Below are 60,675 nucleotides of genomic sequence, written 5' to 3'. Positions count from 1 at the left end.
GCATGAAATAATCACATAATTGATCCAATCAATTAAATCATCTGTAAAACCCTAAATTAATTAGGTTAAATTAGTATCAGCCCATTAAAGCCTATAACATTATCATATAACATTATCTAGGTATATGGGTTGAACTGCAAAAATCGGTTCAGCCCATATAGCATTTATGCTAAATTATGGCCGATGCAGTTTTAACTTAATAAAATTGGGTTTTTACAAGGTGAGCCGAATTGCATTTTGCAATGGGCCATCAAACCCCTGGCCCATAATAAAAAATTTAGGGCTGAGAACAGTCCTTATTGAACCACAGATTCGATCCAACCAGTTTGGTCCAATCTGGGTCAAATCAACCTAGGGTTTGGTGTCTATTGCAAGATTCAATTCAAGTTTATGATCTGAAAATTAATTATAGCCAAAAAAGACATTCAAGATCAACAAAACAATAATCAGAGGGTTATTCGTGGTGTTACAATCCTACTAGAAAAAAAAGTTAGTTAATAGATTGCAAGTTCCATATCTGCAAATCGCAGATAGCTGAATTCGATTCTGCAAAATCTTCTCCTTGTGCGCTTCCAACAGTTCTTCCAATGTAAAAAATAGAAAAAACTATTTTCTTTATTAATTTACATCATATCAAATCCTATACCATTTGTCTAAAATAAAAAAAAAATATTTATAGACCAAATCGAATAGAAAAAAATAAATAGGGTGCGCAACACTTGGCACCAAAAAGATTTCTATCTCCACCACACGTGTAGCCTAAAATTCAAGAAACATTCACAGAACAATTCCACAGATATAACAAAATAATAAAGAATTTATCTTTCAGACCATACGCCCAAAACTGGGAACCAATTCCCAATAAAACTACAAATTGTGCAAATCGAGTAGAACACCTTTTGCCCATTTGCGCAAATCCAAATCTGGCCTAAATTTGGTTCAAGACTTGAACCTGGCTCTAATACCATTGAAGGGAAGGGAGATCCATCATATGGATGGCCGAACCTTGCAGGGAGGTAGGGCAAAATTTCAAAAATTTTCTTTTTCCCTTCCGGGAATCATATTCCCTAATTTAGAAAATTGCATTTTCAAAGTTCATTCTTGAAACAAACCAAACCAAATCTGAAACCAAAAGCAAGCAAGTAGGGATGTACCTGATATAGAATAACAGTAAGTCCCAACGTAGGTGTTCATGCCCAAAGAAGTGACCAGAACCCGCATCCATTGAAGATGACATGGCTTATGGTGAGGCAGGGTCAACAAAGTGGTTCTTCAGCAAGAATCAAGCAAGGGGCTGGTGAGCACGACTTTAGATTGTTTCTTTTAGCAACAAACAATATTAAGAACTATTCTTGATTAGATCCAAAGGTGGAAATCGAATTAGAGGAGAATTCTGTAGATTGCTAAGTACATGAAACTGGTGAATTCGCCCCCTATTTATAGCCTTCTTTAGATCAGCTTTCTAATTCAATTAGGAAAGAGTTTCTTGATTCAAATCTGATATTTGGATCTAAACTCTTAAATGGATAAGACTTATCTTATCATTTAGCTAATCCTAATCAGATTATAAACCAGAATTCGCCCATTTTTAATTAACTCACTTAAGCCTAGTTCGAAATGGGCTTCAGGCCTATTTAGTCGCATAGCTCACTTTCCCTTTAAATGCTAGCTAGCTTGGCTCTCTTTGTATGACATGGGACTATAGCATTTATCTACACAGTATCCACATGGGTTCAGCCCAGCCTTTGTTACAGGGCCTGGCCAAATTCACTGTAAAATACAATAAACCCTTAAGTCCATCAGTATGGACTCTTAATAAGCCTAACATTTACACTAAATAGTCCTTGGATCCAGCTACCTTATGAAGGCCCAAGGACCGTGGGCAGATGCAAAAATAGCCCATCAAGTATAATCCTCAATGGTCTTTCACTTAACCTCTTAGCTCATAATGATCAAACACTACCCGACAAGATAGAACATCTCCCTCGGCTGTAAGGTACAGTGTTACACTCTCTACTCAAATGGATCCTGAGAATTAAAACATTTTACAAACATTTTGTGAAACCATAATATATATGTATATGTCTATATAAATATATTTTGCAAAACAAAACTCAACACTTTGAAATCAATTGTTGGTAGTTTAGGTTTCCATTAGAGAGAGTGCATTCCCCGATCATTCACTTTGTCCGACAAAGGGGCTGATCATGTCACTATGATCACCCACCCAGGTGAATTCTCGGATTGCCCCAACACACCCAAGTTTTGACCCGGTTAAGAATCTCACTGATTGGCATATCAAAGACAGTCCAATCTGACACCTAGTGTAGTACTATAATCGAGTCTAGGGGTCAGGTGTAACATTCCAATTTTGCCCATCTGTCTCCAAGGTCTAGTGCAATACTGGAATTTGGTCCGTTTCAAGGTTTCAAGAAAACCCACACTGCATGTGCTTTGAGTCTTACCCTGGCAGCTGAAGCAAGCCACCCCAACCTTCTTAGCAGCACATCAGTGTTAGCCTTGGTAGGATAAATCTCCCCAAATCTACCCAATGGCTATAAAGATTCTAAACTAACACGAGTCTGATAAATGTTCAATTTAAGGGTATTACACAGAAACATACCAAAATAACATTAATCAATTATACACTTTATTCGTTTATAATAAATATCAATAAGTACATCAATCTAATTGAAGCTAAAGGCATAACTATTTAACAGAAATCTCGATTGCAATAGACTATAGCATTCACCATTCAGGCTTCAAAAGAGCTTAGAGTAAATATAAAATTAGTCCATGTATTATTAGGACTCTCAGAAAAGTTTCATAGGGCTTGTCCTATAGTGTTCTGATTCAATTGGAAATTCCCAATATACTAATGTGATCTTATGCTAACAATTGCCTTAAGAAAGTCTCAATACAAGAAATGGAGTTTTTAGTAGTTCCTTAATTGCAATATAATCATGCTCAAATCCTATTTGATAGTAATTAGTCTAGATAGTGACTATATGTGGTGTTCCGTCTTGACAATATAGTGTTGAAGGACCAATTAAAACATGTCAAACAGGCTTAAAGAAAACACCGAGAAAAATCAAAGACACCTCTACTTACACCAATGAACAAACAAAATAGCTCTTATGCCCAATTCAAAATTAATTTTTTCTACCACTAAAAACCTTGACTTCGAGTCAGACATTGTTGGGAATGCCTTATTATCCATCGGGCGTCCAAAACCCCACGAAATCAAAGCCAAAATTGATTTCATGTAATGCAACTCGTGAGTCCCCATGTTATCATCATGAAACCCTAGCTGAGCGAAGGACAAGTTACAAGATTAATGTCTCTCTCCTATTAAAGGGACCCAAATCAGCCAAATAAATAACGAGACATGCTAGAATCAAGGTTCAAAGTATCAATATGTATCAATCGATACGTATCGTGCCAATGGCTTCCCGATACGCCCCTATAGAGGGTGTATCGGGGTTCTGACCGGTTCAAGGGGTGGTGGAGCCCTAAACCGGCCCCCCTGAACCAGTTTTGAAAAAAACATAAAGCACACTATCGATATCATCCGACATGCCCCTATCGGCATATCGGGCGTATCGATATGAACCTCGGCTAGAATGTCCATCCAAGAGACTTCCCATTTATTTTTTATTTCATTATACAACCCAAAAACAGGCAATACAGGATTTAAATCAACCCCAAATACTTGATCCTCATCCATTAACACTTCCAAGTTCCAAGCTTTGACTCATTTCTAAATAGCACAAAGCCCTCTCATTTCCAAGCCTACTTCAGCTTCTGAAAGCAAAACAAGTACTGACCAACCAAGGTTGCAAAACGTTCTTGTTCTCCCATTTTACCACCAACAACATACCACATCAAAAAAGTTCTATCAAAATTTTATGATTACCGTCCAGTTCATACTTGTGTGCCATGATGTATGTAAATGTTTTCAAGGACAACTATACCGAGATTCCATTATCTCTTCGTGAAAATGGAGGGAAACGTTTCAGAAAAGATTAATCTGAGCATTGGCTCATAACATGATTTTGCCTCAAGTTCATTTCCCTTTTCCAAGGTTTCTTTGTTCTATGTGAAATCTAATAATCCAAATTATCCAAATTGCATTCTAATGTATTGAAGAATTTTGCAGCAACCATGAAGCAAATCTTGGGTTTCTTCGTCTCTTGGTGGGTGTTTGCCAATTTCAAGTACAACAACCGCAACTCCCACGGTCTCGCATGTTCAACGATCAGAAATATAAATGTTTTAATCAAATAGTACAGCAGGTTCCCACCTAGGCACCTGTGTCAACGACCACCTTTCTGCATCTTGAACCTAGAAACCGGTTTTGTAGGTCGTGAACAAGTTGACTGTGGAAAGGCAGACACCATTAGGGGATGTAGGTAGTGAGTAAACTATACATCACCATAAGATGAACGGAACTACCTGAGATGAAGTCACTGTCTGCTCAGCAGGCTTTGTTTGTGAATTATAAGCGTGCTCTATAATGGAGCCCGTAAAAGCCTACATATGACAGAAACACATGTAAAAGTCTATGTGATCAAGTGGATATTTTCAATCATATGACGAAAGGTAAATAGTAAGGTACAGAAGAATCATGCCTTGGAACTATCAAAGCTTGTTTTAGAACCAGAGAGTGAAGAAGTATCTCCAGACACCTGCCAGACAAAAAGCAGTAAGTAGCAGATGTCCTGATATTAGTGTCATATGAATTACACCAAGGAGAAGACCAAGACTGGAAAGGAAGATAAGGCATGCCTTTTTATAATTAGCAGTCACTTCAGGATGACCAATAACTGTATCCTTAAAACCCTGCAAAACAGATAAATTTCATTGCCACACAGTTCTAAATAATAACTCAGCTACCAATGTTAGGTTTTATAAAGGCTCCTAACAAATATCATCCTTGAGCAAGTTTGCCTGTTTTTACGACTGTACTAAAACATCAATATCAATGGGAAGCTAACTACTTATTTTCAAGACAACAAAATTTACATATCGGAAAAAGAAAAAAAGGCCAAGAATGACATGGACTGCATGGCAATAGATGAATACCTCAATTGTAGAGACAGATGCTGCATGAATCTTCTCCTTTGATACAGATAATGGCTTCCCAAAAGCCTCATACTTCTCCATATTATATGCTGAACTTCTCAAATTCAAAGATTCATTTAGATACAGACATACAAATAAGTTCAGTGATAAAAAGTTGATGACATGGTCACTCTAGGAGCTTATTAAAAAAACATGATCACTCTGGGAGAGCAAGTAGTCAATACTTGTCCTCCATTTTATTAACAGTTTACTTAAAATAGCCTTGTGATGCAAACAATGGAATGAATAAAAGAATTACTGAGTCATTTGAGATTGTCTACATTTCCTAACTTTTTCTCCTATACTAACCAATCACAATGTGGCAGATTTTCCATTATATGCATGGAAAGACCCCGCACATGCGAGATCAACCAAGCTTGAACAGAGTAATTGGTTAATACAGGAAAATTTGTAGGAAATCCAGACTCAATTGAGATACATTAAGAGATTTAGTACCTAGTATATTGCCACTCATGCTGCTTGCACAATGACAAGTAATGAGTTCAATAACATAACACAACTTTTTTGGGTTATAACACGACTACAAAAGGCTCTAAATGGGAAAAAAAAAGTGTACAGATAATATATCATTACTTACAAAATACACAGTATCATTAAAGGTGCATACAGGTCTTTGTCAAAAAGAGATGTGTCCATGTCTCTCTCTCTCTATATATATATCATAGCCATCTCTCCATTTCATAGAGAGAACAAACAGAATAAATCGCAACAGAGAAGAGTAACATTACCAAAAATAAGTCCAGAATTATCATAACAATAAATATCCCAAAATAAAGAAAATTCTTCCCTGACACATCATCACTGCAAATATGCAAAATGGTATATGTGGCTGATGTTATACCACTGCATCCAATGAACGTAAAACTAATACTGTAAGGGATTGTTATATGCCTTCCTTGCCATGGTTGAAAGAATACTATGTTACTTGAAGGAAACTCTTGGTAAGGGATTGTTATATGCCTCTCATGGTCATCTAAGGATTGAAGACCATATTAGTGCTGATTGGGCTGGATCTCTTGATGACAAAATCTAATTCTGAGTATTACACTTTGTTGGTAGGAAAAATCGATCCATAGAGGAGAAAGAAACAATCGATTGTAGCAAGATCAAGTCTAGAAATTGAGTATAGAACAATGGCTCATGGTGTCCCTAAATTACTGTGACTGAACTCTTCTAACAAAGTTGGGAGTTGCCTTTGATTGTCCCATGAAGTTGTTTTATGACAACCAAGCCACTATTAATACTACAAACAACCCTATTCAACATGATTGCACAAAGCATATAGAAGCCAACAAGCATTTTTCTGTGAAACAGTGATTAGTAGAGATATGTTTGTCTACCTTTTGTGAAATCAAGTGACCAGCTAGCTAATCGTTTGCCAAAGGGATTGCCTCAATTGAAGTTGGAAGAGAATCTTTCCAAGCTAGGCATGAATAATATTTTTGTAGCTTAAGGGGCGGGTATCATTGTCTAATAACTTCTGATACTAAAGGTGGCCCACTTTTTATATGTTTTGTTTGATCATGTTAAACTAAATTGCGAGCTACGTTGATAGTCACTTGGCTGTTACAGTACAGATTCATGGGCCTCTCAAATTGCATGCCACTCTGTCAACAAGTTCTTCAACCATAGCAGTTCAAAAACACCATGGTCCATAGCCCTATCTTCAAGCTGCTTCTTAATGAGACAATATTTCCTTTAACAAATGTACAATAACCAAAATAGAGCGTCTGTCATCTCTAGATCCAACTTAGTTGACATTAGTAGAGCGTCTGTCATCTCAAGTAAACCATTAAAAATAGTTATGTCAACCAGAAAACTAAGAGAGAATACAGAGGAAGTAAGAGAAGGAAGAAATAGAAGAGGAAAATAGGGTAAAGCAAAACAGGAGAGTTCAGTCAACTCTATCAGCTGCCTAGATTTAGATGCCGTTTGGCAAGTCTTTTGAAAGATCTTCCGGAAGATCTGACAGCCAGAGGACAGTGTGAGCTTTTACATAAAGATCTTGGCAGCCCACAGACCATTTGGTTAGAGGTGGGTCTTTTCACACGTCTTTCCGTGCGAAGACAAGACTTGAGAAGGCCAAAAAGGCGAGAAGCTCCATTTCTAGCTTCCCGAAATAAGCTCAAATCAAGCTTCTCACGTCTTTTCGGGGCATGGTCTTTCAGCGGAAAGCTCTTCCTCCAACCAAACGGAGGAAGACAAAAATGCAAGCTACCGGACTTCCAAAAATCCAATAGCCCGTGCAGAAAGATGCACCAAACAAGGTCTTATTTTATTATATACCCATTTTATAAAAGTAAAAGCACTGAACTACTAACACCCATATTAACACTCTCCCTCAAACTAGAGCATAAATGTCATAAATCTCCAGCTTGATACAAATGTAACCCACCCTCGTGAAGACATCAACCAATTGATCTTCTGACTTGACATATGGAGCAACCATATCACCATTTGCTACTTTCTCCCTTACAAATGGCAGTCCACATCTATGTGTTTAGTCCCTTCATGAAATTTCATGAAAGACTGGATTTTAAGATGTGTAGCAGCTTGGTTGTCACAAAATAATTGAATACACTTAAAAACAGGCACTCCAATCTCTTGAAGAAGATGCTTTAACCAAAACAACTTGCAAGTGGCCCTATACTCAGCCTCAGCACTATTTCTAGCAACCACTACTTACTTTTCCATGGAAGAAGATATCCACCAAAAAGGTATAATACCTGTAGTTAACTTCCTATCCATTGAGGACCCTGCTCAATCTGCATTTAAGTATCCTTCCAGTGATATGTCTTCCCCTTTACAAGCTGGACTTAGAGAAAGCCTATGATTTAGTTGATTGGACTTTTCTGATTGAGATCATGAGACATTATGGGTTTGGAGAGAGCTGAAGAAAATGGATTTGGGGGTGTTTGAGAACTTGCCAATATTCAGTATTAGTAAAAGGCACAGTTGTAGACTGCTTTCTAGCTGAACAAGGACTAAGACAAGGAGATCCTCTTTCCCCTTTTCTCATCACACTAATAGTGGATGTTCTGAGTAGAATCCTGTTGAGGGCAGATTTGAGAGGGCTAGTCAGAGACTAGAGAGTGGAAAGAGAAGGGGTACCAATTACCCATCTGTAATTTGCGGATGACACTATTCTCTTTTGTGAAGGAGAGAACTTGGATTGGGTAAGGAATTTGAAACTCACGGAGCAGTTGTTTGAAAGATTGTCAAACTTAAGGATAAACTTTGAAAAAAGCTACCTAGCTGGGATAAACATGCAGGATGGGGAGATGGCAGAGTGTGTGCAAGCATTCTAGGCTGTAGTGTTGTGTCCTGGCCCCTAACATATTTGGGGTTACCTCTTGGAGCAAATCCAAAAGAAGAAGATTTTTGGAATCCAGTGCTAGAAAAATTCTCTAGGAAGTTGGCTAGTTGGAAGAAGGATATTTGTCTCTAGGTGGCAGAACAACTTTGATTAAAGCAACACTAGATAACTTACCTGTCTACTATAGTTCAGTCTTCAAAATTCCAGTGAGTGTGAGCAAGAAATTGGAGGTGACAATGAGGGATTTCTTGTGGAAGCCAAGGGAGGAAAAGAGAGATCATAGAAGAAGCTGGGCTTGCAGGGGATAAGAATGCAAGGGGCTTGGGATTAGGGAAAGTATAAAAAAGGAATGTGGCATTGTTAGGAAAGTGGCTTTGGAGACTGCTTCAAGATGGGGATAAATTGTGGACAAAGGTGGTAGTAAGTATTCATGGGCTCTTGGATAATGGACGTGATGCTGCTGTGCTGCCTAGGGCAAACCGACCCCCACCTTGGAAAGCCATTAATGCAATCTTACCTCTCTTCCTTCCTTCCATCTAATACAACCCTTGTAATGGTAATAATATTAAATTCTGGTAACACATCTGGCTGGGAAACTCTCCTTTAAAGGACCAATTTCCCTCTCCTGTTGCCCTCTCAAGCTTTAAAAATGAGCCAGTTTCTAAGTTCCTTGTCCAATCTCCACCTTCACTCAATTGGGTTAAATGGGACTTGGGTTTCCGGAGGGGTATCCAAGACTCAGACCTTCAATGTCTTCTTAGCCTCTTACAGTTATTGAAAGGAGTTTTCATTGAACCTCCAAGGCCTGATAGCCGAGTTTGGACTTGTACCCCATCAAGGTCCTTCTCATGTGCCTCCTTTAAAACTCTTCTACAACCATCCTATAGTGGTATGCCTCCTTTTCTGGCGTAAGAGGTGTGCAAAGCTGTTCCACCTAGGGTTGCTTCCTTTTGTTGGGAAGTGGCTCATGGAAAGATCAATACTCTTGACCTACTCCAAAGAAAGAGGCCAAATTGGTGTTTATCCCCTCATTGATGTGTATTTTGTAAGGCCAATGGTGAGAGTTGCCTCCACCGTTTCATCTCTTGTTCTTCGTTACTTCTATTTGGGATTGATGCTTTTCTCTTTTTGGGTGCAGGTGGAATCCTCCGGTGGATGTTCAAAGCCTATTTGACAAAACTACCTTTGGATGGACAACAAAGAGAGGGGAGGTTAATGTGGAACTGCATTAGAGCTGCCATTCTTTGGACTGTTTGGGAAGAAAGAAATGCAAGGATCTTCTCAGAGAAAGAAAGGAACACAAGTGATATCTTTGAAACAATCAAGGTTAAAGTGGTGCATTGGCTGAAATCTTTGACAGCCTTCTCTCATGTGTCAACAAATGATCTAATAAGAAGTTGTAAGTAAGTAGCAAATTCTACAGCCCATAAGACAATTATCAATCACACTTGGTCACCTGGACCTTCGGGTATTGGAGGTATTTTTAGAGATGAGGAGGGTAAATTCATCGCTATGTTCTCCGGACCAGTTAGAGAATGAAACTCCCCGAAAGCAAGTGTTAGTAGTAATGGAAGGCATTCAAAAGGCAAAGCAAATGAACATTCAAAAACTATTTGTGGAAGGAGACTCCAAATTGATTGGTGATTAGCTGGTTACAAGATGTGGGAGGGGGGGGGGGGGGGCGGGTCAGTGGCTTTTCAACAATGAAAGGAAGAAGATCAGGTTATCTCTCACAGTCTGACTGTATTTAATGTATTATACCATCCTTTATCTTGATTAATAAAATGTTGAGTTATTGATCAAAAAATAACAGTTCATGGCCTAGAGCATCCTTTAAATACCTTATCACACTAACAACACCATCCCAGTTAGTAGTCGTAAGATTCTGCATGAACTGATTCAAACAGTCCTACACAAAGGAAATATTAGGTGTGGTAATGGACACAATGATGAAGTAAATTATTTTTCCAACCAGTGATTAGTTGGCTTTCTATCCTTGAGGAACTTGTCCAATTTGCTTTTGAGGATCCTTCCAATGACAAACCCTGGACAACCACCCCAAAAACAAAACAAACCAGCCCCTTCATCATCTTAGAGTTACAATTTAAAACTAAAAAGCAAACCATTAATCAACCCTGCTCATTTTAGCTTTACGATTGAGCCTAAAACAGTAGTCTTCCATGTACACCTTGCTTGACCAAAAGCATCCGCCAAAGAAATTGTTGATCTTTGTACACAACATATTATTAGCTGTGTTCCTCATCAGCCACCTGAATTGCTTGATATCATTTCTGTAGAACCACATCTCATGACCCACTTGTTCAACCATTTTATCATTATTTTTAAATCCCCTTCAATTACAAGTTTCTCCACCCCCATTTTTATTGGAGTCTCCAATAAAAATGGTGGACTTCTTACAATCAATTTTTTTTATCCATGGAATAAGAGAGAGAAGGTAGTGATGTACCAGGGTAGCAGTTTTGTAGTCTGTGATGGGAAGAAAGAAATGGGAGACTATTCAAAGATAAGATCCAAGACAGATGCAATCATTGGAAGCATCACTATGAAAACCATTAATTGGATCAATGAAGTGGGGTTTTTTAAAGACTAGACCACTAATGAGATCATCTGTTGTTGGCATTAGTAGGCTAACTCCACAGTTTTCGAGTATGCAGCCATCTCCCAATGGAAACCACCATCAGCCCAATGGCTCAAACTTTGATTGATGTAGCAGAACCCAGTCATCAAGAATCATGACGGAAAAATTATTGCTCTATTCTTTGGACGAACAGGTTTTGGGAACTCAACAAAGACAAGGCACTAATGGTGTTACAAGGGCTAAGGTTGGCGAAGGATCTGAACTATACAAACTTGCAAATCTAAGGGGACTCCAAAGTGGTAGTGGATTGGCTACAGAATGAGGGTAAGGTTCCTTAGCAGTAATAGAAACTTAATGACACGATAAAGGAACTTACAAGAAAGGGAAGAATTGTTATGGCCTGGACCCAGATTGACTAATAAGTGAGGAAATGCATTGGCAAAACAAGGGGTAAATAGAGAGAACTGATTTTTGTAGGCAGAAGGAAATTCCTGATGTACACTGATTCTGTTTTAGCCATCCCAACCTCTGGAATGTAGCCAATTGTACTTTTTTTATAACTAGCCAATTGTACTATTATTTTCTAATTCTGATTTAACAAAATTTGTTGTTCAATATAAAAAAATAAAAAAAATAAAAAACATGAAGGGAAAATCTATGATGTGGAAAAGATATGGTATGGGAAGAGTTTTGACCAATCAAAACCCACCCACGAATTTTGATAAATAACACCTAATTGGCTACCATGTTTATGATTCCAGTTGACTGGTCAGAAGTTTTTCAGATATCATATCTTTTCTATATCATAGTCGAACCCAAACATGAAACCATTTAGGGGTGCTCACAGTTCGGTTAACCAAACTGTAGGCTCTTTTTTGAAACCAAACTGGTCCCACCAGTTTTTGCAGTTCCCATAATCGATACCACCAGTTCGGTTCTTTTCAGTTTTCTATAATTATAATATATATTATAAATAAATATATATGTATAATATATTTATAATATGTTATATATTATAAATAGATAATTATAAATATATACATAATGCATATATACTTATATATAATATATAGATAATACATATTATATTTAAAAAATATATACAATATACATAAAACAAATATACCATTTGATTTTATTAACTGCCAATTTTTTTCTAAATTAACCAAAAATCTAACCAACCGATTTTTCAAAAATACCAAACTGATCAGTTATGTTAACTGCACTTATGGTTTGGTTTTCTCAGTTCGGTTTGGTCCTTCAATTTTTCAGTTTTTTATGATCACCCCTAAAAACTTATGGTCTCTCTCTAAATGTCATACAGACCAAACCATACTAGACAAGCCCATCAAAAATTGACAAATAACATCAATCAATTCAGGAAATCAAAACAACAATTTTCTTGATTTTGCACTAATATCAAAATTTTCATCCAATCTCTTTGAAACATGTATTAAAAATCATCTTAAATCAAGCCCTTACCAAAACAAATCTCATCCTTCTCTAGGTACTGTCTAACCATATGGCATGGTGACAATACCCATCAACAATGATAACATCAACAGCTAAATAGTGTCACTTAGTTGAGTATGCTCTACTCTAAGAACACAATAAAATCAATATTAAATTTAAGATAAGTTTAAAATGATGAGAAGACAATAGAATAGAGAGAAGATATGGGAAGGAAAAGAAGAGGGGAATGATAGAAGGCATAGTGAACCAGTCTTGGATTACAAGGCTAATCTATTAGCTTATATAATAATAATGTGTAAAACCAACATAAAATCCCCAACACTTCTATGTTATTACATAAGGTTTGAAATAAGCTCAAATAACTAAAAATATGTCTTACAGAAGTTGTGCAGTGCATGTACAAAGAACGATTGTTCATACAAGAAATAGGCCCTAGAAACTAAGGAGTTGAACCAGAAAGAACTTCAAGCACTACATACAAATACTCTAGATAACTTCAGCAATAATATATGATTGGCATTTAGTAAATGGCACCTATGCAATAAACCTATAACTTCCTGATTAAAGAAGGAAACAGAAATTTTTAGAAACTAAAAGTACAAAAACCAACACCAAAATATGCCTTTTAAAATTCCTTTTCAACATTTCTAATACTTGATTACTTCCATGACATAAGAAACACAGAGTCAGAAACTAAAACGAATGTTGAAATCTACAAGATCAGTATTTAAGAGATCTGAAAACAAAGTGATTTTTACAAGCTAAGAAAATAAGATGGTGAGATTATGGCAGATAGCACAGACTAAATTTCAATCCATGCCTTATCCCAACTATACAGGGTCGGTGTTGAGGGCCCGGGAATAGGATCTCGTCACGGGTCGGCCCACGGGGAAAACCTCCTGTTTTCCCTTGTTCCTTCCTGCTCGTGATGAACCTATCTTGGCACCTTCGGTGATTTGTCCAAGAGATCACCAACTCTCCTAACTCACTCTTGACTGAATAATTTTGATATCTCATTCAATAATGGGGTCTCCGTAAATAGGAGATTACAAGAGTCCTAATCAAAGGGAGTCTCCTTGCTGAATAGGGAGACTTCCAGTTTTATCTTGCTAAGGATAAGATAAGCTAATCCTAATCTGATAAGCTACTAACAAGATAAGATAAGCTAAGCTAATCCTAATCTGATAAGCTATTAACAAGATAAGATAAGAGATAAGAACAATAAGATAAGAACAAGCAAAATGAGCTAATCTAATCTAGATAAGGCTGCTGTTGCCGAACTGGGTAGGATGAGCATCACTGAATCCTTGCTGCTGCTGGCGGTGGGCGCGGGGCCTATTGCTGCCGGCGGCGATGGTACGTCTTCCCGAGGAAGGCGTCCATAACATTACTCCCCTCCTGGACTACGAGCTTGTCCTCAAGCTCGAAAGCTGGATATGTGGCTTGGAACTCTGCCAATGGGATCCATGTGGCTTCTGTTGGTGGTAGATCACACCATTCCACCAAGACTTCAAGGATTCCACGATTAAAATGAGAGCGGGTGACAGTTTTAGGCTGGGGGACCAGTTTGCCATCTTTCAAGGGTGGCAGGGAGGGAACTTGGTTCGGGGGAACACCCGTAAATGGTTTCAGCAAGGAGATGTGGAAGACATCATGAATTCGGCTAGTCTCTAGCAATTCCAGCTGGTAGACCACACTGCCAATCCGTCGCAGAACCTTGTAGGGCCCATAGTACTTAGGGGCCAGCTTCGGGGCAGCCTTGTGGCACAAGGAGCGCTGCCGATAGGGCTGGAGCATCAACCAAACAAATTGTCCTGGATCAAACGACAGTTCCCGGTGGTGCTTATCATAGTGGAGCTTCATGCGGAGCTGGGCCTGCTGTAAGCGAATGCGGACGTCGGCGAGGAGGGCGTCACGGTCCTGTAAGGAGTGATCGATTGCGTCCAAGCGAGTAGATCCAGGCTCGTAGGACAGCAAGCGGGGAGGATCCCTGCCGTAAACGACGCAAAAGGGAGTCATGCCGAGGGAGGAATGGTAGGCTGTGTTGTAGCAGTACTCGGCCCAAGGAAGCCATTCCAACCACCGTCGAGGTTGATCGCCTACGAAACAGCGGAGATACATCTCGATAGTGCGGTTAACCACTTCTGTCTGACCGTCGGTTTGTGGCCGGTAAGCTGATGAGTAGGCCAGGGTGGTGTCGTGTGGTCGAAATAACTCTTTCCAGAAGGCACTAGTGAAGACCGGGTCTCTATCGCTGACGATGGATTCCGGCAACCCATGTAAGCGAAAGATATGTGTAAAGAAGGCGAGGGAAACCGAAGTGGCACTGTACGGGTGTGATAGAGGAATGAAGTGCGCGTATTTAGAGAAGCGGTCGACTACCACAAAGAGAACTGATTTGCCCCCTACCTTGGGAAGTCCCTCAATGAAGTCCATGGAGATGTCGGCCCAGATCTGCGATGGGATGGAAAGGGGCTGAAGGAGGCCTGCCGGGTGTAGGTTTTCCCATTTGTGCTGTTGGCATGTGGAGCAATTCTGGACAAAATCTCGAATAGAAGTCTTCATACCTCGCCAATGGAAATCAGTCCGGACGCGGTATAGTGTTTTTTGAATGCCCTCGTGGGTGGAGCTATGGATGCTGGTGATGATGGTGGGAATCAACGGGCAGTCTGCTGGAAGATGGACTCGTCCCTTATACAGTACCAACCTGTCGTGAAGTGACCAATCGGGGTCGGCCGTGCCGGTCTGGATCTTCTGCAGTAAGAGCGACCATTCTGGGGACTGTGGTGCTGCCTTCTTAATGTTGTCAAACAGAGAGATCCGAGGTTGGGAAATGCTACATAGAACCATCACGTCTTCTTCTCGCCTAGACAAGGCATCAGCTGCGCGATTAGAGGATCCTGCTTTATATTCCACCCGGAAGTCAAACCCGAGCAATTTGCTAACCCAATGCTGCTGAGGGGAAGTGGTGAGACGCTGCTCTAACAGGTATTTGAGGCTGTAATGATCAGTTTTGACGATGAACGACCGCCCCCACAAATACGGCCTCCAGTGCTGGATGGCTCGGGCAAGGCCGATTAGTTCGCACTCATAGGCTGGAAGGTTCAGATGCCGGACAGCCAATCTGCGGCTGAAGAAGGCGGTCGGGTGCCCTTGCTGCTGTAGTACGGCCCCGATACCCACTCCGGAAGCATCGCACTCGACTGTAAATTCGAGGGCGAAATTAGGTAATTGCAGGACAGGGGTTGAAGACAGTGCATTTCGCAGTGACAGAAAAGCTTCATCAGCTGCGTCGTCCCACCGGAAGGAGTTTCTCTTCAACAGGTTGGTTAACGGGGCTGCCAACACTCCATAGTTCTGTACAAATTTGCGGTAGTAACCCGTTAAACCGAGGAACCCACGTAACCCGTTAACCGAGGAACTATCAACTGTTACACCCTGCCCATGGATGATGTGGCCGAGGTAAAGAACCTGTCACTCCCCGAAGGAGCACTTGGACCGTTTCAGGAATAAGCTGTGTTGGCATAGGAGTACGAAAATGGTCCTCAGATGGTGGACATGCTCTACCCATGATTTGCTGTAAACGAGGATATCATCAAAGAAAACTAAAACAAATTTGCGCAGATGGGGCTGGAATACCTCGTTCATTAGTGACTGAAATGTAGATGGTGCATTGGAGAGTCCGAATGGCATGACTAAAAATCCGAAGTGGCCATGGTGGGTGCGAAAAGCAGTTTTCTTCACGTCACCGGGAGCCATGCGAACTTGGAAATATCCGGACCTGAGGTCCAACTTAGAGAAATACTGGGCACCATGCAACTCGTCCAACAGTTCGTCAACAACGGGAATAGGGAACTTATCTTTGATCGTCCGGTCATTGAGTTCTCTATAGTCAACACAGAACCTCCACGTTCCATACTGCTTCGCCACCAACAGAACCGGCAAAGAGAAGGGGGAGTGACTTTTGCGTATGATCCCTTGGTTCAGCATCGCTGTACATTTTTTTCTATCTCATCATTCTGTAAGTGAGGGTAGCGATAAGGCCTGACAACGACTGGTGCTGAACCCGCCACCAAAGGAATACAATGGTCGCAAGCTCGGGAAGGGGGAAGGCCCTTCGGTTCCTGGAACAGATCTGAAAACTCGGCGAGAAGTTTTTCCATGGTTGCTGGTTCTGTCTGGAGTGCATGAACCTGTGGTGTCTTTTCTTTAACCCTGCAACCGTGACATGAAACTTGCTTGCCATTCAGATGGAAGGGCATGGTGAGTGCGCTGAAGTCCCACAAAATCGGGCCTAGGGTAATTAACCATTTGACCCCAAGAACAATATCGAACCCATCCAATGAGAGTACAAATAAATCAACAAGAATTAGTTCAGAATTGACCTGTACTAGGACGTCCTTACAAATCCCTGGACTGTGAACTTTTTCACCATTTGCGACGGCTACCTGTAGTCGCGGCCGGAGTTCCATTGGTAGTTTTAACTGCAGGGCTGCATGTTCACTTATGAAGTTGTGTGTGCTCCCTGAATTGACGAGAATGCGCACCGGCTGACCTGCAATCTGTGCCTGTAACTACATGGTCTGAGAGGTTTTAATACCGGTGATCGCATGGAGAGAGATCTCTTATTCGAATGTGACGGGTTCCCCTTCCTCCTCCTCTTGCTCATCTATGAGAAGGCAAAAAAGCCTCTTGCATCTATGTCCTGCCAAGTAGAGGTCATCACAGTTGAAACATTAACCTCTCGCTCGGCGCTCTGCCATTTCTGCCCTGGTCAAGCGCTTGATGGGAGGAGTGACCATGTTACTACCTGTACTTGTCACTGCTCTAGAGGTGGTGGTCGTGGGAGACTTCATTTCCCGGCTGGTAGCAGAAGAGGGGGTCGTTGCTGCTGGTCTTGGGGGTACCCACGAGTTCGGTGGACGACCCACATTAAAGATTCCGCGGCTGAGCTGCAGCTTGCGCTCAAATGTGCGGGCTAAGTTCATGGCTGTGACCAAATTTGGGGGATTCTGCATCTCGACATCCACTCGCAGGGGTTCTGCTAACCCTGCTGTGAACATATCGACTTGCTGGTCTGGTCGCACGGAGGATGCCCTCGCGAGGAGTTGGGGATGTGGTTGCTCCGTTGCCGTTGTACGATGGGAACTCCAGCCTGCTGTACTTGGGGATGATGGTTGCTCCATGGCCGACGGACTGTTGTTCGCCGGAAGACTGGCAGATCTGGCCGGCGGTCGTTAGCTGCTGTCCCTCCGTCAGAGTTCCTTTCCCTGCTGGAAAGAAACATCTCCATTAGTCGCCGCAGTTCTCGCACTTCACCTTTGATCTCACGAACTTCGGAGCTGGTCTCCACGAGTTGGTGCTCGAGGTCGTGGACCCTGAAAGGTAGCTATTCCAGATCTCCCATGACGCCTTGCTCTGATACCAAGTTGTTGAGGGCCCGGGAATAGGATCTCGTCACGGGTCGGCCCACGGGGAAAACCTCCTGTTTTCCCTTGTTCCTTCCTGCTCGTGATGAACCTATCTTGGCACCTTCGGTGATTTGTCCAAGAGATCACCAACTCTCCTAACTCACTCTTGACTGAATAATTTTGATATCTCATTCAATAATGGGGTCTCCTTAAATAGGAGATTACAAGAGTCCTAATCAAAGGGAGTCTCCTTGTTGAATAGGGAGACTTCCAGTTTTATCTTACTAAGGATAAGATAAGCTAATCCTAATCTGATAAGCTACTAACAAGATAAGATAAGCTAAGCTAATCCTAATCCGATAAGCTATTAACAAGATAAGATAAGAGATAAGAACAATAAGATAAGAACAAGCAAAATGAGCTAATCTAATCTAGATAAGGCTACTGTTGTCGAACTGGGTAGGATGAGCATCACTGAATCCTTGCTGCTGCTGGCGGTAGGCCCGGGGCCTGTTGCTGCCGGCGGCGATGGTACGTCTTCCCGAGGAAGGCGTCCATAACAGTCAGATACACGAATCTTGTTTCGCCAATCTGTTCTATTTAAAGCCTTATACACTGTTAAATTATTAGTGCTTCAATCATTTCTTACTACTACTACCAATGTCCTTTTTTGTCTACCCCGAGCTCTTCTACGGGTTCAATGTGTAACAAATCACTTCTTCTAACTAGCACAGTTGGTGATCTTCTATGCACATGCCCATACCATCTCAGTCTACTCTCTCTCATTTTATCACTTATTGGAGCTACTCCTAGGTTCCTATAGATAACTTCATTCCTAATCCTATCCGTTCTAATTTTTTCCATTCATCCATCTTTTCATTCACATTTTCTGCCACATTTATTATCTGGGTATTTGTTCTTTGACTACCCAACACTCGACTCCATATAACATAACTTGCCTTACAATTGTTTTATTGAACTAGTAGAAATCTGATGAATTAAAAAATATGAAAGAAAAGTAGTTTCTTGAAGAGAGAAGGAGAATAAGAGAATAAGAGAAGTTGAAAAGAAAAGAGAGCAATGATATGGCCACCCCCTTCACTTATTATTTATACTAAAAATAATAGAACAGTACAAAGACAATTGTGCCTTGTAGGGCGGCAAAACATAAAACAGCATATATAACACTCAAAAACATAGGGCTAGTTCTGACAGTCAATAGACGCATTGAGCTTTTGACATAAGATCTGGGTAGCCCGAAGACCGTTTGGCAGACGCGCATCTTTCCGTGCGTCGTTTCGGGTCTTTCCGTGTGAGATTAAAACGCGGAAGATGCGGAAATCTTCATTTGGAGCTTCCCGAAATCAACCCAAAATGGGCTTCCTGCAGAAGATGCAGCAAGATCTTCCACATGCCAAATAGGAATAGACAGATTTTCGATCTTCTCGGCTTGTAAGCAACCGAAAGACCGCACGGAAAGACGCACTAAATGGGGCCATAATAAAATTTGGACTCACATAACTACTATGGTCCCCACCTCCTATCTAACAACTAACATAAAACATCTACTCAAAAAAGCATCATAAAACTGATTAATCTTCAACTCTCCCCCTCAAGTGGGAGTAAATGTCACACATTCCCAACTTGCGTAGATCATGTTCAAGCTTGTTCTTTGCCACCCCTTTAGTGAGAACATCAACCAGCTACAACTTTAAAGAGATATAAAGCAAACAAACTTCTCCGGTTGTTACCCTTTCTCTTATAAAATGTCTATCAACTTCAATGTGTTTTGTCCTATCATGCTGAATTGGATTGTGGGCAATATTGATTGCAACCTGATTGTCACAGTATAACATCATAGGTTCCATTGCTTTTACCCCAATCTCACTCAAAAGAGATCTAACACAAAGAAGTTCTGAGACACCATGAGCCATGGATCTATACTTAGCCTCTACACTTGACCTTGCCACAACCACTTGCTTCTTACTCTTCTAGGAGATCAAGTTTCCACCTACAAAGGTACACACCCCTGATGTAAACCTCCTGTCATCTAAGCACCCTGCCCAGTCTGCATCTATACAGGATTCTAGCTTCAGATTCTCATTATTTGAGAAAAGAATGCCTCTTCCAGGGTGCTTTTTCAAATATGCAAGTATTCTCTCAATAGCTTCCCTGTGTTGAACCCAAGGTGCATGCATGTACTGACTCACAACACTGACAGCATAAGCAATATATGGTCGTGTCAAACACAAATACAGCTGTCAGCCCACCATTCTTTGATATCTCCCCACATCCTTTACCAACTCACCATCCACACCATTAATTTTGTGATTTGGATCAATAGGAGTGTCTACTAGTTTGGCCCCCAACTTCCCAGTCTCCTGTAGTAGGTCAAATACATACTTTCTCTGTGAAATGAAGATCCCATGCTTTGATCTTGCAAGTTCAATCCCCAAGAAGTATTTGAGCACACCAAGATCTTTGATTTCAAATTCTTGCTGCGATGATTTTTTGAGATCATCAATCTCCTCCAGATCATTTCCTGCCACCACTATATCATCCACATACACAATCAGAATTGACACCAAAGCATCTCCTCTCCACAAAGAGGGTGTGATCAGACTGTGTTTGTGTGTATCCAAAACGGATGAGTGCCCCTCTATACCTGTCAAACCAAGCCCTACGTGGCTGTTTCAATTCATACAGAGATTTTCGAAGTCTGCACACCTTTCCTTTACCAACATTTTCATAAAAGCCTGTTGGAATGTCCATATATACCTCCTCCTATAAACCACCATTGAGGAAGGCATTTTTGCATCAAGCTAGAACAAGGGCCATGAATAGGTGGCTACTAGAGATAAAAGGTTACAAACTGAACTCATCTTAGCTACTGGTGCAAAGGTTTCAAAATAATCAACACCATAGGTCTGAGTATACCCTTTTGCTACCAACCTTGCCTTGTACCTCTCTATCTTGCCATCGGCCTTATGCTTCACTGTGAATACCCATCTACATCTGACTGTCTCCTTATCTAAGGGGAGATCAATTAGTTACCAACTTGGGTTTTTGACCAAAGCATTCATCTCATCTTGCATGGTTATTTTCCACTCAGGTTTGGAGAGAGCCTCAGTAACATTCCTAGGTATAGACACAGAATCCAAGGAAGAAAAAAAAGAACGGTAGGAGAGTGACAAGGCATTGTAGGAAAGATGGTGTGAAATGCAGTGGGTTGTACACTTTCTCTTCCCCTTACGAAGTGTAATGGGAAGATCAAGATCAATGGGATCAGCTGCAACAATGGTGTTAGGGATAGAAACATTATCATCATAAAACATAGCAAGCTCAAGAGGAATACTTAGAACTGTATCTGCCGAATCTGGAGTTTCAAAAGGACTAACAAAGAGTGGTGTGGGTTGAAAATGTGTGGAGTCAACCATCATCTACTAGCACTGATATTTCTGTGAGGTTGCCCGTAGTGGCTCAGGTAATGAAACTGGAGGTGCAGGTGCTGGTTGAACTAATGCAGGTGTTCGCTAAACTGATGGAGGTGTTGGCTGAACTGATGGAGGCACCAAAGAAACAAGAAGAGAAACAAATTGTGAATTCTCCCCAAAACTCTCCCCCTATGGAAAACCACTCAAGAAGAAGGTGGATTCAAAGAAAGTAGCATCCATAGTGACAAATCAGCTCATTGTCATTAGGTTATAACAGCAACACCCCTTTTGGTTCTGAGCATACTCAAGAAAAACACATTTCTTGGCCTTAGGATCAAATTTTTTGCGATGAGGGCCAAGAATGTGAACAAAGGAAACACAACCAAAACCCCTCAGAGGTATATGAAATATCTCCCCATCTGGAAAAAAAAGACTAAATGGCACCTTAAACCCCAAAGTCCGTGAAGAAACACGGTTAATCAAATGCATGGTTGTAAGAACTACATCTCCCCATAACTGCACAGGAACTGAAGCACATACCATAAGACTCCTTGCCACCTCCACAATTTATCTGTTTTTCCTCTCAGCAAATCCATTCTACTACAGTGTATATGCACAACTGCTCTGATGAACTACACCATGTTCTAAGAGATACATAGTTAGGTCCTTCTCAAAGTACTCTTTGGCATTATCTGATCTAAAAGCCTTAGTTCTCACTCTAAATTGTGTGAGAACCATCTGGTGGAACTGTCTTACCAAGTTAGGAACCTCATCACGTGATCTCATCAAATATACCCAATAATTTCGTGTATAATCATCTACAAACAAGAGAAAGTAACGGAATCCTTCCATGGCAGGTATATGATATGGCCCCCATACATCAGTGTGAACAATATCAAAAGCAGAAGTACTTCTTTTATTACTTGGTTTAAAAGACTGTCTACAATACTTTCCTAACTGACAACTCTCACACTCCAAAGTAGATAACTGAACAGACTCAAACAACTTTGGGAAAAGACATTTCAAAGAACTAAAAGAAAGATGTCCCAAGCAATTGTGCCAAAGAATAATCTGGTTCACTAACTCTAACCCGCTACTATTGTTGTTGCTAACACGATGGCCCTGATGTCTCGGAATCTCATCCAAAAGATAGACTCCATTCACCTCATAACCACACCCAATCATCTTCTTTGACTCTAGATCTTGCAAAACACAATTACCAGGAAAAAATGTTACGGAACAATTCAAATTTTTTGTCAAAAAACTAACAAAATTACTTTGCAATCTTTACACATCATTCGTTCTATTCTCCTTGTAAGGAATTTGACCCACTTATAAATGTTAAGTGTTCATCATCCTTTTGGAAAAAGGTGTTTAAAATTGCCATATCATAAGCTACTACAAAATTAATATTGTACCTCATTCATTTCTCTCCCCAAACCCAAATCCTCCATGCACCGTATCGTATCCTATACTTCTTTTCCCTAAATACCCATTTAAGTCTCCTCCCATAAAAATATTCTCTTCATTTGGAATTTCTTCAATTAATCCTTCTAAGTTTTCCCAAAACTGTCTTTCAATGTTTTCTTCTAGACCCACTTGAGGGGCAATAAGCACTAATTATGTTAATGATTTCCTCACCTAAAAGAAGTCTAATTAAAACTATTCTATCCCCAAATCTTTTAACATTTACAATTTCATTTTTTAAAATCCCTTTCAACTATTACCACTACACCAAATTAGCATCTACTAGTCCTTATCAAAGAGTTCACAGTTCAGGAACTTCATTTCATATCTCTAAAAATTATAAAATATATAATACTTCATCCAAAGACAACATAATATATTAGTTAAAACAAAAATTTAAGCTCAATATCAACACCAAATCTTGAACAACGGGAAATATGATCTGACAAATTATATTCTTCAAATAAACAAAGTACTAGCATTGACACATGCTTCTTATATAAGACAGAAAAGAATGTTTGACCAACTGACCTTTAGGAACATAATGAATCTTTGAATCTTCAAACTGCACTTTCAACTGTTAAGCAAACAATTTAATAAGTTCCCTAAGGGTATAGCATTTGTAACTAACAAGGGACATACAAACAATGATGCAATGAAATAAACCAAAAACAAAGTTGGAGTAACTTACAGGAGGGTGATCACTGGAATCTTGCTTCAAGAAATTTCCTCCTAAAGGCTCTTTCGTTGCAGTGATTATAGGAGTTTTAACCTTCGACTGCAGTACTTGACTCCTTAACTGAGGCTCCAATTCAATCCACAATTGAAGTTAATTTAGCCATGATTCAACAAAATTTTGACTTATCCACAGTGAATGCCATTTTTTCCATACCACACTGACCAAAAGCCAACTGATTTCAAACATTACCTCTAAACTTTTGAAATGATCATCAAAAGATTCCTGATTAATTGAACACTCAAAATCAGTTTCAGCTTCCTCATCATCATCCTCATTGGCACTTTGAGCTGCAAGTTCTTCTTTCTCAAGTTCATCTAACCTAGACATTATTCGAGCATACTCTTCATCTTCAGCAACAAGTTTCACATTCTCTGCTTCAGATGAATCTGGTTTGGATAATCCTGTCAAAGAGAATGAAATTCTACTTTTATTATTTTATACAAACTTGGGACATTATTGCTGGCCAATCTTTAGCATATGTGAATATCCACATAAAATAAGGCCAAAGTTCAGCAACAAATGGCATCAATAGAAATATGCATGTCCTTGATGTAGATGCTACTTTGTCTAACATTTTCTGACAACACAACAGAACACTGTCCATTCTCACTAGAAAATTTTAAGTTGGTACTGAGGACTATCATATTTTTTGATCAGTGAATATTCGGATTTATTAAATCAAAGTCAAAGATAGTACAACTTAGGGAGAGGCACGAGATGCTACCTCCCCTTTAAAGAGGGGAGATGGAAGAAACCATCAACCCTTTAGTTAAAGAACATAACAAAGGAAAAAGAAAACAAATATCCTTAAAGTTCCAAATGACAGTACCAGGGTCAGCCAACCATCCTACTACCACCTTGGAGTCTCCTTCAATTATTAAGTTTTGCACTCCGAGTTGATAGGCAATCTGTACCCCCTGTGCCACAGCTAGGAGTTCAGCCCTCACAGAGTCTCCTATTCCCACCAGTCCCGGAAAAAAGGCAATAATGTTGCTGTTCTCATCTCTCAGTACACCACCAATCCCAGATGGTCCTGGGTTACCCTGACTACTTCCGTCAAAGTTCAGCTTAATAAAACCCTCCATCGGCGGAGTCCAAGTTACTTGGACTCTAGGCTTCATAGAGGAAGTGAGGGCAAGTGCAGACCAATTCCTCATTAAATCCTATTGAGGACTATCATATTGGCTATCATCAAGCATCTTAGCCACCCATAACGCTCCTTTAATTAGAATCTGCAGCATATAAATGTCAAGGCACTTTAGCTTGTCTGCAATGCTAGAGACTAACTCAAAATGATGGCCTTCAAAATGGGCCTACCGATGCAGATTTTCACCATCTTATAAATAGACATTTTTCTCATAACTTTATAATGCTAACTCAATGGCTAAGGTGATACAATTGGGCTAATTTGTTCCAAAAACCTTTTAGATGTGGTCCATCAATTGGAGACATTGGCTTGAGAAGAATAAGCAGCTTTGTATTATCTGTCATAGTCATAGATAATTAAGACAGAGAGAAGAAGAGATGAGAGAGAAGTTTTGAAAGAAATTTATCATTATTATGGCAGCACCCACACTCTTCTTATATTAAGAGTTTTGAAAGGTAGAAAAGACATAACTGCTGTACACCAAAATAACTGAAGTATTAGAACACTCCCCCTCAGGTTGGGTTCTATATTTACCCAACTTAAATCCAAGAAAAAATCACCCTTTTCAACTTTCTCATAAATAGTGTTCGTTCATTTTGATATATTTGGTGTGAATAGATTGGAGGAAGGGGAATTTCAAGGAGGGAAGAGATGTGTTGAGAGGGAAGATTGCAAAGATGGTCAGTCAAGGGTTTTCAAAAGAAAAAGGAAGTATAGATTAAAGACTGTTTCAAACGAGAAAGAAAAGGAATTCAAAGATGCAGTTGGAGAGAAGGGAAACTTAGATGGTAGAGAAGACGAATCAGCTGAGGAAGGTATAGTCATTGATGAAATGCATGAAACCGGGAGATCTATTAATTTGGAAACTGTGGTAACAATGGAGATAGTAATGAAAATTTTGTCCGTCCTTCATTGGTAGGGAGGAATTTGCAAGTTTTTAGCCAGGTAGAAAAACATCACATGTATTTGAAGGACAGGGAGAAATAATTGGAAATTGATTGGGGAGAATTCTTTGGCAAGATATGGTAAGACTCAGGAGAGACAGAATTCACTCAGGGAGGAAGTATGGCAGGGATGGTGAGGAAAAGGTGGATCAGATTTTTGAGAAAAATGTAGTCTTGGAACTTGAAAGGATAAATGATAAGGCAGGGGTTGTGCAAGGAGAAAAGAGGATACCTAACGCAGTCAGAAGATTCAAAAAGGAGAAGAATCAGAATGCAGTCCCAATGTCAAAAGTTTTCGCAAGGTTGAAGAGGGTTTATTTGGGATGGATCCTGTTAAGAAGATGAAGAAATTGAAGAAGATTGTTAAGAAAAACAAAAAAGTTTCTCCCAAAGCTGCTGAAATAAATAGGTAAGAAGGTATTTTTCTGTTAGAGGGCTTTAGGGGTTTTAAGTGCAGTAACGAAAAGTTTTTGTCAGGTCGAGCATAAGAGTGTTGTAAGGTTTGGAGGGTTGTAGAGCAAGGTTGTTTTTGGATTTGGTTTTTGAGAAGTGTTGGGTTCATAGTTGTCAAGACGACGCCTAGGTGACAAAGCACCCTTGGAGTCTCACCTCGCCTAATCACCAAGCAGTTTTCTATAGCGTGTTATAACAAACTTTTATATTCTTAATTTTTTGAGGTTATAATTATAAAATAGACATTTTTAAACTAAACTATCCATTTTGTGTGTTTATATACTAATTTCTTTTTGTTATTTTCTTATTTGTTAGGGTTTAATCAACACAAACATTGCTAAATGCTGTATTGAACCCTCAAAGACTTCAAAACCTGAACCAATAAGTAAGAAAAAACGTAAAATGTTGTCCAATCAACACATTTTCTTTTTCTTTACTAATTTTGTGTTTTTATTTACTAATTTCTTTTCCTATAACAGAAATTAGTAATTTCTTTACTAATTTTATATACTAATTTCTTTTCTCCTTTTCCTATAACAGAAATAGGGGTTCAGCCCCTATATTTTTTGAATTTTCTTTTCTTTCTTCTTTTTCTTCTCATGAATATGTTGGAATATGTTGATTTTCTATACTTTAACATGAAGTTTATACTTTTCTTATGAAAATTATGGATATTTATTAAGCAAATATGATTATGGAACCTAGGGAACTACCCTATGATACATGTTTTTACTTAAAAAAAATCCATCGCCTAGGCGAATAGGTGCCCCCCTGTCGCCTAGCCTCACCTTGGCGCCTTGAAAACTATGGTTGGGTTTGTGCTTTTTCTTTGAGTATGTTAGGGACTCTTGGGAGGGGCTGACTTTGGTTTTTAATCCTGGATTTTTTTTTCTTGTTTTTTTTTTGTGGTAAATAAAACATAAAATTTATTAAGAGAAGAAAGAAGTACATCTGATGGTGATGAGAAAGCTACAAAGGAAAGCAGAGCAAACATAAAGGATACATTGAAAAGAAAAAAAGGAGAAAACCATAAACCAAACAAAGGGGAAACTATTAGGCCAACTCCAAAATGTTCCAAAACCCAGAACCAAGGTCTTCCTTTGTGATTCCTTCAAACTCTAGGAGAATGAGAACCCAATGTTCTTTTGCCGCATAGAAGTGTGATATGCTCCCTTGTTCGAGACTTCACATCAAATATTGTTCTATTTCTTTCAATCCATAGTTCCCAACAAACTGCAAAAGGAATGCAGCTCCAAGCGGTCTTTGCCTTGACATTTCCTTTTACCTTTGGCCATTTGGAGAAAATCTCCTCCATAGAATTGGGGACCACCTGCCAACCTTGAAGAGCCTAAAGAAGAAACCCCAAATGAACTTGGCGAAAAGTTACTTATAAGCAAATGAAAGACATTCTCCTCTGCATTCCCACAAAGATAGCATCTACTAGCTAAGTGAAAACTCTGTTTTGAAAATGGTTTGATGTCAAAATGCTATCCAACAACACTAGCCAAGGAAAAGCTTCCACCCGTTGGGGGATAGGGTTTCCCAGATGCTTTTCAAATCTGAATTTTCTCCATTTGACCTTGACAAATACTTGTGGAATAATTTGACTGAGAATAGGCCATTTCTAGATTCTTTCCACCATCTTGAATTTTTCCTTTCCACCTAAGGTTCAGTTGACTGTTGTTTTGCCAGAAGATCCACACACTCTTAAACTTCCTTTCCACCTTGATTGACCTCAAAATTCTCTGCAATAGAACTACTTTTCATACCCAACCTACACAAGCAAGGGCAAAGATCACACATCAAATATCACTGGGTTTTTCTTCTTTTGTGGAAGGGGATTCCTTTTCACCTATCTCTGTATTAACTTTCTCTTCTAGAATTTTTTTTATTTACCTTCCAAAAAAAATTATGTTTGGTTCTGTCATGTTGAATTGGGTTATGGGCTATATTGATGGCAACTTTGTTGTTGCAATGTGATGACATAGAGGCTAAATTAGGAAAACTCAATTTAGCTAGTAGATGTTTTATCCACAAGATCTAAGCTACTCCAATTAGGGAAATGGGTCAGATCAGATTCGAATAGGAGTATATCCAAATCCAATCAAATAATACAAATTGTAGATCCTATCCGATTGGATCTCACAAACGTCAATTCGAATCTGAATCCGTTAAGGATGTCAAATATCCAAATATGATCGATCTGATTTAATTTCTGGAAATTTTAATAAGTTATTAAAAGGAAAAACATAACAGTTTATATAAAGAAAAACCAAAAAAAAGCAAGTATTTGTTCACTATTTTCATCATATATATACATGTATTTTTACAAATAAATAGATAAATTACAAAAAATAATATAAACATATTTATAAATAAATAAATAAACAACACATATATATAATCAAATCGAATTTTTTCAGATTGAATAGGAGATGATCTGAATTCAATCCAATTTTTAATCAGATCCTATTATTTGATCCCATCAGATCCGAATATCCAACAAGAGGATATCTGAATCCTACAAAATAGGATTGGATTCGAACTTGGATTGGATCATGATCCAATCCATTTGCACCCCTAATTCCAATGTTCCATGGCACACTACACCTTCACAGTTCACACTTGTTCTAGCCACTACACCAGTTCAGTGCAAGATCGACCCCGAAATTTCATATTTCAAAATCACCAAGAAATCGGTTCCCAGGTTGGGTTAGAAAATTTTAAAAATTCGGCCAGCCACTAAACCTGGACAGCCATATGAAAAGTCATGCCATGGATCTATAGGCATGAGTTTAGGGAAATAGAAAGAGCATAAGACAGGAGTTAAACATTACACTCAATTGGATAAGAAGGATTGCAAATGGGATGGCTGATACTCTAGCAAAACAAGGCAGCAATTGTTTTGGGCACAATTGTAATATATGTAACTTGTGGGGATTGATCTGGCATATTGTAATATCAAGATTTAGTACATCTTAATAAAATTTTCAGTTCTTTTGCTAATCAAAAAATAAAAATAAAAATAAAAATAAAAATAAAACTAATCACAATGGCACCTCTTGTGCCTGTTCTATACCATTTCCAATCCCTCCCTCCCTCTATAGATTTGTTTCTTGTTTCAGAATCAAAGAATAAAACAGAAGGTTCATTTACCTTGAAAAGAACTTATCCACCAGATAGCTTGACCAACTTTTAAGAATTCTATCAACTAGGTCTTTTTTTTATTCCTAAGTCCACCATCACCCTTTTGACTCCATTTCTTAATTTTCTGCTTCAATGTTGTCATTAGTTTCACCCCTTACTACTATTTTGACCATGGTTTTAAAAATGTTGTTGACCCAAGCAGCTGAACCGGTCACCTATCTGGTTCTGTTTTGCATCTGGCATGGATTTTCCAAAAAACTGTTGAATCAGTTAGTGAACAACTGACCCAAATGGTTCAACCACTATTTTTTACTTGAGCAATGGGTTCCTGGGTCATTTTATTTTAATTTTTTTTTATTTTAAAAATGTCACAAGCTAAACCTTTGAATTGGATGATCAAACCATCTGACTTACAAATCGGTGAACAACAAAGCAATTCCAATTTCGAATCAATTTTCTAAACCTTGATTTGACAGATTTCAATTTCTTCTACCCCTTTCTCAACATTTTCATTTACCAGAGTTGGGGAGAAACCTCTGTCCTCGCACTTTCTCTTCCTTCTATTGATATATTCTACAATTCTTGTTTGTGCGCATACCTTGTTATGTGCCACAAATAGTTTCCCTTGCATCTGATTTCAGTTTTCTTCCCAACCAGATCTTTTAAAACCTTTGATCTCTCATCCAATCTCCAGTCAATGTCAATTTTGCCATTGACAAAGATGAATACCTTTAAATTTAAATATTTTGACCTTTTCACTAATAACCTTACAATTTTCTAGAATGGCATCCTTTCCTTTCATCTCCTTTGACTCTCCCTCTCCCTATGCTCCCTCTGCTCAGCCCCATTTTACACCTATGAAACCCTGAATGCATTTCCCACCTATATCCTTTGCCTTTCAGCCTCCTTAGTCTTTTCAATCCTAACAAAACACAACAACCCACAGCAATCCACAGTTAAAATATTTCCCCTGCATATATGAGATTAAGCACCATAGGATTAAGCCAGGGTTCTCTATCTCTACCAGAGCTTTAAATGACTTTGTAGTTGACTAGGTCAATTAGTTGATGCTTAGTTGTCCTAGGCAACCACATCATGAGTACCCAAAGACTAGTTAGTAGTGATGCAATTGGTCTGGTCCTCAACTAGCTGGTTAGTCAACTAATCTACACTTTGATAACACTAGTAAAACTTAAATTTGATAGATGTAGTATTTGAAACCTAGGGCCTCCAGGTATGGGGGATTGTAGAAATGCCATTGGAGACGTTATTATGATTGATTTTCTCAGAGTTGATTGACCAAGGAGACTCAACCAGGGCTCAACTGGAAGTGGTGCTACAAGGTCTTAAACTGGGCTGAACTGAAAGGGGATTCAAGGGTGGTTATCAACTGGATCAAGGCACATGGCAACATAGACAAAACGACTGTCAAGAGAACTAGCAGCTGAAATCAAATGGACCAAAAGGTCAGCAAACAGTTTGATAACACTTTGGCTAGGCAAGGTTTTAAGAGACCCCACTTCTATTGGGGAACAACTTTGGAGGAATTTGGTAACTGATTGTTAGAGGAAGGAAACTATGTGTAAGGCATTGGAACTTCCAGATGTTCAAGCATACTTACTCTCTACCATGTGCATAATATTTTCCACGTATATAAAAGTACAGTTACCATTCAAACAAACATTCTGGTGTGACTTTGCAAACACAGAAGTTTTATAAACCTTGAAAAAGCAGATTTCTACCTGATTTAGGCATTTTTTCTGCAGGATTTTCTTCAACATAGTCCTCCCTTATATCAACAAGACCTTCCTGTTACAAGAATAAAACAAAAATATAGACAGATAATCCAAGTAATATTAAGTGGAACCCAAAAATGTTTAGAACAATATTGGTTATCTCAAAAACATCCCAGTCCCATAAACAACAGACCTGCAACTTCAGTAATGAACATCCAATTAATTAATACTTAGCGTTGCTTTAATTAAAAGGAACTGCTTCTGCCACTACCACAAAGCAACATACCAAATAAACACAATGAACAATTATAAACTGCATCTACGACAGCATTAGTCAAAAATTAGTTATAACCAACTGGAGGCACATGTCATGGATAAATATGGACAGCTTTCGCCAAATTTAGATAGGTCAAGTTGCATTTCACACTTGAGAACCTTTCAGGTTGAGCTTCTGCCTTTCCCTTTACATCTCTCAGAGTACCCCTCAAGAATGTAGATTTTAACTTCAAGCCTAGGTAGGATAGAGATATTTACAGACTTGGGCAAGTTAGCACATCCAAAATGTTTAATGTTGCCACTAAACCTGTTTCTATTTAGATCAGAAACGTGTGTGTGTGTGTGATGTCGTTAAGAAAACTAATATGTAGAATTTCAGAATCTCTAGAAAGAAGATTATAAAAAAAAAAATGTAAGTTATCACTTTTTTATAAGAAACCATGCATATCCAGAGGAAGGAAAGGCAAAACCCAGATTACATAATTAATATAACAATAAACAAAATGAGGAACTCACAGCAGCTTCAGCAGCTGTAGCATCAAAAAATGAAGCCTCAGCTTTAAGGTCCATCAAGTTGGCCTTGAGGGACTCAACTTGGGACTCCAAAGACTTTCCTCTCCTCTGTAGAATCTCTATAGTTTGTTTGCAAGTCCGTTCAGCATAATACCCTTCTCCTAAAAGAACCTGCAATCATATGAAAAGTATGCAACATGATAGGCATGAAATTGTTGAGGAAAAATACCAAGTGCAGTGAGTATATAAAATTATCAGCTAGAGGAAGTTTTATTAACATGTACAAGGTTCACTGACCTACTAGATACTAGATAATGAATGATTATGTTAGTCTGGAATCACTCTTGGAATGCTAACACTATTGATCAAATCATTTTTGGGGGGTCAACTTTACCTCTCCATTAAACTCCTAGAAATTTAACAGAACCAGCAAGCATCCACTGGTGAAATCTCACCAAACTTGGAAAATCACTAAAAGGCAGATAAAAAAGAAACCAAAAACCATAAAAAGAATAATAGTTGAAGTAATCATTGAATATTAAATTACCAGGAATTCATTGCTGTGAACCAGACGACCAGGAAAGAATGCTGCTTTCCCAAAGGGAACCTGCATATTATCAAAGGAACAATCAATTGAGACGAGGAACGACATAAAAATTTTGAAAACATAAAAAAAGTATGCATATGAGAAGAGTGCTCATTCTGTATCATCTCTTACCATGACATCATGGAACAGTTCATCGGGAAGTTTCTGGACAAGATTGACAAGATTGATGTTGTCAGAGATGAAGCTGTGAAGATGCTCCAGCTCTTTCTGCCGGTCTGCAATTGCATCTTGTACTCGCTTCACAGCCTTCTGGGCTTCTTCAACTGGGAAAATGGACGAAAGGGACGTTATTGTTCCCTTTAGCCCTTCCTCCATGACCATAAACACCAACCAACAAGATGAGTCTGTGTTAGAGCGTTTGAATATTGACAAAAGAGACGTTATAGCATCTCGAACTTGCTTTGCAGTCTTGCCGTGACTGATCAGGGGTTGTGCAATTGAAATGAAAGTTCATAGCAAAGTTAACCTGATCCACAAGTTACAAGCATCATCTCTGTTCTCCTAGGTGAATTTAAAATCTTGAACACAAAATAGACAAAAAAAAAAGGATGGAGCAGAGCAACAAAGTAAAGGAGAGATAGCAAGAGAGACAACTACAGCCTTTCTAAGCTTTTGATAGACATAGAGAACTGCTTCCAGCTCATCATGGTGTAAATGACAAGGATTCTAACCTCAAAAAACACAAAAATAAACAAGGAAATCAGTAACTTCTATTAGTATAAAATATCAGTAACCAGAATAAATATAAACAAATCAACAACTACCGAAGAAATAAATATAAACACAGCCGACCTAAAAAAAAAACAAAAGAGTTAAGGAAACAAAATTGAACTTAACAAATGTTAAAAGAGAAAAGATTCATTCTTCACTGCTTCTTCTGCTTCCTTATATCGATTTTCCTCTGTTCTTCTCCCTTAAGAAAATGTTTACCTTTTGTATTAAAAATAAATTAAACAATTACAACTGAAATAGATGCATTTTAGAAACTTCATCAGTTTCCCGGCCCAGGAAAAGAAATAACGGAAATAAAGAAAAAAAAAACCATTGAATGCGACCCTGTAACTAATAATAGAAATGAAGATGACCTTCAAGCAATTAGCCTCAGTCCTATCCATACACCTCTATCATTCTATCCTGATCCTAGAGAAAAAAAAAATTGAAAATCAATAAACCCCTACAAGTAGTCTTTTACTGGCAAGGAAGGAGACACAATATATATAAACAAATTAAACTAGTCAATCAAAAATAAATTCAATCGAGAACACAAAAACGCGAACCTCCAATAGGAAGAATCAAGAAAAAACAAGAATAACAATAGAAAAATACCAACCTCTCATGGTAAACGAGTGCAGTACCGCAGAATAACAAACCTAGGAACTGAAACCCCAACAACAACACGAGAGAGAGAGAGAGTATGTGCGTTTGTAGCGTGCAAGAAGGGGAAAGGTGGATAAATAAAGAGGAGGAAGAGGAGAGAATGGATGAAAAGAAGAGGGGAGGGAAAACGGCGGTGTCGCAGTGAGCTGGCTCGCTGGCTCTCCCCATTTTAGATTCAAAAAAATTAATAATAATAATAATAAAAGAAATAAAAGGTGGGCTTGGCTAAGCTGGGTCGGTATTTTTTTATTTTATCATTCTTTTTCATTTTTTTCTAAGTAAAAAATGACAAAAATTTTGAAACAATTAAAAGTTTAACAAAAAAACACTTAATAAAATACAAAATAGATAACAAATTTAAAAATAAAAAATAAACAAGAAATTATTTCATTTAAATTTAATAAAGAAAATATTCAATTTTATAAGAAGAAAAAAAATAAATTGAAAAAGGTTACAGTGAAATGGAAATAAAAAATAAAAATAATATAGTATAATAAAATTGAAAATAAAAATTCACAATGGTATTATAAAATCAATAAAAATTATTAATTTTAAAAATATTATATTATATAATTATTAATTATAAAAAAATATTAACTTCGTTATTTTCTTCAACTTCAAATTCTACATCCTCCATATCCTTAATCTTGATATGCATAGTTTGCTTGTCATGAATCACGAGCTGAAGTGTCATGTCATCTCTTATTTTACCATTTGTCTTCAACATTCAGCCATTCCCTTTAAGCATATAAACATCTCTAGGTGTAGGTATACAACGTTTGCTTAGAATCTCATAGAATACCAAATACCAAAACTAACACTAGAAGGTGCATGCGAACAACCCATAGATAACCTTTTTGTTGCGATGAATTCGCAACACACTACAAGTTCAGTGATCAATTCACAACACCTACGGCAAAATCGTGATAAATCCACAATTCATCGAGCCCACTTGGTGCCTAAACCAAAGGAAACCATGGCCGAACACAGGACAAGGCCCCATGCTTGTTCAAACGTGCGATAAACTGACAATTCACTAAACATGCAATAAACCAATGGCTTACAAACCCACTCGTGACCCAGATAAAGAGAAACATGGGCCGAGCCCATGGTGAGGCCCACGTGCACCCAGAGGCACGTGGAACCTACGCCAGCAAAAGATGTAGTGGAACACCAGGTGGAGTCAACAAAGCACAGCCCGCCAAGTGGTGACACCATCAATGCCACATAAGTTTAGTTAAACCGCGCGAGAGGTAGTAGCTAAGGCTGTAAGTCGGGCTGGGTTAGGTCGGGTTGAGGCCAACCCAAGCCCAACCCTAAGTTCTAAACCCCCAACCCGACCTTCAACTTTGGGTTGGGCCCAACCCAACCTTCTTCCCATCCCTTATAATCTTGTAGAACTTCTTAATCTCATATCTTAACTCAACTTTCACTACATATATTAATCATATGTTTTAGTATTTGCTTGTTAATGTTTTTATTGATTCTTTAAGTACAAAATTCAGGAAAAAAAAAGTATTTGAAATGACAATAGTTTATTATGAGTTATGACTTATAATAGATCTTTTATGGGCAACAAGCTATGGGTGGTAAAACAACAGAGAGGAGATAAAGAATAAAATATTCAAAAGCATAAAATATATATTAATGTTTTAGTATTTCTAATTAGGATTAAGTGAAGTGATTATCTTAAAAGAAATAAATCATAGTATGTGGTGGGGGCTACACAATTATCATGCATATAAAAAACTCAATATATCATGTATCATATATATAATATATTTATATATGATATGTACTATAGAGTCGGGTTCGGGTTGGGTCAGGTTGCCCAAGGGGTTAACCTTAACCCAACCCGAAGTAAAGTCGAGTTCATAAATTTCAACTCTAACCCTAACCAAAGAATTAACCTGACCCAACCCAACCCAACTTTTTCGGATTGGATTAGGGTTGGGGGTTGGGTTCAAGCCAACGTGGCCCAAGTTGCAACCTTAGTAGTAGCACACGTGAGTAATGAGGGATCTTGAGGAGAAGGAAATCTGATCCTTAGGAAATCCTCATGAGACACGTGGCGCACTTAATGATTGACAGCAACTCCAATATTCCCTTTCCCAATAAGAGACAAGCATATTTATCTCTGTCTTTCAAAGAGACCATCTACACCCAAGCCTTACCCCACCTACAATAGAATCTCTGGTTCCGTCTTTGATCATAGAGAATGGCCTCAAAGAGAACCAATCTCACCACTATCCCTAAGGAGCAGAATGATGCCCCAGAGAGCAACAACCTTGGGGTGAAAAACCAGTCTGAAATGGAGACGCCTATTCGGGCTGATATCGAGATACTCTCGAACAAAGTCTACGGGTTTGAGGCGCTCTTCGAAAGCAGATTCGGGAAGCTTGAGCAAGGCTAAGAGGAAATAAGGAGCACCCTCCAGATCCTGCTCAAACCCGACGTCCCCAACTCCAATCCCAACCCTAGCCACCATGCCTCCAACCCGACCCCCTCCATCCCCGAGCAATCCAATAGAGCCAACCCGACTTCGACCCAGACAAGCCACCAACTAGCCCACCAGTCTCATGCCTTTCCTTGCACCAACCCAATAACAAAGACCCCTCTTAGCCGAGACGAACTAAGGGAATATGTCAAAGGGCTGGTAGTTGAAAGCCGCAACCAAGCCCAGGATTCGGTAGTCCTGCAAAAGCCTTACTCGACCATATCCTGTACAAGCCCTACCCTACCGAGTACACTCCCCAATAATGGCCACAAAATGATGGGCAGAGAGGCAGCTTGCAGAGGCACATCAACAAATTCGAGGACATCCTCGACTCCTTCACCCTCGATAGGGATCTCAAGTATGGGAATTCTCAAAGTCATTGACCGGTCTAGCTTACATGTGGTTCATGAGTCTCACCTCCGGGAGTATTGATTCATGGGGTAAACTAGCCAAGAAATTATTGTCAAAGTGGTTCACCCTGAAAAGAAAATTAAGCAATGGCCGACCTACGAAATGTGGAGCAAGGACCATGGGAAGATCTTCTGGCCTATGTTATGAGGTTTCAAAAACTCACACACTCCGTCTTCGATGAACATGCCATTGAGAAAAGTTTCATCGAGCAATTCGTGCAAGGCATGCACTCTACCTACAAGATTGGCATTGAAAACATCGAAGTCAAGACCTTTAGCTAGCTCTGGAGGTGTGCGGAGAGGATGATGTGAACCATCAAGGACACATCTCCATACAATAGAAACGAGGCATACATAGTCGACAAGAGGCCCATAAACAATGGAAGAGTCAGACAAGGGCCATATCAACGCGACAACGCCCATGCAAGAAGGAGTGTCCCTCCCCCCTTCCTTTGCATAAGGGAGGAGGTTATAATGATACTGAAAAAGTTAGTTGAAGATAAGGCCATTAGCCTGCCACCACCACCAACAAGAGTGGACCCAGAGAAAGACAAGTGCGGTGGGAGGTGGGGATGCCACATCATGACCTGATGGACTGCTTCACCCTAAGGAGGCTATTCAAACAAAAGGTAAAATTGGACCAGTTTGTTAAAAAGGACCCAACACGCGTGGAAACCAACCCCCTCCTAGCCCATGGCCAAGGAGGAAGTATCAACGTAGTTGAGCAGCCAGTCAATACCAACCCAATGCTTTGATAGAGAAACTAGAGTAGAGCGAAGAGCTGCAATAGTTCTTCACCAAGTAAGGGGCCAACACGACAACAGGGAAGCTGGCCATCAGAGCATTGGTAGAAGTCTTTCGATAACCGCTACAGCCTTATAGATGTGATCACAACAGTGTGGAATTCATAGCGGAAGACATGTTGGCCGCCGACCCCTACCATAACGTACCCTTGTATACCATGGAGAAAATAGAGGGTTTCAAAATGAGCTGATTGATGGTTGACCTAGGAAGTTCCGTTAATCTCATTTCCATCTACACACTGGAGTTGATGAACATTCAGAAGGAAGATATCAAGGGATTGCCACTGGAGGTAAAGGACTTCAACGGGGACCCGTCCATCACAAAAGGATGCGTCAAGCTACAAGTAGCGATAGGCCTGTTCAACATCATGCAGGAGTTCCAGGTAATCCCAGGGAGGACTTCATATCATGCCCTCTTGGGACGTTCATCGACACACGACTTGGCCCTCTCCCCATCGACATATCATCAGTGCATCAAAGCTAGATACCAGGGGCGATCATTAAGGATCCTAGCCACCAGGGCCCCCTTCGACAAATCAGAAACACACCTATAGGACGCCATTTACTTCATGAAATTGGCGGACGATGATGAGACGAGGACATCCAAGGTCGAAGGAACAAAGTTGCCTCATCCACCAGAGAGCAAGCCTGTGGAGACAACTGAACGCAAAAAGAGAAGCATATGCGTCTAGATGACGAGGAGCGGCGGAAAAGACTACTACACCATCGTTGAGGAATATGAAGACAACGAACCACCTGCAGCTAAGAAGGCCATCCCTAAGGTATGACTTTATTATAATATATCTTGTTTAACGTAGCCTTATCGCAACTTGTGCTCATCACAAAAATAAAAAAAACTTTTCAAAAAAAGTTAATCTCTATTATATGAGCCATTATTGATGATTTCCCAAATCAAATACTCATCTATTTTTCAAAAAGTCACTATAATCCTCTAACGGAAAGCTCTAAGTAATGTTTTCACCAGCACCGCTTCACTATATCGCAAATTGACATCACTACAGTAACATCATCAAACAATAATTCAGCTCTAGAAAATGATACAAAGGTAGAACATCTGACCACAAATTTATTAGACATAAAACTCCAGGATTTGAGACAAATAATAGCATAGGCCATGACAGGAGTTAAAGGAGGATGCCTTGGAATATTGTGATGAAGTTAGAGCACCTCCTCAGAGCACCTCCAAGGTGCATGACAGATTCTATTGACATAGTAGAAGAGCCATTAGAAGAGATTAATCTAGCGGCTGATGGGATAGATAGAAGACTGCTATATATATCCGCCAAGCTGGTAACCGAAGACAAAGAAAATCTCATTGCACTCCTTAAACGTAAGGAACTATCCTTATCGCAACAACCTCAGAACCCGAAAAATAGTCTAATCCATGTCTTCTCATAGAGTTTCAGAATGTATAATATATTTAGCTAATTATTGTCTCATTTTTCCTTAGAAATATTCAAAAATACCAAAAAACCCATCCCAAATTTGTGATTGATTTTATTTTTTAGATGTTTAGCCATATGTTTAACTAAATGGTGAGTAATACCATTGTTGTTACAACTAAAATCACTCTTACATTTTATGCAAATAGTTATTTTTCCCTTCCTCTCGAGAATTTCTATATTAAACGTTTTGCTAGACTAGGCTAGTTTTTCTTTTTCCATCCCTAGTACTAGTAGTATGGGTGGTTTCAACAACATTAGCCATAGAACCACTAGCACCTATATCGGTGTTGTCATATTATGATTAGACATTCTCAAAGCCAAACATGTTGCAAAAGGTATTTTTAGAGGAATTGACCATTTTTTAAATTTGTAATATTAAAACCCTAAAAATAAAAATTAATTACAACTTATATGCCTAGTTCGCCAATCTAGAATTCCAAACTTGGTTTCAATTGTTAAAGCTTCTAAGCCTCCCAAATTACTAATTTTACACACTTACGCAAGCTTTCTTTTTGTTGAAACTTGAATAAAGTTGAGAATTATGGACTAGGGAGAAATAGATTAAAAGAGTATAAAAGTGTTTGAAATAGTGTGTTAGAGTATGTGAGTATATGAGAGTAAGAGAGAGTATAAGAATTGATGTGATTAGAATAAGAGAGGGTAAGGGTATTTATAAGAGTTGGAAATAATTTATTTGACCACAATAGCCTAAAAAAACTAGTCATTTTATAGTTGTTGGAAGGGATATTATGGTCTTTCATAAAATTAATCATCACTTTACTAAAATACCCCCAAACTAATTGTTAAATAGCTGGGGTAACTATTGTAATTTTTCCACCCAAAAACCAAAATAGGCAAATACCCTCAAACTAACTACTTATAGTTGTTGAGGGGTATTTATGTAAAATATCTGAAAATAAAAAAACCAGCCCTTCGAAGGGGAGTCCCCAATGGCTATATTAGAAGTAGGCTGGCTTTGTGCTGTGTCATCTATCATGCTTTGAAAATTTGAAAAAAATAAGGGGTAAAATAAACATTTATGTTGTTCTACGAAAAGTAGTCTAGGAATTATTGAAACTAAAGGGAGTTACTTAGGTTGCATTTGGAATAAGTGTAAAATGTCATTGGTGTAATACTGAACCGTAAAAGTGACCATTGCTTTTTGAAAAATGGGTGAAGAGTGTAAAGTTTTGCATCGATAAAATTGGTGTAGTATTTACATTGATAATCGATATAACAGCCTGTTCATTTACTCTAAAGTCTGACACCTGAAAGTGCAATAAATGCATTAAAAGGCATATTGGTATTGGTGAACTTTTCTTTACTCTAAACACTAAATGCAGAGAATGTTGTTCTGAATTCTGAATGCTGGAAATTATTAAATATCCATTTTGACCCCATGTATGAGAGTTTTTGTTTGTCTTTTTGGGGGTATCATTGGAAAACAAAAAATTGTATGATTGCACTTTAAGAGATAAGAGATAAGAGGAAACGAACAACCATTTTTCTCTTAAAGTTAAAAGATTCATCTTAAGAGATAAGAGTTAAGAGGAAATGATAAACCCTAAAACTTTATGTTTGATAGGTTTTACATCGATTATTGTCGTAAAACTCCACTCCATCCAAATGTATGCAAAACTGAACTAGAGTGGAGTTTTATGTAGATCATGATTACACTTTCCTTCCAAATGCAAACAAAATCAAACCAGTGTAAACTTTTACACCATTCTTGACTTACACCAATTCCAAACGCAGCCCTAGAAAAATCCAAGAGTACTTTAAGTATTTTTCCCTATTTTTAATGAATAAAGTTAAATCAGTTCAAGGTTGGTTCAACATATTAACCATCAAGCTTATAAAAAACACTACTACCATTGCCACTTTACATGCCTGAATGTTGACAGCCATAATGAACCCCTAACTTTTATTTAACTCATTTAAGGGTCAATATCATTTAAGAAGTTCGTTTATACTAGAAAATTTACACATGAAAATAATAAATTTTTAAGTTTTTATTTTTTTATACTTTTTTGTGTACAAAAGTAATTCTTATTTATTACACTTATTTTTGTTTACTATATTCAATTATGATATTAGAGGCATTCCCAAATGTTTTCTATAGTTTTTTTTTGTGTTTTTATTTTTTTCAAATTTTTATTATTTAATCATGGCATCAATGGGTTGACACATTTGACCCAAAAGGTTGAACTATTTACTCACCACCAAACAAGAAAACAATTCCTTTTTAGGTCAGTTTTAAAATCTGTATTTTATTTCCACCATGAATAAAATTAATTATTTTTTATCACACTTATTTTCTTTAATATGATTAATAGAAAATATTGGAAATGTGCCTAAATGTTTTCTACAAAATTAATGTAATTTTTTGTGTTTTATCTTTTGTATGTTTTATTATTTAATTATAACATCAATAGTGGCCACAATCCATATTACATGGTCCTAATCCAACCACCCAAATTAGAGATCATTAAGTGAGCGATAGGACTTAAACTCTCCCCCCGAATTAGCTCCTGAAGTAGGGATTTCAAATTTGAAATTTAAATTTTGAAACTGACTCCATTTAATTAGACATAATGAAATTGTTGATTAAGAGAAAATAAGGGAATTAAATCCCACTATTTTAGGAAAGTTCTATAACAGGTGGAAATTGACTAATAGAAAATAAAAGAAAAGACCCCTCTCCCTTAATCGTTACACGTGCATTATTCTCTCCACCATCGAACCTCCAACTTTTGCATGTAAGTGTTCCTATCGACATTGTTTTAGAGAGTGAGAGAAAAAAAAATAGCCATTGAGACCCAAGGGAAAACAATGTAACTTTTGTCTTTAAATGTTGTATTTCATTTTCATCGTTAATAAAAATGATTGTTATTTACCACACTTGTTTTTTCTTTAATATTTTAATATGATTAATATACACCAAGTTCTAAATGTTTTCCAAAAGTTTTATTTTTCATTTTGTGTTTTATCTTTTTAATTTTATTATTTAATTATTGATGGTGCTTGATTTGCTCGGAGAGATTTGAGTGAGAGCGATGAGTGGCCCGTACCTTACAAATGAGAGGATGTCATAGGGCCTAGGTTCTGAGCCCAGGCAAGGAGGCTCTAACGGTTAAGTTAGTGCCAAGCTGGATGGGCTAAAAGATAGCTCCAAGCAGAGAGAGCAAAGAGAGTTGGAATACTTTGTTTTAGAGCATCCCATGAAAGTGAAGGCACTCCTTTTATAGAGTAGGGGGATGATCAAGGTGCTCTCGAGATTCTCGAAAGTGATGGATCTCATCTCCAGATTCTTAGGGGCCCATGGGAGTGTTATCCGAATGAGCCGCTTGCCATTCCGTCGGTTGCTTAACATGTTCTCGAGGATTTCAAAGACGTTATGTTCTTGGAAACGTGTTCCCTACACTGACATGGCAGGTCAGGGTCATTCTACTGAAACATGAATCTGTGCCTAGTCGCCTGATATCCCGAGGTGCCCGAGGTGGAACCAATGTTTTGGGCTGGCTTTGGTTTGACCATGGTTGATGATCTACTAAGGTCGCTTGAGGATACATGGGTCTGTCCTGATGGCAGACGCTTTCAAAGGTCACTTATGCAAGTCCCGAGGTCTCCTAGGTGATGTGGCGCCAAGAAGCCAATGTGTCGATTTTGCTCATCATCAATTGCTCGCACTCCCGAGCTCGAGGTGAAAGAGTTTGAACGAAGGGAGTAGGTTGATGATAAGGTTTCTAGTTACTTGTTTTCGTTAGGTCAGAGCTGAGGTTAAGCGAGTTGTGGTTCATACGGTGTCTCTTGAGTTGAAGCTTCCAAAGTATTGCATGCGTGTATGTGAGGATGTGACGCCTCATTAGTCTACTACGTACACCAGCAATTTATTATATCTAGTTTGGATTCTTGAAAACTGAAATGTCGTGTCGATTTGAAACATCAGATGAAGTTGATCACAAATATTGAGGACTTAGGCCCTTTGGCTATAAATTGTTGACCTTAAGGGGTCCGATCCTTTGTCTTTAAGCAAGAGCTAAGTGACGGAGAGCTTGGTCACGTCGGTTTGGTTGATGTCACCTTGCGGAGTTAGACATCCTTAGAAATCTTTGGTAAGTTCTACCTCTTCTTGTCCTTTCTTCATGTTTGGTAGTGAGTCCAAGGGGGAGGCTATCATGCCTCCCATGCTGAGGAGGGGTTCTCTGCCTAAGAGAGACAAGGTTCCCATAAGAGGGCCTCTACCTCTCAACGTCTACCCAAAAAATCCAAGTTCAGCTTGATCAAGCACACTTCTGAGGAGGTTGGGCCCTTCATTGGTCGGTATAAGAATATAAGATCCCGGGACACTTGGAACGTATGCTTCTTGCCGGTCGCTAGATGCTCTAGCAACATGACAAAAATGAGGTCTGTGTCTTCGATCAGGCTCTAGAGGCCAAACTAAGATTTTCATTACAACCTTTCATAGTCGAGGGGTTGAATTATTATAACATCTAGCTTTCCCAATTTCATATGAATTTCGTGTGGAATTTAACGTTGACCATTTCATTCTGTCATCACTTCGGTTTTTCTCTAGACCTCAACACCTTCGACTGCCTTTGTCACATCAAGAAAAACCCCACCGATGAGTATAACTATTACCTTTTCTATCAATTTGGGTACAAATTGCTAGGCACTTTTCTATCCAAGGTGCCAGAGTGGAAAAACAAGAACTTCTTCCTCATCTCTAAGGAGGGATGACCCTTCAATATCGAGTGGAGGTCGGCCATTAGGGATATCAAGGAGGTTACCTTAAGCGAGGCCTTACAAGAGCGAGTGAAGGGTTTGCTCGAGAAGAATGCATGGGTCGATGACTACCTAACCAAAGAGGCACCGATCCAAGCAGGGCTGAGTCCTCAGTGTAGGTCATCTATTGACAGGTATTTTCCCATATTATGTTCATCCTTGTATCTCATAATTTGTTCGTGCATGCACAAGAGAAATGGGCAACGTCAACATCATTGGGATCCCCCACCAAGCTAAGAGGAGGAAGGGTGAAGAGTCATCTCAAGCTGTTCCGGGCGTACAGGAGGGACAATGATCGGTGCTTGTGGATGACCTAGAGGGAGGGGAGGAAGCCGAGCTAATGCAGACTAACTGCCCTCACATCGAGGAAATTAGGCTGAGCTCCAAGCCCAAATGAGTAAATGTGATTAGGGAAGCTACGCCAGTCGCCTCCGAGCCACTACCTTGGTTTTCTTCGAAGTGGTCCATAATGATGCCAGATTGGATTATGGACCCCTAAGTGGCACTCAAGATGAGTAGGGGCAATCTCCTCCTCGAGGATGTCAAGGACTTCACTGCCCAGCCCATTCAGGTGCTCGGAGGGAAACTTTATCAAACTATTTTATTGGTAAGGACTTGAGCAAACTTCCTTAAGAGTTTTGATCTCCTTTTTATTCTAACTCGAGTTTGTTTGGAAATCGAATACCTTGGCTCAAGCCATCGTTGACCGATGTGCAAGTTTTGAGCATCAACGCAAGTTGCAAGGAAGAGAAGTGGAGGACCTTCAGGCTTAGCTAGAGGGGTGTCGGGTTAGTGTTGCACAACTACCTGAGCAGGTTGCCGTTGCGGAGTCAGAAAAGGCAGAGTTGACTAAGTGGTTGTTAGAGTCTGGAAAGAATGTGGATTCGCTGATGATTGAGTTAAGCAATCGATCTATCGAGCTAAAGGAACAATAGACAAACACACTGAAGACATCCGGGTTGTCAAAGTAAGAGTTGTTACTGCATTTTGAACCTTGTGCCGCTTCACTAAGGAGAAAGACAACTATGCAACTGGCACCATGAGGGAGGGTAAGTCTAGAGTACGACATCAGCTTGTTAGTTCACTCACTCTTGAGTACAACATCAATGCCCTGGTGATCGATGCCATCAACCCTGGGATGGTCGTGGAAGTGCATAACGAGCCAAACTCTGGGGCAGACGATGTTAATCTAGAGGACAGATTTGAGGAAAGTAGCATCGATGTTGGCGATGAGGCGGAAGGTGGTGTGGTCGGCAAGGGCAGAGAAAGTACGAGGGTCGATGATCTTCCCCCAACCAGCATTAATTCATTTTGCCTTTTTTCTTGGACCTTTTGTTCATAACTAATAGCCCGAGCCTTCGAGCTCGATTTTCTTGGAACTTCTTTCTCTTCTGTCCCTTTTTTTCATGAATGTGTCGAACTACTTTTTGTTGAAATTAAGTGTTGATCCATTTAAATAGTTATGTGCAAAAATTTTTTGACGTGATATCAGGTCGGTCCATGTACCCTATTCCAAAACTATACAGAAATTCACTAAGTATCGGAATGGGATGAAGACGATTCCTAGGGTAGTCCTAGCTCTTATGTTCAAACGTGAGCTATGAGGTAACCTGGGGTGTTAAAATGATAGTGACCTAGAGGTCGAGGCCCGAGGTGTAGGCTCCTAACTGAGGTGTTCAATTGCTTAACTTAAGCGAAATAGTCATGCGAGTACCGTAAAAACCAAGTTCCATCCCTACACCAGACTGTTTCTTAGTGAAAAATTGTCAAGATGACGCAAATCGAAGAGAGATAAGTAAGTGAACTTAAAATTCAATATGCGAATTAAACGAGACATTTAGGCTGAATTAAATCGAAGTAGTCATGCCGACGAACTTTCAAAAGTGAGTCACTTGTTACATGATGAGCTTGAAAATTCCTTGCATAGTATTTCCTTAGGTTCTTGATGTTCCATGTATAGGGTACCAACCTCCCCTCTAGGGTTTTAAGCTCATAGGCACTGCAACCAATGACTTTTTTCACCTTGTATGGGCCTTCCCAGTTCGGCCCAAGCTTACTTGAGCTCGACTCAAGTACCATGACTTTTCGAAGAATGAGGTTGCCAAATCGGAAATCTTGCCTTTTGACCCGAGCATTATGATAGTGGACTACCCTTTTTTGGTATGATGCAGCCTTGACTTAAGCTTGGTCTCTTATTTCTTCAATGAGGTTGAGGTTGGTGCATAGTTCATCGTCATTACCATCCTCGTCATACACTTCTTTCACGAGTGTTGGTACTTCAATTTTGATCGATATTACGACCTCGGTCCCATAAGTGAGGTTGAAAGAGTGTCACTGATGGTCATTCTACAGGTCATTCAATATGCCCAAAGGATGCTAGGGAGATCGTCTACCCATAACCCCTTCACTTGGGCCAGCCTACCCTTCAAACCTTTCAGAATAGCTCAAATTGTCACCTCAACCAGCCTGTTTTCTTGGGGATGGGCCACAGATGTGAAGTGTTGATTGATTTGTAGATCGTTATACAAATTCTGGAACCTAATGCCTTCGAACTGATTACCATTATTTGAGATCAGTGTGCGAGGTAGTCCATACCGACAAACAATGTTTCTCCAGAAGAACCTTCCACATTTTGAGTTGTGATAGTCACTAATGGCTCTACTTCAACCCATTTGGTGAAGTAATTTACTGCTACGACCAGGAACTTTCTACACCCAGTTGCCACGGGGAATGAGATGAGGATATCTATCCCCCACTGTGCAAAAGGCCATGGACTAGTGAGGTACTACAAGTCACTAGGAGGTTGCCAAGCTACATTGGCATGGCGTTGGCATCAATCACATCATTGGACAAGCTTGATGGCATTGGCTTTCATTGTCGACCAATAGTAACCTTGCTTGTGGGATTTTTGTGCCAGGGCCCTACCCCACAAGTGTTTTCCACATAGTCCCCCATGGATTTTATGAAGGACACATTCTGCTTCAGTAAGTCAGAGGCAATGTAGGTACAGGAGGGTGAGGGATTTCCTGTATATCTGCTCGCCAATTATCACATAGTGAGCCAATTCGTCTGAGTTTCCGAGATGCATTCCTATTTGATTGTCCTACCCCATGCGGGTACACAAAAATTGGGTCTATCCAACTCGGTTCAGCGACCAACACAGGGCGACTTCTTCATTCGTTGTCTCTATACTAGGTCGGTGGTAAATCTTCAATATGCACTGTCCTCGTATTATATATGACACCAACTAGCTTGAAAGCATGTCAGCCTGTGCATTCTCCATCCTTGGTATATGATGGATGGAGAGCGAATCAAATTGCCAAACGAGCTCAAGAACCTTGGCCAGGTATTTGATCATCGCTAGTTCTCGATCTTTGTAATGCCCATTTACTTGGTTGACGATGAGCTGCAAGTCACTGGACACCTGTAGATCTTTCACGCCGATCTCTTTGGCTAAGGATAGGCCAATTATTGAAGCTTCGAACTCTACTTCATTATTGGATGCTTTGAATCTGAATCTCAGGGCATACTCAAGGCTTACTTCATTCGGCCTGAGCAAAATGAGTCTAGCCCCACTACTCTTCTGATTTGATGATCCATCTATGTGGAGGATCTAGGGTTCTACCTCAGGTTCATCGGTCGGTGCTGCACTGGTGGATGCTTCTTGACTTGGGGGCAGGTCTTCGATCATCGGTGTACTAAACGTGCATTCTAAGATGAAGTCCGCCAACACTTGAGCTTTGATTGCTGATCATGATTCAAAGCGTATGTCATACTCACTTAACTCAATCACCCATTTTGTTAACCACCCTGATACCTCTGGTTTATGTAGGACTTAGCAGAGTGGTTGGTTGGTGAGTATGACAATGGTGTGTGCCTAATAGTAAGGTTGCAACTTTCTGGCCAAATGATGAGCACAAAAGTGAGTTTCTCAATGTTGGGATATCGGGTCCAGACTGCATGTAGGACTCTACTCACATAATAGACAGGCCTCTGTATTTTGGCAACTGCCCAGACCAGCGCCGAGCTGATGACTTCATGGCTAGCGGACAGGAGCTCAGTTAGAGCTTAAGTTCTTCAAACACAGTTTGGCACCCCTCCATTCATTGAAAGTCCTAAGCTTTTTTTATTGCTTTAAAAAAAAGGGAGGCACTACCCTACCGACCTACACATGAAGTGACTAAGGGCGGTGGTGTGTCGTTAAGCACTTCAGGACAGCAGTTTAATATTTATAAAATTTTTCCGATTCTCAAACAAATACTAATGTAGTAAATGGGTGAGAATGGGTCGTATACATTGGGAAGCGAGGGAAAAATTAATACATGCTCAAATCCAAACAAGAGAACACAAGAGGGAAGTGCAGAATTATAAAAACTAATTAATTAAACTAAGGAAAATATAGCATTTGAATAGTACTGAAAGTTAAATGTGCAAAAGCATAAATAAATACAGAAATAAATAAACAAAATAAAAATCCGTAATCCGATCAGAGGTAGAAGTCTCTGGATCTCTCCTTTGACCCTTGAACTTCTCGAGTTAGGCCTTCCATCTTACCTAGCCAAATTGTAGATTTACAGAAAAGAAAATGAAGATCAAACAGAATGAAATAAATGGCAGAAAAGAAATAACAAAACTGGAATTGAAAGAACAAAAATTAAAACTAAAATAATGTAAAAGTGGTTGGGATCCAATTCCAGAGCTGGCATAGTGGTGTTGGCGAACTACAAGTAGAAACCCCTCCTCTTGCCTGGGTGTCCTCTTCTTCCTCTACCCTTGAACTTCTCAAGCTCAGCCTTCTGTCTTACCTGGAGACAGAATCCAATCCTTTCTCAGGATCTCTTGGGTCCTTTTTATAGAGAAGGGTGGATACAATTGGGACTAAAGAGAAAAAAGGGGGTGGCAGGTGGGTTTTAGCAAAGTTATGGGTGCCCTAGGGTTTCTAGTGGAGGGTTAAGATGGTTTTGGGGTGATCCTAAGGTTGAGAATAAAAAGAGAGGGTGCCCAATATTATGTAGGGCTAGGATTTGGGCACCTAGAAATGGATGGAGGAGATTGAGGTGCCTAGGGTTGAAAGGTGGAGATTAGAAGAGTGGGTGGCACCCTAGAGTGGATGATTGAGATATAAGATGGTGTAGAGGGCTGAGATCTAGTGGTGAGGGGCTGAATGGTGAGGATTAGTAGTTATGTGGTGCCTTAGGGTTTAAAAGCTGCAAAAAGAGTGCCCTAGAATGATTGGTTGAGATTAAAAGAGGTGGAGGGTGGAGATTAAACACCTAGGGGCAGCTAGGGTTTGCTAAGAGCGAAAAGAATGGCTTAAAAGGTGCCCTAGGTTTTCTAAGGCGTGGGGAGCATGCTAATACAGTAGGAGGGGCTACAAACTGGGATTAGCAGATAGAAGGCGCCCTCATGCTCTCAATTTTTTCACAAAAACACCCCCTTTCTTACATGGACTTCACATTAGCTTCCCAAAACCTGCATTTCAGCCAAGAAAACTTCTCAGTAGTGCACAGAATTTGCACAAAGACCCTCATAGGTCACAACATTGAAATTTTCTACGAAAATGACACAATCTGACTATTCTAAGGCCAAAAATACCCCTAAAATGATGCCCTTGAGGCATCAAAATGCAGAGTTATCAGGTGGCGACCTGACCTGTAAGTCTCTAGACTTCCTTAATGGATCTTTAAGTTAGCCTCAATGCCACGTCAATTTACTATGTAGCCTAGGAATTTGCATGAGGTGACACCGAAAATGCACTTGCTTGGATTAAGTTTTAACCGGTATTTCCTTAAAACGTTAAATACATCGGTGAGGTCGAAAATAAGAGAGTTAGAAAAATGACTTTTTATAACCATATCATCGATGTACACTTCAACTTTATTCCCTATTAATTCATAAAAAAAAAATTATTTACAAGCCTGTGATAGGTTGCCCCGACGTTTTTAAGGCCAAAGGGCATGACCTTGTAGCAGTACAGGCCAGTCTCGGTTACAAAAGTAGTTTTTTCTTGGTCGATGGGGTCCATTGAAATTTGGTTATAGCCTGATTAGGCATACATGAAACTCATCAATTTGAACCCTGAGGTGGTGTCTATGAGTCGGTCTATCTAAGGGAGTGGGAAGCAGTCTTTGGGTTACGCTCTATTAAGGTTGGTGTAATCTACGCACATACGCTACTTTCTATTCACCTTTTTAAAAAGTACCACGTTGGCAATCCAGTTCGGGTGCTCAACTTCTTTGATGAAGCCGACGTCTAGTAGCTTCCCGACCTCTTCTTATATGGTTCTCCACTAATCAATGGCGAAGTTCCATTTCCTCTACTTTATGGGTCTGACCAAAGGGTTCACATTCAGTTTATGGGTTATCACAAAGGGGTTATGCAGGGCATATCGGTGGCCGACCAAGCAAAAACATTGGAGTTTAAGGCTAGGGATCTTACCAGTTGGGTGCGTTGGGGCCCCTTAAGGAGCGATCCTACCTGCGCTTTCTTCTTCGACTCTCAAAAAGAGGAACTGAGACCATCTCTTCAATGGGTTTGCCGCACTCTTCCTTGGGCTACTCGATTTGGATTGAGATCGACGTCCACAGCTAAGGGTTGTTTGCCCTTAACTTCCAGGGCCGCCACATAACACTTGCGAGACTCGAATTGGTCCCCTTTGACTATGCCAACCCAATGCTCCATCAGGAATTTCATTGCGAGGTGGTACGTTGATACCATTGCATGGAGAGCATGGGGCAATGGGCAGCCTACAATGGCATTGTAGGACAATGGTTAATCAGCAAGTAGAAAATCATGTCTTAACCTTTGCCTGTTCGACACGGTCCTCACTGAAATCAACAGGTTTATTTTTCCCATGGGGCATACAACATGTCTGTTAAAACCGACCAGAGGTACGTCGGTTGGGGTAAGGTTCTTCGTCTTCAACTTCTTCTTCTTGAAGGCCTCCAGGAACATGATATTGGCCAAGCTCATGACCAGCGCGTCATCATGCAGGAAATATACTCCATTGAGATCATCTTCAATGAATGAGATGGCCTCTTTGGATCTCGACTTCTTTGGTGGGTTCTCATCTTCGTGTTATAGCTATTTAATTAAAATCCTTCGTACCGAGGTACTATAACCGACCACAATCGACCCTTCAATGAAAGTAGCTATCACCCCCGTGATATACTCCTAGTCATCTGTTTTGTTGCGTTGGTTCCTGGGTTACTCAGGGGCACATTCTTCCTTCTTTATGAATTGTTTTAGGTAGCCTCTCCTGATTAACTCCTTGATCTCGTTTTTGAGATCTTGGCAATATTTGGTGTCATGGCCCTTCGCTTTAAGGAAGTGGCAATACCTGTCTTGGTTCCTGTTCTTTGGGTTTCCCTTCATGCAAGGTGGCCAATGTAGATAATCCACCTTCTTGATTTGCATAAGGATCTCCTAACGTTTTGCGTTAAGTGGTGTAAAACTACAGTACTTGGTCGAGGGAGTTTGCGATCTCTTGGCCGGTGACTTTGATCTCCTAGGCAACCTATGCTCGCGTCGCCCTCTCTTTCTGCCTTCCCCATGGTTCTTGTCTTTGTTTTTCCTCTTCATGTCTCCCTGGTCACCTTGGTTCGTGTCTCCTCTATCTGCCATGAGCTCTTTCACGTTCATGTACTTCGGTCTCGGTTAAGGAAGCTCTTCATGTTCAATGGGGGATTCTTGGCTAGGGAGACTTTGAGGAACCGGTCTCGTACTCCATGGGTCATAGCAATGACCTGCACTATTGGGTGGTGGTCCTGAATTTATAGACACTCTAGGTTGAATCTCTGTACATACTCCCAAATGCTCTCTCCGGAACGCTGTCAAATAGACATAAGGCTTGCCACGATCTTAGTGTATCTCCATCTAGTGGAAAAGTGAGAAATGAACAAGTCGAAGAACTACTTCCAACTTGTGATGGAACTTGAAGAGAGCCCAGAATACCACATCCGAGTTGTTTGGAAAAATGTGGTGGGGAAATCTAGACACATACTGGCCTTTAAGGCCCCCTAAAGAAGCATAAGGGCCTAGAAATTTTCAAAATTGTCCATAGGATCTGTCGTGTGGTCGTAAGTTTCAAAATTCAGCATCTTGAAGTCCTTTGGGCATGGTTCTATGATGATCTTGACGGACAAAGGAGAGGAGCGATCAAGTTTAGGGGCATAGGAGGTCTCCGCATGGCTGGCCAGCTGAGTAGCGATGGCATGCGGTTCAATGAGAGGTTCTAGACCATTAAGTACCGAGGTACGACATCGATGTCTCCTAGGTCTATTGTCTTGTAAACCGGTCGTAGGGCGGGATGCCTCAGTTTCGAGCAAGGTGGAGGTCTTGTTGTGCTACCTTGACATCACTGTCCGGGTTTGGCTTCTTGGGGAGTGAGCTTGGGAAGGCTTGTGGTTGTCATTCAAGGTGACCTACTTGCCATGGTCCCTCGTGTTGTTTGTTTATCCTGGTTTTGGGGATAGTCTTTGCTATTGGGGTTCTACCTGTTGGTGGTGTTTGATAGAGGGGTCTATGTTGGGGCCTGTATGGAGGGCTATTGCACAACAACCATGCGTTGTTCCCTTGTCTACATCCAAAGGTCGATGCCCCAAACATAATTCATCAATTCCTGAAATTGTTGGGGTTCAAAACCTACTGGGACTATCGAGGGATCAACGAGTGTAGCCTTAGCGGTGTTGGCCTAAGTGTCCTTTCTGTTGTGTACAATCATGTTGGTCAGTAAGGGAACTAGTACTGAAAGTGGTAAGTGATGAGAAAGGCTTTTCAGTCGATCCCATAGATGGAGCCAATTGATGGTGCTCGATCTACTCGGATAGCTTTGAGTGAGAGCAATGAGTTGCTCGTACCTTACAAAAGTGAGGATGTCAGAGGGCCTGGGTCATGAGCCCAGTGAGGAGGCTCTGATAGTCAAGTTAGTACCGAGCTGGATGAGCTAAAAGATAGTTTTGAGTAGAGAGAGCAAAGAGAGCTAAAATACCTTGTCAGAGAGCGTCTCGTGAAAGTGAAGGCACCCCCCCTTTATAGAGTTGGGGGGTGATCAAGGTGCTCTGGAGATTCCTGGATGTAATGGATCTCATCTTCAAAGTCTTAGGGGCCCATGGCACCGTTCTCCGGATGAACCGCTTGCCATTTCCATCGATTGCTCGACATCTTCTCGAGGATCTCAGAGAGGTTAAGTGATTGGAAACGTGTTCCCCACATTGACGTGGTAAGTCGAGGTCATTCTACTGAAACATGAATCTGTGCTTGGTCACCTGATATTCCGAGGTGCTTAAGGTGGGACCAATGTCTTGGGGCGGATTTGGTTTGATTGTGGTTGATGATCCATTGAAGTCGCTTGAGGATACACAAATCTGTCTTGGTGGAAGACACTTTTCAATGTCACTTATGCAAGTCTCGGGGTCTTCAAGGTGATTTGGTGCTAGGAGGTCGATGTGTTGATTTCACCCATCATCAATTATGATATCAAGGGTTGACACATTTGACCCAGAAGGTTCAACTATTGACCCATTGGCAAATAAGAAAACAATGTTATTTATAGGATAGTTTTAAATTTTGTATTTCATTTTCATTATCAATAAAACAATTCTTGTTAATTTTTTACTTATTTTCCTTATTAGTAAATTTTTGTATTTTATTATTTTTGGTTTTTTTTTTTATTATTTAGTTCTAACATCAATGGTTAACACTTTTGACCCAAAATGTTAAACTATTAACCCATTACTAAATAAGAAAGCAATTTCATTTTTAGGTTTGTCTAAAAAAAACACGGGCTTTATATTGTTAAATGTATTAAATATATGTATTAATAGAATCTATTGGTGAGAAAAAATATAGGATTTAATGAGACATAATGGGAGTTAATACCTTAGATATAACTAATGAGAGGGAATTGAATGAAATGAAAAGTAGTAGTTCAAATTTCATTTTATGCCCTCACAATTAGATAGGGCCTAAATTCAATAATAGGGCCATTATAGTTAAACAAAAATTCCATATTTTCGACCTTAAATACAAGATTAAATTTGATAAAGCATCAAGTAACATTGATAGGTTGTGTGAAAATCCAGTCAAGAAATGTCATTGAGAACTTTTTACTCAAGAATGCTTTCTTACTAACCTTTTACTCTTTACCACAATACACTTAATATTTTTTCATGTCATACTCATGTATTTTAGCATGAATTGTGCTTAGGGAGCATATGAACATTATAAATTCCTTAGGAAGGAATTAAACCAATCTTAAAAAAATGTTAAAGCTTATTCCTTATAAGATCGAAGACTTACTAGAAGAAGAAAGATCCGTCAAACCTTTAAATAGTCAAAAAACATTTTTTTTCTTTCGTGAAATAGTTGACCGACTAGAAGTGGTAGTCGACTACTTCAACCTTGTTAGGAGTAAGTAGTTGATTGATAGTGTCAAGTAGTTTACCACTACTCATAAGAGAATCTTTTATTTTTGGTAGTTGATTGCTAATTGTATTGATTTCTCGACTATCATGCGTAGTTGATTACCCTTAATCCATTAGTTGACTACTAGCTGCTAAAGCAAGTGTGACACTAGGCTCAACTATCACAGGTAATCAATTACTACTCCATAGGTAGTTGTCTACTCACTGACATCAATCTTGGCTATCCTAGATAATCAACCACTACCTTATGGGCAGTTGACTATAGAATATGGTCAACCTAAGAAAGTTTAAGTAGGTGCCGACTCTTTAGGCCTTCACACTTAGAATCTTTAAATTTAAGTTTAGTATAAAGCCTAGGGAAAGCTTAGTACTGAGAGAGTGGATTTATGCAAGTACACAAACTCGATCAATCCAACACAAATCCAGATGAAATTGAACCGTTGTAAATAAATTATTCACTAAAGTATTTATAAATAATTCAAAAGTTAGAATCTTCTAGAGCAATAGCATTTAAGAACATTCCAAAATAGAAATTAAGTGCATGCACATTAATTAAGGGCAAAATAAGCAAAAAGGAAATATAAGTAGACTCTAAAAGATGGAGGTTCAAAACACTATTAATAGGGCCCCATACCGGTATGGACCTTTTAACAACATATTGATTAAACCCTTTAAGGGGAAGGAGAGACCCACATTCTCTCTCTCTCTCTCTCTCTGTCTCTTTCCTCTTCCTCTCTTTCTATCTCTCCCCCTTGAACTATTGACATTGGCAAACCACCACCGCATTTCTTATGAATTTTGGAGATTGACCATCATCATCATATAGACAAGGTTTACACAAAAATCTCTGGTTCTAAACTCTAATCTTTGGATGGGTGGGTGGTATCACAAGGATTCCCTAAATATGATGAACATAAGCTATACTATTATTGGATCTTGAGGGAATAGTATTGCCCCTGATGTTGTCACTCTCACTTACGAAATTCAACAATAGTTTTCCCATATATTGGTTTGAGGCTCCATTCTCGAAAGAGAATTTTGTTGCAGTTTGAGTATAAGATACCAAGTCAGACATGTTATGATTAATTCTTGGTGACAAAACCTAAATGAGGTTTTCCATATTAAATTCTTGGTGCAATTGTGATAGTTGATTATGCATCATCTATGTTGCTCCAATATCTAGTTTTATCAATGGTAATGTGTCTAGCTAAAAAGTAGCCCTAACTTCCTAGGTTGTTGGCCCCCAATGGCTAAAGTTTTTCCACTTAGTGTCACATTTAAGTATAGAGGCTGAATATAAAAATTTAGCCCTTACCACCATTGAAGCATTTTAATTATGCACTTACTTCACAAATTGGGCATGTTCCTATACAAACCAATGACATCGTAGTGTGATAATATTAGTACAATGTACTTAGCTATGAATATGGTGTTCCATGATCACACTAAGCACATTATAATTAACCTCCATTTTGTGTATAAGAAATTTACCTTCAAAATGCTTTAAATATGCTACACTTCTTCTAATTGCGAAGCGACTAATATCTTTACAAAGCCATTAAATGCACTTCACTTCTCTTTTCTTCAAGCCAAACTATCTATGATGTTCCCCTCCTACTTTTAAGGGTGTTGAAACTATTTGGTTATCAACATAACCATGCATAACTTGCATCTAATTGTTGATAGTTTGTTGGACTAATCTTCCCACCTCTTATCTTTTTACATACGTAACAATTGTACTGTATATATCTATCATGTACAACAACAAACAATTATCCTACAGAAAATTTCATATGATAAAAATGTTGTAACTTATCATGTTATAGTCTTTAAATACAAATAAATAACTAGGGTTTGTGAGTGATTTGATTACTTCTCACTTGTGTTGTCATTAAGTAGTAACTAGTTATACAAAGACATGTCTTTAGAATATTATTTGCCCCTACTTAGTTGAATGAATTTTCTATTGGGTTATAGGCAAATTCATTTTTAGGACAAATAGAACCGTGACTAATAAGCTACAATCAACAAAGTTAAAGAATCTCTAAAAACTTTCTGTGAGACAGTAGTAATTCAAATTAATAAGGAAAGTGATAATGTTGTCAACTTGTGTTTAAAATAGATTAACTTACACCCTTATAGGTTCTAGAATCACCATGAAGAAGAATGTGATCATTTGAGGAGACGCTTTGCTTAGGCATAAATTCAAATTCTATGACCATTCACAGTTAATTAACATTAAATAACTATTAACATTCAAATGATGTATCATGATCACACTTGATCAAATTATAATTGTTGGGTTTATCTTAAGTTGTCTATAATCATATTTGGATTTCTTAAAGATATTGAGACACTTGTGTGATTTGAGTTCTAAATCGCTACTTGTGAATCATGAATTGTAATTTTTGTGAGATACGAAATCTCACTAGAGATGAAAATTTTGTGATTTCTGTGCACAACAATTTTTGTTTAATTTAGATCTTGCGATTTATAGTTTGGAGTTTTACTTTCACCGAGGAGCATGTGATTTCTATGCATAATGTTCTGTGTATCTCATCTCATCTCATCTCATCATTTCATTACGTCACATGTTATCTCATTACCTCATCGCACATCACTTGTGTTCCCAGTTCACTTTTATTTATTTAAAAATATAATTCCCTCACGTAGAACGATATATGTGTAAACAAAGTGTATTTATAAAGTGTTTCATCGCACCACACATGCATGCACACATATGCATACTCAAATTATGTGATTGTAAGCCTCTATACTCTGCTTTCATACTAAGGAGTGTAAGTGAGATCATTCTTAAAAGCCCAAATCAAATTTTATAATTTTTCAATGTGGGATAAGAGTCAAAAAAAGAAAATAGAAAACAAAATTTTAGGCAGAACTTTAAAACTAATTTCTGAAGTGCATGTGTAGGTGTGCTCAATTATGTAAATAATCAATTAAACATCCATTAGATTTAATATCTAATGAAATTAAACTCTAATAATCCTCCATTTTGATTGATCAATTACATATGTTTTTCTCAATTTAAACTACTGTAACATAGTTATGCATACAAAAAGGTGTTTTGTAACTTAAAACACCAAATACTATAAACATCTCAAAGGCTTGTCAAAGTTAATAATAGTGGAGCCTTAATCTAGTTACTCTTAAAATAATATAGAAATACTTATACACATAAAAATGTCATTTATCTTTAAAATTTTCAAATTTGCTTAGCATTATTATAGCCATGTATTGCTTTCTTAGTTTGTGAATGATCTTAAAAATAAAATCTAAACTTTCAAGGGTAGAGTCATCATTTTTATGTTTATATAGGTGAAATTCTATTATACGTTTCATTACTTAATACATTACAAAACTTCATTAAGAGTTTAACATAATCTCTTGTCATAACTAACATCATTATTTGTATTTGTATTACAATGAGAAACTCTCAATGTTAATGTTAATAGTCACATCGTAGTAATTTATTGTTACCCTATAAATCCAAGACTATTGCCTTTCAGTTTATGTTGGGTTACCATTATTGGTGACTAATTAAGGGTTTTAATCCTATATTTGTATGTTCTTGATAAAATTATTTTATTATTACAAAAAAATGAAAATTTAAGGCATGGTGTTATGCCATAATTTTATATCTAATAATAACCAACAAGATTATAAATTCGAATTCCATAGTCGAGTGAGATATATAAGTTTGTCTCTTATATGCTTAACATATTGCACCCCCACCAAGGGCGAAGATCCATCTAATAATAGACATTATCTCCGTTATCAATAATCTAACTTGCTTGACTCTTCTTGTACAATTAGATAATTATAATAAAATAAACATTGTCTGAAGTCCTTATAAACAATATCTTAGGATTACATGTAAACCTATTTAGCTTATACACCGTATATACAATATTAGGTCTGATACAAAGTATAACATACATTAGACTTATTATTGCAATAGCATATTCAAGTATTGCAACTCCTCTTCTAGAAAATTTCATTAGTTTTATATTAGAACTAATAACATGCTATATTCCTTAAATCCTACATGTTTGAATTTCTTAAGTATATTTTAAATATGATGTGATTGGTTAAATGCATAATCTCATTATGTTTATTAACTTTGATTATCAAAATAATATCTAATTCTCTTAAATCTTCCATCTTGAAAATAGAATATAGATAGTTTTTTGTTTCAACAAATTTTGAATAAATGCAATTATCAATACTATTATACTTAACCCAAAACCTAAAATGCTAGAATTAAATTTTTCATGCCGTCATGTAAATATTTGTTCCAAATCATACAACGATTTAACCAACTAACAAACATTCTTCTCATTTCTATGAGGGACAAATCTCTTTAATTGTTCCATATAAATTTTTCCATTTAAATCATCATTTAAGAAAGCAATTTTAACATCCATTTGATGAATAAACAAATGATAAATGGATGCTAGTGTTATGAGTATTCTAATAGAAATTATTGTAGCAATTGTTACATAAGTGTCAAAGTAATCAAAACGTTCACATTAACGAAACCCTTTGGCTACCAATCTAATCTTAGATGTTTGTACAATTCATTAGTTTTTTGTTCTCTTCAAAATAACTTTTCATACTTGATTGTTCTAAGTCTTAGAGGCAAGTCTATTGATATCCATATGTTGTCAGACATCATTGAATTTATTTAATCATTTATAGGTTTCTCCCAAAAGATAACATCTATAGAGTTTATGTGTTCATTATAGGTTTTAAATTCACTTTCAATGTTTAATATGATGGGTATCTTGTTTAACACCTTTTTCTCTATTAGTGTCAACTAGAAAAACAATTGATTTGATAGAAATAAAATCAAAACCTAAATGTTTCTCTTTTCTTTGTCTCTAACTTTTTCTAACAACTTTATTTCCTCTTTCAGTTTCATTATTACAAATTGGTTTGAAATTTGAGTTGTTCTTTTAAGTTCTCTATCATTTTTTTGTAGATTCAGAACGTAGTTTATTTTCAAAGAATTTAACCTTTTATTTAAATTATTATATTGGATTTTGAATCTAAAAGTTTATAAACCTTGTTATGTTTTGCATATCCAATAAACATATTTTTCCTTTCTCCAAATCTTAACTCAATTCTTTTAAGGTTTAGAATTCTATAGTATGTTAAATATCTCTACACTGTTAGGTATGCTAAGTTAGGTTTTCTCCCTTTAGATAATTCATATGGACATTTATTATTAGTTTTAGAAATAATTATGTTATGTAAATGATAAGAAATTTAAAGTGCTCATCCCTCCAAATTCAAGGATGTATTAGCATTCATTAACATTTTGTTTATCATTTGTATGAGAATTCTATTTTTTTCTATTGTATAAACCATTCTATTAAGATATACAAGGAGTAGAACATTAAGGCTCAGTTTGGAAGGAGTACAAATACAAATATGTAGAGTGCAAAACGTTACATTTTGTATTATTTTGTGTGTATTTGTACTCCTTCCAAACTAGGCCCAATGTATTATTTTGAGTTTTTCACATAAGGAATTAAACACATTCTTAAAATTCTTGGCACCCTATCACTTCTAAGAATTTTAATTTTTTTTCTAATTGATTTTCAACTTTAGTTTTATACTATTTAAATAAGTCACAAACTTCACCCTTAATTTTCATAAGGTAAACATAGGTGTATCTTGAGAATTCACCAACAAAAGTTATAAACTATCTTTTACCTTAATTCACACACCATTCATAGATATCAAAATGGAAACACTTGGGAAAGGCTTCTTAACCATTCTAGATTTTACACAAACTTCACATTTATCATCTATTTCATTGATATAATTGATTAAACCAACTTAACCTATGTTCTTTATGGATTTAAAATTTACCTGTGATAATCTATTATCCCATGAAGAAAAAGAATCAACAATATAATTAAAATTTTTATATTCATTAATACTTAATTTGAACATCCCATTACAACATATATGTCCCTTTCCAATGAACATCTTATTCTTAGATAAAATTAATTTATCGGATTTACAGACTACCTTGAATCCCCTTTTGCAAACAAGATTTACTAAGACCAAGTTTTTTCTTATATCAAGAACTTGTAAAACATTTAAGAAAGTTAGTGCCTTCCCATATGTAAAGTTCAATTTCACACTGCCTTTTCCAATGACTTTGGTACATATTTGGTTTTCCATTTGTACATCTTGACCATCAATTACTTTCTCATGGGTTATGATGCTTGAATCAAACCACCACGCAGAAGGCGATTCTACCACATTTATTTCAATGATCATGGCCACTAGTTAGTCTTTTACCATATTCACAAGCTTGCTTCCACCTTTTCAATGTTAATAGACTTGATAATGTCCCTTTTTTTCATAAGCATAGTAGGATCATTTGTTCTTATTCTTGTTCTTCTTGAAGCTTATGTACTTCTTCACTTGCAATGCAAGGACAATATTCTTCGATCCATTTTCCACGAAGT

General features: G+C 38.6%; 1 protein-coding gene across 4 annotated transcripts; it reads right to left on the bottom strand.

The window, feature by feature from the left end:
* Positions 1-3,955: 3,955 nt before the first annotated feature.
* Positions 3,956-33,968, bottom strand: LOC148846041 (Prefoldin chaperone subunit family protein). 4 transcript variants are annotated; one of them, XM_088953809.1, is made up of 15 exons: positions 33,738-33,950; positions 33,493-33,547; positions 33,005-33,073; positions 32,519-32,873; positions 32,348-32,407; positions 31,804-31,971; positions 31,018-31,084; positions 23,774-23,985; positions 23,537-23,644; positions 23,377-23,422; positions 5,086-5,174; positions 4,789-4,842; positions 4,632-4,688; positions 4,456-4,533; positions 3,956-4,379 (listed from the first exon to the last, which is right to left on the bottom strand). In XM_088953809.1, the coding sequence occupies exons 4-15, from the start codon at positions 32,726-32,728 to the stop codon at positions 4,317-4,319; spliced, it is 1,212 nt and encodes a 403-aa protein (XP_088809935.1). In that variant the 5' UTR covers positions 32,729-32,873; positions 33,005-33,073; positions 33,493-33,547; positions 33,738-33,950; the 3' UTR covers positions 3,956-4,316. The 4 variants fall into 4 exon arrangements, with proteins under 4 accessions (XP_088809935.1, XP_088809934.1, XP_088809932.1 ...); XM_088953808.1 differs by lacking the exon at positions 33,493-33,547 and having other exon boundaries at positions 33,738-33,968; XM_088953806.1 differs by lacking the exon at positions 33,493-33,547 and having other exon boundaries at positions 33,005-33,078; positions 33,738-33,813.
* Positions 33,969-60,675: the final 26,707 nt, after the last annotated feature.

This window comes from Nelumbo lutea, chromosome 7 (assembly GCF_056320005.1).
Source record: "Nelumbo lutea isolate HS-2025 chromosome 7, American lotus-T2T, whole genome shotgun sequence".
NCBI classification, from domain to species: Eukaryota; Viridiplantae; Streptophyta; class Magnoliopsida; order Proteales; family Nelumbonaceae; genus Nelumbo; species Nelumbo lutea.
This window is presented reverse-complemented; position numbering and strand designations above follow the sequence as displayed.

What these genes read in the sequence shown, in the direction of transcription:
- LOC148846041 (XM_088953808.1), bottom strand. Translation starts at nt 32,728, where the DNA reads ATGGTCATGGAGGAAGGGCTAAAGGGAACAATAACGTCCCTTTCGTCC. An exon ending in ATCATTTCAAAAGTTTAGAG is followed by an intron (nt 23,645 to 23,773) that starts GTAATGTTTGAA and finishes TTGGAGCCTCAG; the next exon opens with TTAAGGAGTCAAGTACTGCA. An exon ending in ATTCCAGTGATCACCCTCCT is followed by an intron (nt 23,423 to 23,536) that starts GTAAGTTACTCC and finishes TTTGCTTAACAG; the next exon opens with TTGAAAGTGCAGTTTGAAGA.